Source organism: Panthera tigris, chromosome D1 (assembly GCF_018350195.1).
Source record: "Panthera tigris isolate Pti1 chromosome D1, P.tigris_Pti1_mat1.1, whole genome shotgun sequence".
Classification (NCBI taxonomy): domain Eukaryota; kingdom Metazoa; phylum Chordata; class Mammalia; order Carnivora; family Felidae; genus Panthera; species Panthera tigris.
In genome coordinates, this window is record NC_056669.1 from 81,778,256 (window position 1) to 81,850,344 (window position 72,089).

Consider the following 72,089-nt stretch of genomic DNA (forward strand, 5'->3'; position numbering starts at 1 on the left):
GTAAAAACAATCTACCTTTGAAAGTCAGCTCAAATGGTACCAGAGTGACCCTATTTAGCCATACTCCAAAAAAGAAAGTTGACTTCTCAACCAGAATAGCTCATTTAAGCTTAATAGCCAGGGGAATGTCAAGTGTGTAAATTATGGACGTCTTGAGCAATGGGGAACGCTGACATGGAAATACTATTAGAAGTGTCGTGTTCCTTTTTCCTTTGGGATATAATGTAAAGAAGAGAACTTTAACTTACAAAGTCACTTCATATTTACTGTTTAACAGCCCTCCTCCCTCATGCCTTATTTGTGCATGAATAAGCTCCCATGGCCAAAAGCTAGCTGTGCATCGTCTTTATCAAATGATATGGTACATTGATTTCTTTTTTTAAATACAGCTGAAAATTATGGCTTCATTCAGAAAAGAGGGAGTTGACGGGGAAAAGAGATGTCTTCCCATTTTACTCAGAGCCTAAGAAGAAACTATAATTGGTTCCTTCTCTATAGGATTCCAGCTAAGGATTATTTCCCTTGATCAGAGTCCTTTGAGCAAGGCTCTCCATCCAGGACATAGGGCCTGGGACAACCCTGGGCAGTTGGGGGCCCTGAGATAGTGCTTCCTCCATACTGTGCACCACAGGATATAAGCAGGCATTAAGTGGGAAAAGTTTCAGAGTCAAATATGTTTGAAAAATACTAGGTTAAACAAGTTTATTTATTATAGGATTTCTCAGAGCCTTTATCTTGATGGTTCTTGTAGATCTCTTAGAGCAGGGATAATTCTATAGAAGTCTTACAAATTTAATATTTTTTCAGTAGGGATTACAGCCATATGGTTCAAGGGTATACACTTCAAGAACCTTTTCTTCTTCGTATCCACTTTATCTCACTACAAGCTATATTATTTTTTGGTGTATCTTCCTAGGAATATATTATTCATGTATAGCAAATATATATCTCTTCCATCTGTTTCTGAACAAATGGTATCATACTTTAAACACTAGTCTACACCTAATTTTTTTCTCACTAAATATTTTTTTCCACGTTAGTACTTTAAAAATCACCTAAATGTTTTAACACATTGTAGTATTGTTTCATGGATGTACTAGTAGTCTCTTTTGTGAATATGTACTTTTTTCTAATTTCAAGTTATTAGAAACATTACTGCAATAAATAATTTCATACATAGGTTTTATACATGTGTGAGACATATTTCCAGAAGTGGAATTGCCATGTTAATATATCTACAATATAAAGAGGCTGAGTGCACTATATCAAATTTTTGGAGATTTGCCAAAATGATACGTGAAGAATATTTTTTTCAGTGTAGCAATAATGTGCTTTTTTCTTATGAAGGATGTTGAACATTCTTTCATATGTTTATTTTGTATTTATTTTTCTGTGAATTCTTTATTATCTTTGCCAATGGGTTTTTTGTCTTGTTTTTATTGATTTGTAAGAGCTCTTTAGGTATCATAAAATTGGCCTGTTTTTGTTGTGTTTTGTTTTGTTTTTTAAGTAATCTGTACACCCCATGTAGGACTTGAACTCAAGACCCAGAGATCGAGAGTCACATGCTACACCAACTGAGCTGACCAGGCACCCCTAGCCCCTTGTTTAATGAGTTGAAATATTTTTTTCTAATTTGTTTTTTGCCTTTTATCTTTAAACATGGTGACTTTTGCCATCCAGACTTTTTTTTTTCCTCCTGTAAACAAAATTATTCATCCTTTTAAAAGACTTTGGGATATTTTATTTTTTACTTATTAATATTATTATTATTGTTTTAATATTTATTTTTTGAGAGAGAGAGAGAGGGAGACACAGAATCTGAAGCAAGCTCCAGGCTCTGAGCTATCAGCACAGAGTCTGACGTGGGGCCTGAACCCACAATGGTGAGATCATGACCTAAGCCAAAGTTGGAGGCTTAACTGACTGAGCCACCCAGGTGCCCCAAGACTTTGGAATATTTAATTTTTTTTTTAACTTTATTTATTTGATTTTGAGCAAGAGACAGAGAGAGTGAGCAGGGGAGGAGCAGAGAGAGAGTGAGAGAAAGAATGTCAAGCAGGCTCCATGCTGTCAGCACAAAGCCCAACACGAGGCTCAAACTCACAAACCATGAGACAATGACCTGAGCTGGAACCAAGATTTGGACGCTGAACTGACTGAGCCACACAGGTGCCCCAACTTTGGGATAGTTTAAAAATCACAGTTAGAAAGCTTTTCCTGCTCTGAACTTGTAAAAGAATTTTTCCACAATTTCTTTTAGTACTTTTATATTTTCGTTTTTACATTTAAATAATTGATTCTTTTAACATTTATAGTGGGGTAAGGTGTAATTTATACATCTGTTTTTTTCCAGATGGTTAACTGGTTGTACTGACAACAATTATTAAATAATTCATCTTGTCTTCAGTGTTTTGAAATACTACTTTCTTATGTTTCTGTGAGTATTTAGGTCTATTTCCAAACTTTTTAAAAAGAGTTTATTTATTTTGAAAGAGAGCGAGCAAGTGGGGGAGGGGGGGAGAGAGAGAGAGAGAGAGAGAGGAGACAGAGAATCCCAAGCAGGCCCATGATGTCAGCACAGAGCCCTATGAAGGGTTCCATCTCACGCACTGTGAAATCATGACCCAGGCCTAAATCAATAGTCGGATACTCAACCGACGGAGCCCCCCAGGCTCCCTTCTATGTCCAAACTTTTAATTGTTATTTGAATCATTTTCTATTCATGCATCAGTAGCACACTTTTAATTATTAAGGGTTTATAGTGTGTTTTAATATCTGGTACCTCTTGTTCCCATGTCACTCTTCTTTTTCAGAATTTTCCTGATCGTACATTTTTGTTTATTTATCCAAATGAACTTTAGAGCTAGCTTGTCTGATTTAAAAAAAAAAACAAAACAACATTCCAGTTGGTATATTTATGGAATTGTTTTAATCTGACAGATTACCTACTGAGAATTGACACCTTTTTGAGGTTGTAACTTCCTTTTCAATTATATAGAATGCTTTTTTTCATTTGGTTAAGCCTTTTGAATCCCTCAAAAGAATCTACAATTTTTCATTATATAGATGTCACATATTTCTTATTAAATTTATTTCTAGGTATTTCATCTTTCGTTGCTATTATGAATGGGATCTTTTCTGCTGTGCTATGAAGCTTTTTTGGAAGGGACTCTTAGGAGACTAGTGGGCTGTGGGATCATCTTGGGAAATACTGCTTGACTCTGTGCATCCTCTTTGCTCTAAATAATGTGTGGCCTAGATGGAAAATGACGTTTCCATAGAGCATCCAGAGACCGTGTGAGAAAGGGGACGAGGAAGACCATTCTTTTGCCTTTGGAAGCGGTTTGGTCCCATCCTGTGACATAGAATATCTGAATTGGAAGATTATAAGAGATCAAGCAATTAAATCCTCTCATATGGAGTTGAGAAAACAAATGATCCAAGAGAAAAAATAAGCTGCTGAGGTTGGGCAGAGCCTGGGTTCTGGGCCATGTCTGTGATGTCTGGGGCTTCTTGTAACTAAGCTTCCAGGTCACCGTAGTAAGCTACATCCTCTTATTCCTTCCTGAATTTCTTCACGATTTCCTAAAGGTTTGAGGGAGCATGTCCAACATCTATTTCGCCCTAGTCATGTACCAGATGCTGTGTCATCCACCGCATATACACTTGTCTTATTGACTCTACTCATTCCCATCTTTTAACCCTGCACAATCTTGACTAACCTGTTTTTCTATTCCAGTAGAACCTTTATCTCTTTTCTATACCCAGAGAAATGGTTAGTTTACTTTGTCATTGCATGTGCGGTCAAAATTACCTGGTGTGTGTGTGTGAACCATGGCTAAGCTGCAATGGGGACCTGAAATGAGGGTGTCTGGAAGATTCAAAATGACTTCGATTATTGAACAGAAGCAGGGACTAAACGCCTACCTTCCTCCTTCATCCCCCAACCCTTCCCATTCCACAGGAGTTTAACTGTGGAATTTTCTTGAAGCCTGATTTAGAGTTGCTGATGATTCATCAATCTTTCTTTGATTTCCACAGTCTCCTTCCCATGTCCCTTCCTGGTTAATCAGCAGCTGACTGCAGTTTGCCATAAAGATTTTAGTGATGATAATCATGCCAAACAGCATTTTTCCATGCAACCTGGTAAAAGGGATACTGACTTGGGGAGGCAAAAGGCCTGGACTGACATTTGGCTCTGATGGTTACTAGTTGCATGACCTACAGATGGCCACATAAGCTTCAGGCCTGTTTTCTCCTCCCATCAATGGGAAAGTGAATAAAAGCACCACAGTTAGAATATATGAATTATAGCCATATACAAAAATCTGGATACACCTTAGCAATCCGCTTTTTGTGTTTATTTTGTTTGTTCATTTTGAAGCTAACTCAAACTTATAAAAATGCTACAAGTACAGTCCAAATACCTTTCTTTTTTTTTCAGATACATTTGAGAATAAGTTGCCAATCTGATACTTAATCATCCTTGAATACTTTAGGGTATATAGTCTACAGACCAGGGCATTCTTTTACACAACTACAATACAACCATCATAATCAGGAAATTGTATTAATGTTTGACCACCATGCAATCCTCAAACCCTATTTGAGTTTTTTCAGGTATCCCAAAGTGTTTTTTAATTTTTTTTTTTTAATGTTTACTTATTTTTGACAGAGAGAGAGAGAGACAGAGCATGAGCATGGGAGGGGCAGAGAGAGAGGGAGTCACAGAATCTGAAGCAGGCTCCAGGCTCGGAGCTGTCAGCACAGAGCCCAATGAGGGGCTTGAACTCACAGACTGCTAGATCATGACCTGGGCTGAAGTCGGACTCCCAACCGACTGAGCCACCTAGGCGCCCCCCAAAGTGTTTTTAAGAGCAAAAGAGCCCTGGGGCGTCTGGATGGGTCAGTCAGTTAAGCGTCCGACTTCGGCTCAGGTCATGATCTCACTGGTGAGCTCAAGGCCCGCGTTGGTTTCTGTGCTGACAGCTAGCTCAGAGCCTGGAGCCTGTCTTCGGATTCTGTGTCTCCCTCTCTCTGTCCCTCCCCTGCTTGCTCTGCCTCTCTCTGTCTATCTCAAAAAAATAAATAAAACAAAAAAAAAATTTTTTTAAAAAAGAGCAAAAGAGTCTAGTTCAGAATCACATAGTGCATTTAGTTGTCATGTTTTCAGTCTCCATCATCTGGAACAGTTCTTCAATTTTTCTTTGACTTTCATGACCTTTACACTTTTGAAGATTATAGCAGAGTTATTTCATTGAATGTCTCTCAATGTGACAAATTGACATTTGTCTGATATTTTCTCATGATTAGATTCAGGTTATGTATCTTTGGCAAGAATATCCCAGAAGCAATGCTGCGTTTTTTTCATTGCATCCTATCAAGCACATGATTTTGATTTGTCCCATTGCTGATGAAGTTCACTTTGATCCCCTGATTAAGATGATGTGTGCCAAGCCACCTCTCTGTGGAGTTACCCTTTTTCCCTTTAGCAATATAATTTTAGGTAAAAATAGTAAGTCCGGAAATTATAAGCAGTATAATGCCTTTTTATAAAGTTAAAAATAACTAAACTTTAAACAATGCTTACTAGGAATATATATAGATGAGAGAAAACCACATAAAAGGAAAAGTAAATGAATGATGAACACAGGAGTGAGGTTGGCAACTATGTTGGACAGAGGCAGGCGGGAGGGGAAGGAATGCACAGGTATGTGTAAGCAATTGCCAAGGTTCCGACGTTGGTGTTGGTTGGATGGAGACTTACTATATTGTTGAAGCAAACACAGTGTCATTCTTGGACTTATGGTAACTGTGAATCGAGAACCATTGATTATGATTAATTCAGTTCTATGTTCTTAAATCCAATTTTTAGAGTGTAAAGATTGTTTGATAGGTACATAGTAGAGGGATATCGGGAGTAGAGAACAGCATTTCTAAGGTCACTCCAGTAACCCCTGCCTCCAGCCCCAACCACAGTGATTATAGCTATGTGACAGAAACCAAATACTCCAAATCCTTCTACTACCTTGGTCATGGCAGATTGCTTTGAGCCCAGAGAACAGACTCTACAGACCTTGGAAAGCCATTAAAGCTTAGAGCATTTTGATAATAAAATCTAGGAAAATTCATCTCCTTCCTGGAACAATTTTGCATCCCCAGAACATTTGCATTTTTCCAGCTTCATTTCCCATTTGCAAGAATACATATGAACTTCCCTATTTTCTACTTCGCCCGGGCCCTGGCTTTTGCATGTTTGGGTTTGGCACAGTTGACACAGACAAGTCTTTATTGTAGAGTCCTGGGTTCTAATCCCAGTAGCATTTTTTTTTTTTTTTAAGTAAGCTCTATGCCCAATGCGGTGCTCGAACTCAGTACCCTGAAGTCAAGAGTCACATGCTCTACCAATTCCAGTTGCATTTTTATTATTTTATTTTATTTTAAATAAAAAAAAATTAAGTTTATTTACTTTGAAAAAGAGAGAGAACACGTGGGGGACAGGCAGAGAAAGAGGGAGAGAGAGAGAATCACAAACAGTCTCCACACTGTCATCACAGAGCCCGATGGGGGCTCAAACTCACAAACCATGAGATCATGACTTCAGCCCTAATGAAGGGTTGGATTCTTAACAAACTGAGCCTCCCAGGCACTGCTCTCCGCCCCTCCCCCCACCCCTCGTTGCAGTTTTAATTGTTGAGTAACCTGAGGCAAATTATTTCCCTTCAGTCAGCCTCGGCCTCAATTTATCCAAGAGGGATTATCCACCCTTTTCTTTCCCCCAGAGATTCTGAGTTGGTATGCCTGGGTAGAGCATATTTTGAAAAGGCTACTCAGATAAGAGTGCACTTGGGGCGCCTGAGTGGCTCAGTTGGTTTAACGTCCGACTTTGGCTTAGGTCAGGATCTCACAGTTTGTGGGTTTGAGCCCTGTATCCGGCTCTGTGCTGACAGCTCAGAGCCTGGAGCCTGCTTCAGATTCTGTGTCTCCCTCTCTCTTTGCCCCTCTCCTGTTCACGCTCTGTCTTTCTCTCTCTCAGAAATAAATGAATATTAAAAAAAATTAAAAACAGAACTAGGTTAAAAAAAATCAGTGTACTTTTTGACCATCTCACCCACACGTCCACGTCCTTACTTTAATGCTTTGGCTGTCCCGGGTGTTTTACCCGGCAGTGGATGTGCATTGGGTTGTGGCTCTTCTCTGGGAAATGACCACACTCCACAGAGGTGGGCAGCCAACTCTGCCCTATCATCCCGACTCTTCCATGTAACCAGTTTGTCTGGGGGTTGTCATCTGACTCAAAATAGGTGAGTCTCCCCACCCCCCCCACCCCCCCCCACCCCCCCGCCCCAAGAATTTGGAATTGGGACAAAGAAATTCCAGTCTCAGTCTTGGATATTCTCCTGAGTCTCAAAGGAAATTTCTGCATTGTAAGATTGGGTAACAAAAAAAGTTTTAGAATCAAGCTGATGAATAGAAAGGAGGGGGAGCAGAGAGGGGCTGTGAGAAGTGAGCACAATTTTCAATTGTTTCCATTTCTTGGTTCTGGTCTCTCTGGATGCCTGTTTTTTTGTTTCTTGTTTCTTGTTTTTCCCCTCTACCCTTATGCGATGGTTAATTTTATGTGTCAGCCTGACTGGGCTAAGGATGCCCAGGTAGCTGGTAAAACTTCATTTCTGGGTGTGTTGGTGAGGGTGTCTCTGAAAAAGATTAGCATTTGAACCATTATCTTGAGTAAAGCTGTTCCCCCACCGGCCCCCTGATGTGTCTGAGCATCAGGCAATCCCCTGGGAGCCTGAACAGAACAAAAAGGCAGTGGAAACATGAATTTACCCTCTCTGCTTAAGTTGAGACATCTATTTTTCTTCTGCCCTTGGACATTAGTGCTCTTAGTTTGTGCACTTTGGGCTCAAACTGGGACTTAACACCATTCAGTCCTCAGGCCTTCAGACTTAGACTGAATTACAACATTGGACTTCTTGGTTCCCTAGCTTGCAGATGGCAGACTGTGGGACTTTCCAGCCTCCTTGACCACCTGAAACATTTCCTATGATGAATCTCCTCTTTCTATGTATACTTATCATATTCTATTGGACCTGTTTCACTGGAGAAACTCATTGATTACTACGTCTTGAGTAGATGGGATGATGAGATAATAAAGTCGCCTTCATTTTGTTTAAGTTTTCTATTTTTGAGATAATTTGCATCGTAATTTGTTCTCTCCTGGCCACCTCCAGCTCAGTCTCTTTCATCCTAGAAGGCAAGGACTTCACTGTGGGTGGACAGACTATATACTGAATAGCTACAGGTAGAAACAAGCTGCTGAACTTGGTGGTGGAGATAATGAAGTCAGATAAATGTGAAAGTACGCTTAAGTTCCTAGCTTATTAGAGGGAGAGATACTTATTAATTCTACACATTGGAAAAATATATTTGAGTATGCGTGCTAAAAGTTTCAGAGTAACCATTGGAAAGGTAAATATAAATACGGATATCTTTCAAATGAGTAAAGCAAAATAGATTGAATTGTATACTTTTTGATACAAAAGCTCTTCCCATTAGAAAACCAAAAACAGAAACAGGAAGTTTCCCTCAATAAAAAGAGTAATGATATCAAATCAGTAATGAAATGCCACTTTGGTCCTATCAAATTGACAAACAAAACATAACAAACAAACACACAAGCAAAAATTGTAATATCTAAGTCTAGGTATGGAGCAATGAACTCCATATGAACTTCTGGTGTGAATGTATATTGCCACAATCTTTCCAGAAGGAAATTTGGCAACATATACCAAAGCCCTGATTTATGTATCTTGACTTTTGACCCAGAAATTCCACTTCTCAGAATGTATCCTAAGGAAACAATTAAGAAGGTAAATAAAAGTATTTATTCTAGCATGGTTTATAATAGTGAAAATATTAAAATAACCTAAGTGCTTTAAATTACAGTATTGTTATAATAAATCATGTTATTTCCATACTTCAGAATACTATGCAATGATTATCAATTATAATGTAGCTTATTATTTATTAGCATGAAATGGAAAGATATTCACAATAGTTTTTCAAGTAAGAAATAGCGGGATGTACAGGAATATGGACTGTTTTCACAAAATTAATCTGTATCTCTAAATGCATAGAAAAATGTTGAAAGAACTCACACCATATTAACTGATGTGTTTTTCTTTAAGTAATAAGCTTGATTGCTCATTTTCTTCTTTTTCCATGGCTCACTTGGAATTATGAGAATGAAAAGTTCTGGGTGAACTCTTAGTCACTATTTTCAAAAGTATTATTATCCTAAAATATGCCACTGGAAAAGACAGTCCATATCCTTTTGTATCCTGCTGTTTCTTACCTGACTCTTCAACTTGGCTCTACTCCTGCCTTGCTGTGTGAACTGGGCAAGTTCCCTAACCTCTCTATGCTTCAATTTCCACATCTTTAAAATGGAAATAATCATAGTCTTACCTTATAAAGTTGTAATGAGCATCGAGTGAGTTAATACTTATAAGTATAAAGACTAATACATGTCATGCTCCCCAAAGGTTAACTGTTGTTTTTCATACAATCAATCACCCCTAACCCAGAAGCAGCAGTAGCCCAGGACAGTATGTGGGCATATGCATTTACCTTCCAGGTACCTACCTCATTCTGTATTGAAAATGGTTTAGGGGCGCCTGGGTGGCTCAATCAGTTAAGCCCCCAACCCTTGATTTCAGTTCACCTTGTGATCTCACGGTTTGCAGCACTGAGCCTAACATCAGGCTCTGTGCTAAAAGCATGGAACCTGCTTGGGATTCTCTCTCTCCCTCTCTCTCTCTGCCCCTTCCCTGCTCTCTCTCTCTTTCTCTAAAAAATAGATAAGTGAACATTAAAAAAAAAGAAGAGGGGTGCCTGGGTGGCTCAATCAGTTAGGAGTCCAACTTCGGCTCAGGTCATGATCTCACAGTTCGTGGATTCAAGCCCTGCATTGGGCTCTGTGCAGACAGTTCGGAGCCTGGAGCCTGCTTCACATTCTGTGTCTCCCTCTCTGTCCATCCCATGCTCACACTCTGCCTCTCTCTCTCTATCTCAAAAATAAACAAACATTTAAAAACTTAAAAAAAGAAAGAAAATGGTGTGATAAAGGGTTCCCATACAAATCACTTCTGATCCTGTTCAGTGCTCAGATGTATTTCATATCAGCCCTCCATTGCCCCCTCCTTTCCTGCCAGGAACTTTCTTTGTACTTAAGTCCATTCCCTTTTGCAAAGATACCATTCCATCTCTCTCCTGCACCACCTTCAGTGAATGTGTTTGTATTATCAGCAAGGACCTTCTAAAGACAGAATATCTCAACTGAGAGACACTATGAGGTTTGAAAATTGTGCTTTCAGACCATACCTCTCATACTCTAGAATCCTTCACACTTGATAACTAGGAAGGAAGCTGGTCCTTGCTTATTTTCCTGGGACTTGGTCTTCAAGGGGCTGAGAGACAGAGAGCAACCAGAATTGGGGCAAACTTGAATTGGACACGTGCTTGGCAATTGTAGCCACCGGGGAGAGATAGATCTGAAGGTAGGAAAAGGAAGGTGATTTTTGAACTGATTTCTGAGAACATCAACCCACAACTAGTTTTTGATGTTTTGGAAATGCCCTAACCTCAGTTGTCAATGCTATTACGAGTGGAAAATAAATAAGCAAAAACTAAATAGCCCTGTGGATTTTACTATAGAAGGTAGATTGCCTTTGTGGGTACATTGGGGGCATTTCCAGAGAATTTCCCGTGAGCATTAATGAGATAAATCCTAACAGCTGGGAAATACTAATTGCTGGGAATCCTAAAATCTGGCTAATGCAGGTAGAATACAGGATGAGATCTTTTTGATTTTACATGATGTTGAAAAAATTCCACTGAGCATTATTACGAAGAGGCATTTGTCTGCATTGCCTTAGTCCTCACTATGAGTGTTGGACAGCAATACCTGTCCTGAAGGTGCCTGAATTTCCAAAAGGGCTTTCATTCAACCATTAGTTCATTCACCAAACATTTGATGCGGCATCGAAACTAGGGAGAGGGGGATCAAGGAGATGCTCTCCTTTCCCCCTGAGGAACTCACAGTCTAATGTGGGAGACAGGTGAGTAAATGGATCCTTGTTATTAAAATTATATACCAAAGGTCTGGGAGCATACAGGAAGGGATGCTGGTCGTAGACCTCAGGGGGATGGGTGGAGGTTTGAAGGAAAGTTTTTTCAGAGAGGAGAATGTTAACAGCACGTGACCGCAGACTGAGTAATTGAATAAAGACTGAGAGTTTGGTTGCTAAGAGCAACACGGACATGGAAAAGCACAGTTTCCACTGATCTGGAAAAAGCTTTTGCAATGCAAGGTGTGATTCAGTGCATGGAGGGAGCTGCATCTTGTCCCTTTTGTGTCCAGCTCAGCGTTCTATTTTGTATTGGATGAACTAAAGTGAAAAGGTGGTGATGAAGAACTATGAAGAAGGGGATTAGCATGCAGATCCTCTGATCAACAGCTCACTTAAGTTTATAACTACAATTAGACCAATGTTTAAAGCAGTCTCTCAACCTCTGTACAACTGACATTTTAGACTGGATAATTCCGAGTTGTTGGGGAGCTGTCTCTACATTGCACTATGTTTAGCAAAATCTCTGATCTCTACCTATTGATGCCAAGAGTATTTAAGAACCAAGAATATCTCCAGATATTGCCAAGTGTCCCTTGGAGGACAAAATCACCCCTAGTTGAGAACTATAGATTTAGAAGAAAGTAGCCAACATCTTTCCATTTTGCTAAATGAAATTTCCATTGTACCAGAAGGGATTTGGGGTACAGATCAGTGGAGCTTTTCTGAAAATAGGAAACAACCTCCACAGCCAATAGAAAGTTGGTTAAATTAATCCTGGTATACCTATATAATGAAATATTATATAGCCATTAAAAATAATAGCATAAAAGTATATTAACATGGAAATATGGCTTCAGATGAATTTTGTTCCAGCATGTGTGTGTATATATATATATTTGGCCTAGGCAAAAAAGCATGGGAGGACATACACTAAAATGTTAACAATGAAAATCTTAGGGGAGAATTACAGGATTTTCTTTTCTTCGGTATTTTCTTTATTTTGGTATTTTCTACAAGAAATTTTCTACCTTTTTTTCCTAAAGGTAGATATGGGAGGAGAGGGATATGCCACTTCTAGGCCTAAACAGTAGGGATTTGTTTGATATGTTTGCTTCTTTTTCCTCTTGACATTATATGCCAAAAGGTTGCAGCTTCCTTGGGGACCTAGTGTGTGGTTTTTCTGGTAAAATTGAATAAAGCTTACCTCAAGGCTGAAGGATGCATAAACTGAGTTGTTCCTGCAATCCTCTCCTTCCAACATGGAAATGTTCAGATAAGAGAGCTGCTCAGAAGAGTCTTGAAGAAAGTGTACCCAATACAGTGAGTGGCCTAAAAGACCCTCTTCCTGCTGATGACCCAATAAAGGGAAAGGCAACCCAGGCTTCTCTTTGAGAACATTCACTCTTTGGCGTCAGTTGACTGCAAGCCTTTTCTGTGTAACAGCCACTGATTGGACTGCATGCGTATCTTTAATTGCCCACAGGCTGAGCAAGTAGCTCTTTTCCTTCCCCACAGGCCATAACCCTGAGGAGGCAAAGCCTTTGGGCTTTAGTGAGTCAGCCCCAATAAGGCCAGGGAAGAACAGCATGAAGGTGGGACAGCTGTTCTGGCGTTATCCTGGGTGTCTGAAGCCAGTCAAGCTGGGGGCAGTGAGGAGGTGTGTACTTCTTCTGCAGGCCTTTTGTTTGGGGGGCTCAGAGTGAGAACTAGGAGGGGAGGTAGAGGAAATGAAGAACCCTCTCAGAAACAACAGAAGTGATTTCTTCTCGTGTATTTATAAAGGCAAGTTTTTAAAAGTGAGATTTGTTTGACCGTGAGTCATCCCCAACATTTGATGGATATGATTCAGATGACCTTCCCTGGCAGCATATTCTGAAAATACAGGCTAAAGTTTCCTGATTGTTCAGAAGCCCTCAAAGAGTTCTAAAAGGTAGCATCCTCAGCTTGGTGTTTAATCATCTATATTTCTGGTGGTGGTGTTGATAGGTTGAAAGAAAATAATAACAACCCTTGGCTCTGCTGGAAGAATGGATGCTTATGGAGGATTGCCAATAATTAAGTTGCCATCGGATGCAGAGCATGGAAATAAGGTGGAATTCAAGAGAACTGAGTGACCAGCAGGGTGCCTTGACCTTGACCAAAGCACGTTGCCAACCTCAGATGTGCCTCTCCAGGTAGAGTTAGCCTGGAGAATGTTAAAGTCCCTGTCACTCTTCCTTGGTAGCCCGATACTCATCAAGGTTAAGTGTCCACTCTCTGTGCAGCCTCAGCACCTTGTGTTTCTTCCTGTAATAACACTTAACAATAGGATATTGTCATTCTTGACTGGTCTGTAAGTCCTCCTTAGACTATAGATAGAATCCCTGGCTCATTCACCACTGTATTCCCGGAACCTGGAACACTGTCTGTGTACAGCACATAGTCAATTGATATTGTTGAATGAAAGTATGATTGATGTTAGGGTTTCCCAGTTCCAGTCTCCAGTCTCATTTTTCTATCTTCTGTTATTTCTCCTGTCTTCTCTTTGGGTCTAGAATAGAAATGTTTACTCATACTTTGGGTGACTGTTGTCTTCATACTTTGGGGAACCAGTTACACTAGATACCTTTTGGGTATTTACTCTGTTCTTAATGATCATTGATTGTTGTGGCCATGGGAATGCAGCTCACAGATGTTTACCTATGAGAGTATGATCCACTAATGGCCTAAGCTGCTGAGCTCTGAAATCCACTGCCATGTTTGTTCTAAGGCCAGGGCTTCCAAAGGCTACTTCTAACCAATGACTGAATCCAGCAAGGGTGCTAATGCAGATTTCTTCCTAGTTGACTAGGGTCTCCCCTGATGAGCAACTTTGGCTTGAGGACTCCCAAGTGGCCTTGCTAAACTCTCCTTGGAGCTTAAAACTTGGATCTAAAACCAGGCTAAAACACTTCTACCCTCCCTCGCTTCCTCTCTCCCTCCCTCCTTTCCTCCTTCCTTCCTTCCTTCCTTCCTTCCTTCCTTCCTTCCTTTTCTCTCTCCTTCACTTGAGGTCATATTTATATCTAATGGCTCTACTTTGGCTCCCTTACCATTTTATAACACAAGCATTTCCCTTAAGACATTTTATCTAATTTAATCTTGTCTTGGCATTTGCTTCTTGGAGGACCAGGACTAACAAAACTACTTTCTCTGAGAGTTTCTTCTACAGCACTGGGTAGGCCCCCAAGTAGCTTCTTTGTCCTTCACCCACTTCCCACTTGTCCTTCACCCACCCACCCACTTGTCCTTCACTCTCCCAATTTAGACCAGGGATAGACTAATTACATTTTCTTTCCAAGGAATTTGAAATTGGTAACAAGGTAGTCTCTGTGCATGGCTATAACTGAGGGAAACAAATAGTAACCATGGGACAGCCATCTTCTGACTATCATTACCTGAAGAAGCAGAGAAAGCCAGTCTGGAAAGAAAGAAAATGACACAAATCTCAGAGACTTAAAGATAGCACTGCCTAGTACTATCTCTTGTTTCAGACCTGATAACATTTCTGTTCCTTGTTTCAGACCTAGCTGTCCCTAACTTCTGCAAGATAATTTAGTATCTATCCAGTACATTATACTTTTGGCTTAAGCTATTTAAATTGAATTCTGTTGCTTGCAATCAGAAGAACCTAATATTAGTCACTATTCATGCCTAATAAAGTTTCAATAATGAAATAGGCCCTTTGTAAACATATAACCACAGAAGCTGTCATTACCCTCTGTCCTATCATGAGGGTGATCATAAAATTTATTATCTAAACTGCAACACTCAAGAGTGAAAGTGGGAGTTATTCATAATTGCATTAAAACAACAAGCTTACTCTATGATTTTTTCTGGACAAACTGGGGCTATTATGGTCACACTACTCCTATAAAGAGAGTCAGTTGATAAAAGAATTAATGAGGTTGGACATAGTTGTAGTGAAACAAACCCCTTATAGGATCATCAAAATCCCAGATGTGTCTGAAAAAGGAATTTTCAAGGTTTTTTTTTTTTTTTATGTTATTACTTCTCAGGCAAAGAAATTGAGGTTCAGAAAGAAGTAATTAGCTCAAGGCCAGTCAGCTAATAAGTAGAAGAGTTAGACTCAAACCCAGGTCTCTGGTCCCCTAGTACAGTGTTCTTTCCTCAATATAAGAGACCTCAGAAGTGTTGATTCCCTTTTGGTGTGAGTTTAGGTTCCTCCCCCTGTCAGAAACACCAAGGTCACTCAGATCACATATTTTTTATTTTTATTATTTAAAAAAATTTTTTTAATGTTTTTATTCATTTTTGAGACAGAGAGAGACAGAGCATGAGCAGGGGAGAGGCAGAGAGAGAGGGAGACACAGAATCCAAAGCAGGCTCCAGGCTCTGAGCTGTCAGCTCAGAGCCCGATGCGGGGCTTGAACTCACGGACTGTGAGATTGTGACCTGAGCTGAAGTTGGACGCTCAACCGACTGAGCCACCCAGGAGCCCCTATTTTTATTTTTTTATTAACAAAAATTTTTTTAACATTTATTCATTTTTTGATTGAGAGAGACACATGAGTGGGGGAGGGACAGAGAGAGAGGGAGACACAGAATCCAAAACAAGCTCCAGACTTTGAACTGACAACACAGATCCCGACGCAGAGCTCGAACTCATGGACTGTGAGATCATGACCTGAGCCAAAGTCGGACGCGCAACTGACTGAACCACCCAGGTGCCCCAGATCACATATTTTTAATAAGAGTATACTCTTAAAACAATCTTGGGAGTGTCCTCCTTATGCCAATGTGACAGATTGTATTTTCCAGAGATGGTCTCAATAATATCTCTCAGCCCTATGCTGTTCTACAGTGAATTCTTGCCACTCCTTCATCAAGAGGTAGAGTCTATTTTCCCATTACTTTGAATATGGGTGAGTCCTATGACTGCATTGAGCAAGAGGATGTGGTGGAAGCAATGCTGATGTAGTGTGGCTTCTTTACAGTTTTTGCTTGGGCTACTTGGAATGCCTACTGTTAGGAAATTCCCTTTTGGAGCCCAGCCACCATGCTGTGAGAAGTGCAAGCCATCTGGAGAGGCTGTGGTCAATAGTGCAACTGAGATTCCAGCCAACAGTCATTATCAACTCCCAGCCATGTGAGTGAGCCATCTTAGACACCCAGCATTGTTGAGCCTTGAGATGCTGCAGCCCAGCCAATGTACAGCTACAGTCTCATGTACAACTACAACACCAAGTAAGAATCACTCAACTGAGCCAAGTTAACCCATGGAAACATGGAACATAGTAATAAATTTTTGTTTTAAGTCACTAAATTTTGGAGTGTTTTTTTAAGGGGCGGGGGGTGGTGGGCAACAACCAGAACATCCAAAATCCTCTCTCCATGTCCAAAGCAGTCCCAGCTGGGAATTGACCACTTTCTTGGGGTAAAGTGCTCTCCTCCTAATTATAGCCACTGTGAGTAATCTAGTATTTGTCAAGAGATCCTTTTATGGGGGAGATTGGGTTATAATTCATCTGAATTTTTATTACCTGGGATAGGAACTGTGAGCTCCATTGGGATCGTTTTCATGGAACAAACCGAAGTAAGATCCAAGAATACTTGGCACTCTACCCATGACTTGGCCCCCTACTTACATGCCTCATCCCCTAAACTCTCTGCTGAGATCTGGCAACACCTCATGGTTTTAGTGCTTCACTGACAGCAAGCTGTTTTACTGCACCATGCTGTGCTCATGCCATGGTCTCGCCCTGGAATTCCATTCATATCTCAATTCACCTATTCCCACTTACTCATCCTTGATGTAGTTTGAGACTGGACATTCTTCTCCCAGTGAGGGCTCCTTCAACGCTCTGCATTTGTTTATCTAAGCAGATAACATATTGTATTAGAATTGCCTGTTAATGTGTCTAATTTACCAAGGAGGATGTAAGCCTCTGGGTGATGGTATGGCCTTTGTCTGCTTGTCTATCTACCTATCTCTCATCATCATCATCTGTCTATCATCTATCTATTTATACATCCATCTATTCATTAGTTAGTTAGTTATTTCGGGGTCTTATTTCTTTTTTTAATCCTCAGTATAATGACACTGATCACGGAATGTTTGATGAGCGAAACCAAGGAGTCAATGAAAATAGATGGAAGATTTTCAAAGAATCCTTTCCCTTTTAATCAACAATTACTCCTCCTACCACTAACAATCACAACAGCAAAAGCAAACACTTATAAGGCAGTTACATGAGCTCGGAATTCTTCTAAGTGTCATACATGTATCATGCACACAATCCTCATAGCTTTATGAGGTGGATATTATTATCTTCATTTTACAGATGAGAAAAAGGAGTAATTCACCCAAGAACCCACAGTTTTTAAGTGACAGATCTGGGATTTGAATCTACAGACTCTGGTTGTAAAGCCTGAGTTCTTATCCTTCATCACTACCTCCCTGAAACTAGTTATCATGACTTGAAATCCCTGGAAAAGCTCAGGGTTAATGGCTCCAGCTCTGCTCTACTGTACTCTGGCTGGGGCAAGTTGCTAGTAACTGCTGCATTCCCATAGGAAGACAAGGGTAATGAAAGAGAAAGAAAGGTGGATAAATAATTTACCACCTGAGCACTGAGAAGAGATTTCTTGGATTAAGAGTCAGGAAACTCAAAAGACACAATTTAGACAATAAGGTAATAAATGACACAATTATTATCCAATTGGCTACAGGCTCATTCCGGCTCTAGAGTCTGCATTTCCCCTGACATGGCTCCTGCTTCTGCTCCTTGACAATAATCCCTCCACAAACAGAGGCAGATTTCCTCCCACCAACCTCTACCAAAATAAATTTGCTTGTAAAGCCTGAATTCTATATTTTTAAAGGAGTGAATCTCCCAATTTATTAGCATGTGTGTTGAGCTATGGGATTGGGAAAGAACTTGGGGAGAGATATAAAAAGAGGGAGAAGGAACAGAAAGACTTACAGAGGTTGGCAGAGAGATAGAAAGAAAGAATCAGAGATAGAAAGAGACATGAAGAGATGTCATGCTGCTGTTTCATACAACTTCATGCTGAGCAGGGCCCCCACCTGCATGGGATTCCTTGGAAATGTGGCTAAGTCAACAATAGATCCACAGAGGAAATAGTTTAACTGACCCACCCAAATTCCAAAACAAAACAAATTCCATTTTCTTTCTGTCTAGAATAAGAATTCTTCCCAGTTTCTCTTTGCATAGGCTGTGGGAAGGCAATATTCAGGAGTGAGTGAAAGTGTGGGCTCTGGGACCAGATTACCCTACTTGGGGTTCTGGCTGTCCCACTCACTAACTATGGAGCTAGAGTAGGTTTCTTTATTTCCTTCTGTTTCAGTTTCCTCATCTGTAATAACTACACCTAGTACAGGGTTGTTGTGATTAATTTTCATGTAAACACATAGAGCAGTGACTAAACTTTGGAAGTACTTGGTAAATATTAACTTAGAATATTTAGTCTTGGCAAAATATATGAGAGCTACAGCTTGTCCCTTCTTTGATAAGGGCTATGGAGCTAAGACTCTGCAGGTTACTTCTCTCTGCATACAGCTACAGGCTGGAGAGAAGAGACTTACCTAATGGGATGAGAAGTTAAGCAGAAAGACTGGGTGTCACCAGTTGGATCCCCAGTTAAGGCTGGGGAGTCATCACTGGGATCATTTTCCACCCATGTATCTAGTTGTTCATTTATGAAACACGAGTAGTTATTACATTCTTCTTAGTAGGTCCTGTGCTAGAAGCAAAGGTTAGAGAAATGTGTAAAAAGAGTCTGTGCTCTTGAAATCATCACATTACAAGGAATAAGATGGACATATAGAATTAACATGGATACAGCTTTTTGGGTCACCAAAAAGCTCTTGGTTCAAATCCAATGACTGATGAGCTAAGTGACTTTAGGTTCATGAGGTCTCTGAACCTAAAATTCCTTTTCTCTAAAATGAAAATAACAATACCAGTAATAATAATAATAATAATAATAATAAATATGTAATTCAAAGTTTTTATAAAGCATAATGGAAAAATTCACATAAAATGCTTAACACAAAGCTAAGCACTTAATGAATACTCAATAATTATAGCTTTTAAAGAGTGTGGTATAATAGATAAAAGAAGAGTAATAGAAAACACAACTGCTTTAAAAGAAACAGTGTATTAATAAAGATCTATGAGGTGCCAAAGGAGGAGTTAGGCATTAATCCATTGTGGATTGGGGGAAGTGGGCTGGGTTGGGGGAGGCAGAAATTGGAGCTAGTGGTTAAAATGGTTAGGAGTTTGCCAGGGGAGAAAGGAGGGGGCATTCCAGGCAGAGGATACAGCAGAAGCAAAGGCACAGAGAAAAGAAAGGGGACAGCAGTTTCAAAGAAGATAAATTCAGTGAATCAGAGAAGGGAAAGAGTGGTCAGAGATGCTGTGAGAAGGTAAATCAGGCCAGGTCATGCAGGAGACCTTTCTCGACCAAATATGGAGTTTAGACTTTATCCTGCAGGCCAACGGCTCCCAGGATCTCTTCTTTAAAATACTCACATTGGAAGATGTAAGCAACCTCTGCATGAACGTGGTCTGCCCTCAATAAATCCAGGAAGTGCTGGGTAGAACTACAGGGAGCTCTTTGCTGCCAGACTGTGCAATGCCTTTAACATACTAAGAGTCCTCCTGCCCCAAGATGAAGAAGCATATATAGCATTTCCCCCAAGTATTGTCCCATACCCTCCAACACTGGTTCTAAGAAATTCCATTAGGCAAATGCTGCCATAGGTTTCACAGCAGTAGAGACTGCATCTTCAGAATTGCCTTTAAACAGACTAGTGAACAGAGTAACAGTACAGAGCACGGACTCTGCAGCCAAACCACATGGGTAGGAATCCCCGCTTTGTCCCTTACTAGCAAATGACCTTGGACATACGATTCCATCTCTCTGTGCCTCAGTCTCCTCCTCTATAAAATGAGAGTAATAGTATGCTCATGGGGGGTATTATGAGGATTGAATGAGATAATATTTATAAAGCACTTAGAACAGTGCTTGGCACTTATTAACACTGCGAGAGCATTTTGTTAATTAAATGGAGAGGACAGGATAGAATTCTCAAAGGAGTTTTGTTGGAGCAAATCAGAAAAGAGAGTGTGCACTGTACAAAGCTCTCTTGTCCTGTGCTTGTTTCTTTTTCTTTTTTTCTCTCTGTTTCTTTGGTTTCCTTTTTCCCTCCCTTGTTTCGTTTGTAGACCAGAGCAGTTGTATTACCTGACAAAGAAGCAAACTGGGACTTTATTTATATGAGCACTCAATTTACATGAGTGCAAAATAAAACAAAATAAAATAATTTTTTAAATAATAAACACATATATTAAATTGGATATTAATATAAAATATGTAATAAAAATGACATTCGTATAAACATTTAAGTGGTAGGGGCCATTAATGTGCCCACTATAGAGGGTCTCTGTTCCCATGTCCTGCCCAGACAGGCAGCAACTTGCCAAGCTGAGGGTGATTCAACGGTTTAAGAGTAGCTATTTTTCTTATGACTTGTCTCTTAAATGCAAGCCAACTTGGTCTAATGCACAACTGAAGAAACAGACATCTGTTTCTGGAAAAAACACTGGCTGTGTTAGTTTAACTGCAGGCACCTTTATAAAGACTTTGAAAGGTAATTTTGAAGATGTGTTAGTTTTATCTAATATACTTCAGAACACACTCTCTTGAAATATAGAGCTGAGATGATGACCTGGGTCTTCCTGACTCCATAGTCGTTGCTTTTTCCACCACAAAGACCCTCTTGGTCAAGTGCTTGTGTGTCATCCACTTGTTAACTCAACACCTCTTTACTAGGCATCCACAACATGCCAAGAACCATGCCAGGTGCTTGGGGATAGAGTGTGGAACAAGTGAGACACAGTTCCTGTTCTCATGGGGCTCCCAGACTCTGGGGAAGGTACAGAGTGAGAAATGAACTGATACAAGGCAGTATGGGGAGAAAGTCACCCATTTACTCACACTTACAGCACTTCCCTAGCCCACTTGGTAAACCAGAACCTGAGTTAGGGTCCTGGGTGTTAATGATTAAATCAAATCAAAACCATGGCTAGCTTTTAAAATGGGAGGGGCAGTCTCAGAGAGTGTGGCTTAGTCCACGTATGCTCCACCCTTGCTGCCCATTAGAATCATCTAAGAATCATCAGACTTTATCTGAGATAAATGTAATAAAAATCTCTGTTTAAACTAAAGACTAAGAGGCTTAGAACTGACCCAAAGATTGAGAAGATATGCTGCCTCCACACATCTGCCCAAACATTGCAGAAAAAAATGCCCTAGATCTTAGAGATAGAGACGTATATGGAATACCAGCTCTGGAGATTCTAGCTCTGCTACTTGCTAACTATGTGGCCTTGGACATGTCATTTAACCTCAGGGTTTCAGATTTCAGTTAAAAGGATTAAGTAAGTTAGTAGACCCAAACCTCTTAAAGGATCAAATAAAATACAGAAAATAATAAATGCTAGCTCTTACTGTTATCAGAAGAAATATGAGAAATCCCATTATAATAAAATTGCATAGACCAATATGAAGCTTGGAGGAGTAGCCCTTCCACTCTTTCCCTGGGCTCTTGGTGTGTTCCTTCTTCTGTGATTCAGGTCTTCTGAGATTATATAGGACTTCCTATTGTCCTAGTTTCTAAATTACACATTCTGTACACTAATGCCCCTCTTTTTAATTGAGATATAATTTACATATAACATTATGTTAGTTTGGGTGTATGACATAAGGATTTGATATTTGAATGTGTTGTAAAATGGTCATCACAGTACATCTGATTAACATCTGTCACCACACACAGTTACAGGTTTTTTTTTTCTAGCGATGAGAACTTTTAAGATTTACTCTCAGCGACTTCCGAATAATACAGGATTATTAACTATGGTCACTATGCTCGGGGTGCCTGGGTGGCTCAGTAGGTTAAGCGTCCGACTTCAGCTCAGGTCATGATCTCACAGTTTGTGAGTTCGAGCCCCATGTTGGGCTCTGTGCTGACAGCTCAGAGCCTGGAGCCTGCCCCGGATTCCTCTCTCTCTCTGCCCCTCCCCCACTTGCACTCTGTGTCTCTCTCTCAAAAATAAATGATAAAAATTTTTTTTAAAAAACTATAGTCACTATGCTGTATATTAATTACATCTTCATGACTTATTTATTTTATGGCTGGACGTTTGTACTTTTTTTTTTAATGTTTATTTATTTTTGAGAAAGAGCATGATCAGGGGAGGGGCAGACAGAGAAGGAGACACAGTATCTGAAGCAAGTTCCAGGCTCTGACCTGTCAGCACAGAGCCCAACGCCGGGCTTGAACCCACAAACCGTGAGACCATGACCTGAGCCAAAGTCAGACGCTTAACTGAGCCACCGAGGCACCCTGGAAGTTTGTACTTTTAAATCTCAACTTCTGACAGTCTGTTCTCTACATTTGCAAATTCGGTTTTGTTGTTTGTTGTTTTCCTTAGATTCCATATATAAGGGAGATCATGAGTATTTCTTTCTCTGTGTGACTTATTTATTTCACTTAGCATAATGCCCTCAAATTCCATCCATGTTGTTGCAAATATTAAGATTTCTCTCTTTTCCTGATGTGTCTTTTAATTCATGCTTTACTTACTATTTGGCTTATAGTATTGTGACAACTTAAAAATGACATCAAATTCCGGGCACCTGGGTGGCTCAGTCTGTTAAGCATTCAACTTTGGCTCAGGTCATGATCTCTTGGTTTGTGAGTTCGAGCCCCGCATCAGTCTCTGTGCTGACAGCTCAGAGCCTGGAGCCTACTTCAGATTCTGTGTCTCCCCCTCTCTCTGCCCCTTCCATGCTCATACTCTGTCTCTCAATAATAAACAAAAAAAATTTTTTTTTAAAAATGACATCAAATTCATTGCTACTCATCCTATTGAGAAGTAGTCTAATTTTTGTTCTCTTGAATCTGGGCTGAGCATTGTCTTTCTTGATCAATAGAATGCAGCAGAAATGATGCTCTAAAATTCTGAAACAAACTGATAAGAAGCCTCAGAGCTTCTGCTTGGGCGTTTTGGAGCAATCACTCCAGGAAAGCTAATTGCCATGTAAGATGCCTAACCACTCTGGGGGTGCCATGCTAGAAAGAGCACATGAGAGTTCCTGAGACAGTGTGAGGATAGAAACGTGCCTGGACAGCACCCATCCGCTCTAGCCCCCAGCCATTATCTCATCTGGTGGCCCAGACATCGCATGGAGAAAGATGCGTTGTCCCTGCCAAGCCTGGTCCTAACTGCAGATTCATGAGCAAAAAAATTAGTAAGATTTAGAGTGGTTTTATTTGTGGTGATAGTTAAGTGGGAAATAAATTCATAAATGTCCGTGCAGGACCATCTTCTTTGGGAGACTGGGGCCAGGTATAAAACATGATATGGATATTATGACAAAGAAACAATACACATTCTGTTAAGCAGGGTGAAGCCTCAATAATTCTGCAGTCCACTTACATGTTGGTGATCTAGCCTGGAGTGGAACCTCATGATTCCTGTCATTGCTGTAAGGTTTGCTCTTGTATTCTCCATAACTAAAAACATAGTCCAGAAGAGGGATGCTGAGAATCACAGGCAGGCAGAACTGATTCACAAAGCTGAGACTAAAAGAGGAAATGAGTCAATGAGTCATATGTTAAGGATGTGAATTTCCATTCAACAAAACTTTATTGAACATCTAGAATATGCCAGCCTATGTATTAGGTACATACAGATAAAATAGTCATGAGGTCACAAGTGGGGCATGGGAACAATAACTCCCTTCTTTTTTGTTAAGAGTTATTCCAGAGGTTATATGCAGGGTTCAGTGGGGCACAAGAGAAGAAATATTTAATATTCAACTCCACCTGAAGAGATCAGGAAAGCCTTCATGGAGTGGACTACTGAAGAGTTAAAAGGAGTTCACCAGGAAGCCACGGGATAGGCGGCTATTGCACAGTGGCTAAATGCATACAACCTGGAAGCAACCTGTATGTATCTCATTCCTGAATCTATCACCATTAGTTGTCTAGACTAGGACAAGTTACTTAACCTCTCTGAGCTTTGGTTTCATTTTTTTTAATTAAATTTTCTAATGTTTGTTTATTTTTGAGAGAGAGGGAGAGACAGAGCACAAGCAGGGAAGGAGCAGAGAGAGAAAGAGAGAGAGACAGAATCTGAAGCAGGCTTCAGGCTCTGAGCTTTCAGCACAGAACCTGATGTGGGGCTTGAACTCACAAGCTATGAGGTCATCATGACCTGAGCTTAAGTCGGATGCTTAACTGACTGAGCCACCCAGGTGCCCCTACCTTGGTTTCGTTTTTTATAATAGGATCAACAATTGCGGGGCATTATAGGGTTTTTCTGTTGTTTAAAAGAGTTAAAGCACATAAATCACTGAAAATAGTGTCTAGTACATCACAATTATGTTGACTCAGAGAAAACAGTATGGACAAAGATACAGAGGCAAGAAACAGCATAGTAGAGTAAGTGAACTGCTAGCAGTTCACAATGACTAGCATAAGGAGTTGTTGGGGACACAAGCGATGGGGTGAGCTGGCAAATGGTGGCAGATGAAGCTAGAGATGGCAGCAGGGGCTGGATCATGAAAAACTTTGTACACAATGCATGGATTTCATCTCCTAAGGAAGTTATTCTTCATTGAAATATGTCTTTGGAAGGAAATATCAGAGTCACTGGTTGGGCAGTATATTTTTTCCACAGCATTTTCACCATTAGGAATACCCAATGCTTTGATAATGCACACTACCAAAAATAAATGCAAGCAAACTTCTCAACACACAAGATACTCTGTCTTCAGGACACTGGTGACCTGCCAATTCAGAAAATAAAAGAGGATATGGGGCATATCCAAAGCTTGGCAAGAATGAGGAGTGAGATTTTTTTTTTTTAATGTTTATTTTTGAGAGAGAAAGAAACAGAGTGTGAGTGGGGGAGGGGCAGAGGAAGAGGGAGACACAGAATCTGAAACAAGCTCCAGGCTTTGAGCTGTCAGCACAGAGCCCGAGATGGGGCTCAAACCCACAGACTGTGAGATTATGGGCTGAGCTGAAGTAGACACCTAACCGCCTGAGCTACCCAGGCGCCCTGAGGAATGAGCTTTTTTAAAGCTGGGGTGTGAAGAGCTGAGAACACTATAGTCGGGGATGAGGAGCCATCGAAGGGTTGTAATCAGATGAGAATCATGATTAACAATGCAGTTTAGAAACATGACTTTTATTGCAGTTAAGGAAGTATTGGGATGATAGAAGAAGAGGTCAATGCTGGAAGCCGATAGATGAATAGGAGAATATTGCAATAGTCCAGGCTAGAAATTATTAGGACTTTAATTAAGGGAGCGGAAGATGGAGAGGAGGGGGCCCAGCCTTTATGGCAGAATAGATGGATGAGGTATGTCATAAAAGCTTCCAGATAGCTGAGGACCCTTAGATGCCTATGCCCATGACAGGGTCCTTTGGCCTTCGCTGTGAGCATCTCTCTGTCTTGTCTTTCACGCCAGACTAAACAGATTCATTCTTTGAACTCAAATATGTGAGCTCCTACACTGTGGCAGGCCCTACACAAGACAATAAAAGTAAAGGTTATGGTTGTTCTCTCCCGGGATTATCTTACTCTATATAGGCGAAAGACCAAAAATAATCTTGACCCACTAACTTGTGGGTTTTTTCAGCGGAGAGCCAGAACCACAGGAAGGTCACATCTTAAAACCCATAATCAGGTGGATTTCCCCTAGGCTGGTTTTGCAACCAGGTGCAGAACTCATTTCTGAATCCTGCCTGACTCAAGGCGACTGTCTTCATTGTAAAGTAGAGACGTGAAGAGAGAGGAGGGCAGCCAAAACCATTTTGTCTTCACACCCAAATCCCTGGGGATTAGACTCATCATCGTATTGTGACTCTGAGGCTTCTGACAGGAAAAGCCAAGACATAAATCCCCTCCATTGTAAAACCATGCGGGAAGTAAGCCAGCCCATGTTTGAGAGTCTCATTCTTAAAATCACTCTGATCTCCAGGAGCTTCACTTAGCGTCTTGATGCCTGTGGTTCCCCACCTATAAAGCCATGGGGACAGCCTGCTGGCTTCTGCTCTCTTCTTCCCAGGGGAGGAGGAAGATGCCTGTATGCATGCTTCTACTGTCTCTATCTCTGAGCTCATTAGCACAGAGTACTTCTTGGAAATATGATGTCTTCTGATGCAGTAAGCAATGCTTTTTTTCAACTTCTCTTCTTACAATGATTAAGACAACCACATAACTAACCATTGTATCCTTCGTCTACACAAGCCAAAAGTAAAAAGAAGGTTCAGCAAGAGAGTGCAAGGGGGACAACATGGTAATGATGCTGAATCTCCCTTCATGAAAAGAGGACCCTGGCAGGGTCTAAGAATCTGAGCTAGGCAAGAGGCTTGGGATGAGATGGGTGGTTCTGGGGCACGTGGGGGATACCGTTTGCCTGTTGCCTCCTTCCAATTCATGGAACTGAGTGGCTAACTAAGAAGACACGTCTTGGGGACAAACCAAAATCAATACTACCAGACTATCCTAAACCAGAGGTCATTTGTATAGGAGTAGATGAGAGAGACTCTAGATGCTGAGCCCTGGGAAGGAGGCTTAGGAGACTGGATAGGAACAAGTGACTTTGAAGGAGAGTATAGGAAGACAACCTTTCTGACCTAAAGAATGTGGTGACAAGGGCTTTGAGTATATCCAGGAAAGCAGTCATAAAAGTAACCAACCTGACTTGCAAATACCAGAATCTGATTCCAGGTGCCCCATACACCTGGGCAATCAAGGAACTGGAGGGTAGGATTTACCTCCTATTTTACAGTTAAGGAAACTGAGCCTCAGGAAGGTGAAATAAATCATTCATGTTTGTATATCTAATGAATAACAGAGCCAGTATTAAGTCCAGGACATGTGACTTCAAATATCATGTCCTTTCCATTATACCAAATGTTTTATAAACATCTGAAGAAAGATGAGAATTCAGAGTTTCCATAGTAAAAGACTGATGTGAATCAACTGATCTAATCAGACTAGTATTAGGGGCCAATAACTGGAAATGGGCTGGAGCCAAGGAGGTGCTAAAGACATGAGGGGCAGTGGTTACAGAAAGGCAGGTATCTCCAAGGCATGAGGATGAGGTTGTGTGAGTGTTCTAGAAAGGAGACTGGAGTGAGAGGTGGGTTTTTTCCACCTCAGAGAGACATCACAGGAGTATCAAGATGGACATGTACTGCCTGGCAGCCAGGGGGATACAGGTTGTTCTCCAAAAGACATTTGCCACCTCAGCTTCTTAAGGAGAACATGCAGTGATGACTATATAGCCATTCCCAGTGCAAAATGAAAATGTGGTACCCTTAATCATAAAGCAGGAAGAGTCTCAAGCTATAAATAACACCTGCTAATCTAAGGGTGACTCCCAAGCCTCCAAAGCTGTTTGATTTCCTCCTGCCAATGTTCAGATGGCTTCCATGGTCTTCTTGGAAGTCATGAAAATGTCTTTCTGTTGTCACTGATGCTGTCCTCCACTCTGCAGCTTCCAGTAGTGCTAATGGAGCTGCTAGTTGCTGCTGCTATGGGTGCTCCCTCACCAAGGCAGGTAAGGGTCTCTTCTTGTGAATGTTTATGTGTCACTTATTAGAAAGTGTGGCCTGGCTCTTTCCATTTCTCTCATGCCCTGTGTTGAAGAATTTGGAGAATGTCTCTTAGAGCTAATGTGAGTATATAACTGATCATCCATATTTGACATGAAAGGAGGTTAAATTTAATAATCACACTAGGCCAGCAGGAATAACCGGGACTGTTTCAGGCAAATTAGGACATTAGGGTCATCCCACTTGGGACTGAATAGGAAGAGATTTGATTGGTCTTGTACAGTGGCACACACTTAAGAATACTAACACTGCCACCTCAAACCAGTTCCTTAACGTGAAACCCAGGCATCTCAATTTTCTCCCTCCTTAGGGCAGCTTCCCAGAACTTCCAAGGGAAAGACCAGCCTTTCCCTGCTCCACCACTATTCCCAATCAATATTCCTAATCTCAGTGTCTGTGAACCTAAATTAGAGTTGCGTAGCTCCCTGTACTCTTTCTCTGCTTGGAGGCCTAGAGGGTCTTTATTCAAATTCAACTCCTAGTGAGCTGTGTATGGATTCCCAGATTTGGAGTGGGAGTGGGATAGCAACGAAGGTATCTCTTGTATCTTTTCTGGGTCTGTAAATGGATTGATTTTTCTCTACTTTCCAGTTGCTGTTGGGAAGCATCAAACACCCACCCTCACACCTCCATGTTTCCTGATGTTCTTCAAAGGTGCCAGAGAATTGATATCACTGGCTGAGAAATCTTAATTGGCCTTAAACAGCATATTTCAGAGTTCAGAAGGGATTTTATTAATGATTTCATTTGAAAGGTAAAGCTCACTCTTGCTTAACCTTTGCTGTAAAGGTAATTGCTCAGCCCAAATGATTCTTCTAAGAGGGTGAAATCATTCTTACCCTTTCTGAAGAGACTATCAATAAAGAGAGATTTCCTTTATACTGCTATGCCCTATTTTTTTTCTCAGATGCTATCCCTCTTCCCACCATGGGAATGTGGTCACAGAAAAATCAACTCATTGGGTTTCCCATTTGACATCTGAAATGATTTTTATCCTCATACTATTTCTCTTGAACAAGAACTATGTTTTTGAAGAGTTCTATTTATGCCATGAAATACAAGTATAACCTTTTTGGTTCCTTCTGAAACAAAAAACTTCAAGGGAGTATAACTTCAGTAGTGTCAGCCCTGAGCACTTGGGGAATTTATGGTTCACAAAAGTGGGGGATCCTCCAAATCTTCCCTTACAATAGGATAATAATGGAAAGCCTAATCTTAAACTCTTAAATTTTCTTTCTTCGCTTAGTAATTTTGTTTGAAAGTTTATCATTCAAGCCATTATGTTCTTACCTTTCTCTTCTCCTATCCCAGAATCCCTACTTTATCTTTTACCCCCCTCTTTTTAATTGGGCTAGGATCCATAAAGTGAAGGCAAAATTTTTTGATCAATTATTTTTTGAGAGTTCTGTGGAATTCTTATCTAGCCTCACCAATACTATAGTCACCATAAATTTATTAAATAAAAATATATGTTTGTGCAACTGTTAGGGGCTGAATTGTGTCCCCTCAAAATTAATATGTTGAAATCTTAACCTCAAGGGCCTCAGAATGTGACTGTATTTAGGGATAGGGCTTTAAAACAGTAATTAAGTTAAAATGCAATCTTTAGGGTAGGTCTTAATCCAAAATGAATTAGTGTCATTATATAAAGAGGAGATTATGGAAGATCACATGAAGAGGAGGAGATGACCATCTACAAGCCAAGGAAAGAGCCTCAGACGACACTGAACTTGCCAACACCTTGATCTTTGACTTTTAGCCCTCAGAATCATGTGAAAATAATCATGTTGTTTAAGCCATCACTCTGTGATAGTTTTTCAAGTAGCCCTAACAAATTAATAAAATAAATTTATCTTATATCAATTTACCACTTTTAATTCTTTCTAAATTTTAAAAAATCAACTTTATTGAAGAATAATGTATATATTATAAAATATGTCTTATTTTAAGTGTGTGGTTCAATGGATGTTGACAAATGTATATATCCATGGAAACATACCACAATCAAAATGTAAAATATTTCCTGCAACCAAAAAGTTTTTTTATGCTGCTTTGTAATCAACCCCTACTCCCCAGATACAGGCAAAAATTGATATGCTTTCTGTTACAATAAATTAATTTTGCCTGTTCTAGAATTGTATATGAATATTATCTGACAATATGAATTCCTTTGTGTCTAGTTTCTTTCACTTAGCATAATGTTTTTGAGAGTCATCCATGTTATTGCATATATCCATAGTTTGTTACTTTTTTTTTTTTCTCATGTGTAAATAAAGTTGATTTGAGCCCATGGAAACAAAAATTCACTACTCTCATTTGTTGTTAGAATAATCATCCAGTAGCCTGTGTGGATCTTCTCTTATGAACACATGGGGAAAATATGAGTTTGCTTATGATATTACTCACCAGAGAGGGAATACTACTCTGGGTAAAGTTGAGCATGTTTTTGAGCTTCTTCTAAATAGTACATTGGGGCCCTTTGGTGGCTCAGTCTGTTAAGCATCTGACTATCGGTTTCGGCTCAGGTCATGATCTCACAGTTTGCTAGTTTGAGCCCTGTATCAGGCTCTGCACTGACAGTGTGGAGCCTGCTTGGGATTCTCTCTATCTCTCCCTCTCTCTCTGCCTCTCTTCAGCTTGTGCTCTTCTCTTTCTCAGAATAAATAAATGAATGAATGAATGAATGAATAAATAAATAAATAAATAAATAAATCAGATAATATTAATTTCTGGTGGTTATCAGTTAGCTATTGCTGCATAACAAATCATACCAAAACCAATACCTTAAATAACAAGTATCTTATGTCTCAGGAGTTGGACAGGACGGCTGGATGGTTGGTTGATCTCAGCTGCTCTTGCTCATGCATCTCTGGTCACCTGGTCAGTTGGGTGGGACTTGCTGGTCTAGCATAGCCTCAGCAGAAATGACTCTGCTCTGCCCCATGTAGTTTTTTATTTTCCAGCACTTGTTCTCATGGTGGCTGTAAGAGTTTAAGATAAAAGTGGAAGTATGCAAGGTCTCCTGAGATTTAGAACTGACACATCATCACTTTTGTCACTGTCTTTTGGCCAAAGAAAGCCCAAGGCCAGCCCAGATTTCAGGGTAGAGAAGTGAGTGTCATTTCTTGATGGGAAGAACTGCAGAGTCATTGTTACCAATCTACCACACTGCTCAGTGGCACAGGGTAAGCAGGTTAACTACTATTTGTGAAACACTTAAGACCCATTATTATCTAGGTATTATTATTCTTTCTTTTTTGATGAGGAAACTGAGACTCAGAGAAGCTAAGAAACTTGACCAAGACCACAGAGCTGGAGATTTGGAAACCTGAGATTTCATTTATTTATTTGTTTATTTATTTATTTGTTTATTTATTTATTTAAATTAACATTACTTAACATACCATGTAGTTTTGGTTTCAGGAATAAGACCCAGTGATTCATCACTTACATATGACACCCAGTGCTCATCCCAACAAGTGCCCACCCTACTGCCCATTCCTCCACCCACCTCCCCTCCAGCAACCCTCAGTTTGTTCTCTATATATAAGAGGTTTGTCTCTCTCTCTGTTTTTATCTTATTTTTCCTTCCCTTTCCCTATGTTCATCTGTTTGGTTCTTAAATTCCAGATATGAGTGAAATCATATATTTGTCTTCTCTGACTGACTTACAACCAAGTCACAACCCTGAGATCAAGAGTTGCATGCTCTACTGGCTGAGCCAGCCAGGACCCCAAGTGGTATGTTCCTTTTTATTGCTGACTTGTATTTCACTGTGTGTATAACCACAATTTGTTTATTCATTCATCTGTTGATGGACATTTGGGCTATTTCCAGTTTTGTTTTTATGAATAAAGCATTTATGAACATTTGTATACAAGTCTTTGTGTAGATATCATTTTTTATTAGTTTTTTAAAAAAACGTTTAGTTTTTTATTATTTATTTTGAGAGCGAGAGAGAATAGGGGAAGGACAGAGATAGAATTTCAAGCAGACTCCACACTGTCAGTGCAGAGCCTACCTGAGGCTCAATCTCATGAACCATGAGATCATGACATGAGTTGAAATCAAGAGTCTGATGTTTAACCAACTGAGCCACCTGGGTATCCCTGTTTTTATTACTCTTGAGTAAGTCTACCTAGGAGTAGAATTGCTATTTTTTATGTTAAGTGTATGCTTCATTTGTAGAAAGAAAGAAAGAAAGAAAGAAAGAAAGAAAGAAAGAAAGAAAGAAAAGGGAGAAGGGGAGGGAAGAAGGAAGAAAGGGAAGAAGGAAGACAAGACGGAAGGAAGGAAGGAAGGAAGGAAGGAAGGAAGGGGTGGAAGGACCTGCTAAACTTTTTTTTCAAATTGTCCACTTTTCCACTGATTTCACTTTCTTAAATCACAAATTTACCATTTTACTTTCTTACCAACAATAAATGAGAGTTCCATTTGTTCGATGTCCTTGTCAGCCTTTGGTATTGTCAGTTTTTAAAAATTTTAGCCATTCTAATAGGTGTGTAGTGTTCTCTTATTGTGGTTGTAATTTCAATCTTCCCAGATAACTAATGATGTTTGAGCATGTTTTCATATGCTTACTGAATACTTGTATATCTTCTTTGGAGAAATGTTTGGTCAAATGGTTTGCCCATTTTAAATGGGTTATTATTGAATTGTAAGCATTCTTTATATATCCTGGATATAAATTTCTTGTCTGATATATGTATTGAGATTTTTTTCCCTCCATCTGCAGTTTATCTTTCCATTTTCTTGGTGGTGCCTTTTGGTGAGCACTTTGGTGATCATTTAACCTTAATGATGTCCATATTTATCAACTTTTCCTTTCAATAACGATCGATTTTTGTATTCAAGGAAATCCTAAAGTTGCAAAAATATTCTCCTATATTTTCCTCTGAAAGTTTTGTAGTTTTAGTTTTTACATTTAGTTTTATCATTAACTTTAAGGTGTGTGTGTGTGTGTGTGTGTGTGTGTGGTATAAGGTGAGGCTCAGGGTTCTTTTTGTGTGTTCATGTGGCTGTTCAGTTGTTCTAGCACTGTTAGACATAAAGATAGTTCTTCTCCTATTGAATTACTTTGGCATCTTTGTCAACGATTTATTGACCACATTTATGGTAGTCCATTTCTGCACACTCTATTGTTCCATTACTCTATATGTCTATCCTTATGTCAATACCACCTCATCTTGATTACTATAGCTCTATAGTAAGACTTCAGGTCCAACTATCTTCTACTTTAAATTTGTTTTGGTTAAACTAGGTCCTTTATATTTCCATGTAAATTTTAGAGTCAGCTTATCAACTTCCCAAAAATCTGATAGAATTTTGGTTGGGATTGTGTTAAATGTATGAGTCAATTTGGGGAGCATGAGCATTTTAATAATAATGAGCGTTCTTGGGGCGCCTGGGTGGCTTGGTCGGTTGGGCGTCCGACTTCGGCTCAGGTCATGATCTCGCGGCCCGTGAGTTCAAGCCCTGCGTCGGGCTCTGTGCTGACTGCTCAGAACCTGGAGCCTGTTTCGGATTCTGTGTCCCCCTCTCTCTCTGCCCCTCCCCTGTTCATGCTACATCTCTCTCTGTCTCAAAAATAAATAAACGTTAAAAAATAAAAAAAATAAAAAAAATAAAAATAATGAGCGTTCTCATGCATGAACATATGTTTTCTGTCCAATTATTGAGGTCTCTGATCTCTTAGTGATATATCTGAGTTTTCACCATACAAGTTTTGGACATAATTTATCTCTAAGTGTTGATATTCTTATAAATGCTATTGTAAAATTTTTATTTCCTAATTGTTTATTGATATTGCATAGAATTACAATTGAGTTTTATATATCAACATTGTTTCCTGAGTAGTTGTTTAAACCCTTATTAGTTCTAGTAGCTTTATTATGGATTTTTAGAATTTTCTATGCAGACAATTATGTTGTCTGTGAATATAGTTTTACTACTTCCTTTCCAATATTTATGACCTTATTTCTTTTTATTGCCTTATTGCACATGCTAGGTTTCCAGTCTAATGTTGAACAGAAATAGTAAGAGCAGACACCCTTACTTTGTTTCTATTCTGAGTGTAAAAGAATTCACTGTTTTGACATTAACTTTGATGTTAGCCTAAGGTTTTCCACAGATGACTTTTATCAGGTTGAAGAAATTCCCATCTATTCCTAGTTTGTTCATAGCTTCTATCTCAAGTAAGTGTTGCATTTTGTCAAATGCTTTTCTTAAAAATCGTCTATTAGGATCTTTCCATTGTTTCTTTTGAGTTAGCTATTGTGGTGTATAAAATTGATTTTCAAATGTTAAACCAAACTTAGTTCTTTTTAGGTAAACCCAGCTCTTATTGGCAGTTTGAGACCAGCCTTGTGCTGCCCCATCAGAGGACCAAGCAACAGCTGAGTGGAGCCTCTTCCTCAAAAATCTGAGCACCAGCTCTGTGGGAGTATTTCCTCTGAGACCCTGAAGTATGCAGGCCTTTCTCAGAGGTCCAACTACTCAGGTTCAATTCTCTGGGGAATGAATTTCCGGTAATCCCATCTTCTTCTTTTCACCTCCCAGCCTTACGGCTCATGGTGCTTTCATAAAAGCATGGTTTCTCAGAGTTGGAAATACCTTAGAAATCATTTAGTATAAACATCCAGAAATTTCTCTGTTAAATCTTCACCCATCCTCGGCTTGAAGTCATTTGGGACGAGGAACCCAGTATCTCTTGCTTCCTCAAACATAAATAAAGAAAATCAAGCAGATTAAGAAGAGATGGCCTTATAATTGGGGCTTTAGCTTTCCTGAGCATTGCTAAAAGGCCATAATCCACCGTTTAATCTGTTTCAATGTTTGTGTTTTTGTTTTTTCTCTCAGCTCGGTTCTGAGAACTCCCGTGGACATACTCTCAGGTTCCATGAGTTACATATGGAAAATTTTTTTAAATTTATTTCTATAACACTCTAAAGAAAGTAATATAGGTATATTCTGGATGATTTCCATGACCACAGAGTACTCATAACAGAGTACTGTCGCACATTTTCAATGCCCATGTTTACTTTGTGTTTATATTTACAGTCACTTGAGAGGCTATCCTTGAGTAAGAACAAGAGCACTGGATCTAGGATGCCTCAGTTGGATTTCCAGCTCAGCGACTGATTATATGTGTGACTTTGGGCAAATTATGTTATCTTTCTGAGCCTCAGTTTCCTCATGTATAAAATGGAGATAAAATACCACACTCCTAGAATTATTGAGAGGATTAAATATATTAATATGTTAGAACAGTGCCTGGCACAGAGCAAGTGCTGTATAAATGGTAGTATCACTAGATAGTACTAGCTTAATTATTGCCGGCTATTAACAGAAGCAGGCAGAATTAATGTGTGCCTTTATCACTGTGTAAGAAGTGGAGACTAAATAGCATCACAGCACAGTGCACAGAGGATTCATAGTACTTGTAATAGGTAAAGTCATAAGAGAATTAAGTAATCATATGGCACATAGTACCATAAACATACTCCACAGCACAGAGAGAGGCAATTTAGTTTCTGCAAAATAATATCATTTGTCATATTAAAGTTCATTTAAATTTTGCTACTTTTATCGTTTGCTTATAGCTAATTGTAAATTAGTTTTCTATTTCTATGTGATAAGGACTAGAAGCATATGGAGTTCATATTTAGTTTCATGTTATATATACTTAAACAACATGCTACTGAAAATAATTTGTCAGTACTGGAAATCCATGAGATAATTTTTACCCTTTAAAGTAGGTGCATTCGTTACTCAAACTTGAGAAGTACTGATACAGCCAGTCCAGTTCTTTCTCTGATGAAGCACTGTCCCTAGCAGTAGATGTAAGTGGGCAAGACATAAGACAGGCCACATCTGTCCAAGGCCAGTCAGGAGGAGGGCAGTGTTGGTCTCTTTGAAGCTTCTGAATCAGGGGGGCTCGGTCACCAGATTTAGGATCCAAGGTATGAAATTGGGAAAAGGTATATTTAGAAGAGATTAAGTACCTGTGATGGAAGAAGAATGAAATCTAGGAGTAGATAGGTATAGATATGGAACGAACACATGTTTGAGTTTCTTTAAGTGCCAGGCACAACTCTCACAATTTTGTGATTGATGGCCTTATTCTCTACTTTTCAGATGAGGAGAATGAGGTTTAGGGAAGTTAATAACTTGCCTGCAGTCACAGAGCTAGAAAGTAGCAGAGCCAGGGCTCCCATCTGGCTGACTGGCTTCAAAGCTGATCATTTTGCACCATAGTTTTATCCCTGAAAGCCACCAGCAAGCACTGAGATGGACACCCAGGACCAGGACTCCTGTCCAGGAATTCCAGAATGCAAGCTTGTTTTGGAACGGCAAAACTAGAAGAGTCTCTTTGAGTATTCCTTGGCTTCTGATCCATGGTGGGAAGGTTGGGTTACTGTGACGGTTAATTTTATGTGTCAGCTTGACTGGGCTACATGATGCCCAGATGGTTGATAAACTTGATTTCTGAGTGTGTCTGTGCGGGTGTTTCCAGAAGAGATTAGCATTTGAATTGGGTAAAGCAGATCCAATCCACTGAGAATGTAAATAGAACAAAAAGGCAGAGGTAGGTTTAATTAGCTCTTGTCTAAGAAGATGGGACATCCATCTTCTCTTGCCTCCAATGACCCTGGTTCTCAGGCCTTTAGATCCAGACAGGAATCTTCACCATCCTTTCTGGCTTTCAGGCCTTCTAACTACACCACTGGCTTTTCTACATCTTTAGCTTACAAACAACAGATCATGGGGCTTCTTAGCCTTCATAATTGTGTGAGCCAATACCTCATTATAAGAAATATCTTCCTAGATATATATAAGTAAATATTTTATGGTTTTGTTTCTCTGGAGAACCCTTATACAATTACCCTCTGGCAGAGGCAACTAAAGAGGGCTAACTCTCAGCATCCTGATGTTCTAGCTACAGGTTAAGCTGGAGGAACATTCCTACGAGAAGCTTATTTCTTTCCTTAACCCAACTATGTTAAGGAAGAACCACAGGACATTTATTTTCACAAGTAGGTTCATGACCTCAAATAATTATAGATCCAAACATGTCTAGGAAATATAGGCTTTCCCTTCCTCAATTTACAAGTCATTTTCTGCTAAGGAAGTGGAGGTGTCCATGTCTTACAGCTGGGAGAATCCTCTCCTTCCAGAAAAGCATGGATGCTGAAAAGAAGACACAGAGACGAAAGACCTGCTCTCCTTCTACCTATGGTTTTACCTTTTTCTTGTTCTTCACCACTAGAAGGCTACATGCTATGCTTCATCCTCAAACATTCACATAGTAAGTTAGAGTTGAAACTCCTCCCAGGCCCTCCATTTTCAGAAAGCTCAGACCCCAAATACAGAGAAGACTTCTGTGAAAATGTTGTGGTTCCTCTCCTCCCTTGCTGCTGCAGTGTTCCCCCAGGGGCTCCCAGACACTGGAGAGCCTTGTTCCCCCAAGTCTAGGCTCTTCTGGCTTCCTCTGCTATGCCCAGCAAGGGGCACTTGACATTTCTCCACTGGCTTCCCCCTATTGTTAAGGTCAGATGTGGTTTTTGTGGAGTGCAGTTAATATAAATATTTTTAAATTATTGATAGTTTAGAAAAGCTTCTTTCAGTTTTACAACTCATTTTAGGTAACATGTAAATTAGAATTGTCAAATTTACAAAAACTTTATCAAACTATAAGATTTGGAAGGAGTTTCCACACAATACCAGCTGTTGGCTCCGTATATTCAAACCTTATTCCTCTTCCACTCTCCACATACAGCTGGTGCTGAGTGCCACAGAAAACATTCCTATCATCATTTGACCTCTGGCCTTGCACCTTCAAGTCATGACACCAAGTAAGTTAGCACAGAACACAATAGGATTATTCCTGGAAGCTACATCAACACCAGCATAACTAATCATAAGTGTATAGGGAAGTGACTTTAAATCACATGAGTATGTAGTAGCAAGCCCAAGGTCATTGCCTTCCCAATTCAACTTCCCCTTAGGATGTGCAAGATGTCTATTGTCATACCAATACTACTGGGCATGCAGACAAATTCAAGAGAGGGAACATTGAGGGGAAAGGGCAGTCTTAACCAAGTGCAGGAGAGTGTGACATATATTGTAAATATTACAAAACATATGCCCACATTAGTACATTACTAGAGTTCTCCCAGAAACTTGGAAGGGCCTGATGCAAATGAGCTCTGAAACTTAAGCTTTATTAGCTGCTCAATCTGTCTCTGCCTTGCATTTTGGGAGTGTGAACTTCTTACTCTTCACAGTCCGTTTCTCTTTAGTGCTCATACTGTCTTTAAAGGTATTTATTCCTTTACTAGATGGCCTTCCTAGATTGCTGAGGTAGATTATTAGCCATTTAATTATTATTTAAATAATTAATCCCTACCCCTCTTTATCCTAATGCTATTACAGAGAGTTGCCTTTGGGAGAAACAGTGATTTGAAGGGTCTTACACTTGTGACTTTCAACTTGGGACTTAAATTTGGAACTAAGGTTTGTTTTCTTTGACTACAACTGGCATCTTAATGTTTATGGTCCATCTTTTCTGTTTGGTCAATAACTTAGACCTCACGTGCTTTGCTTTCAGCTACTCCGGAGAGTAACTGCCCATCTCTTTGAAGTACCCCCTAATGACTCCGCAAAGTGAGCTTCAGGTACAACATATTGCCTGTTTAGGACCCATAATCCCAGTCTCCAAACTTGGTGGAAATCTGGTCATGTGATCTATTTACAAATAGACTGACACATATGTTTATTTGTATAGTTTCATGTTCTACATCATTCCCTAAAGGATTCAAGGTACTTTATGATTTTACACTTTTTTATGTTTTTCCAACAAACAAACAAACAAACAAAACTAGAACAGAACATAAAACTGAGAGGAGAAAGAAACCTGGTCCAAGAATGCTTGGAGGTGAAAGTTCATACATAGAAAAGCACAAATGCAAACATGATGGCTGCATTTGTGTTGGTAAATCAACTCTGAGTTTCTTTGTGACAAAAACATAAAGGGATGCCTGATTAGTTATGAGATGCACACTGTTCAACAGATCAGACCATCACTATTTTTCAGAAGCTTGTCCTGGCTCAGAAAGGGGGCTCAGGATATATCTCATTCATTGTTTAAACTCCAGAGTGGTACCTGGTACTTAGTAAAAACTCATTAAATATTTTTTAGAAAAAAATGAATAAATGGATCAACGAAATCAATGTTTGCTTTCTCTAATAAATAAGTTGAAAATTATTTAAAGGCCTATTTTGTCCCTCATTTATCTTTATATCCCCCCCCCAATAATTATTCACTCAACAAAAATTTATTGAGGGACTGTTACATGCTAGATATTGTTCCAAGCTTTAGGAACATGGCAGTGAACAAAACATTCTAGTGAAGAAACAACAAATGAAGTGATATATATATATACATATATATATATATATATATATATGAAAATATTTATACAGTATATTAAATAGTGAGTGATCCTTCACTGTAGTAAGCACATGTTTCAATTTTGTATAAATTCCAGAAGGAGCCCTATCCCCCAGAAAACCCTGGAGGGTCTTCTAACCACAAGGCCTCACAATTGTAATATAACACCTGGGTCTGTGGAATGGCTTTGCTGGAGGCCTTAGAATGGTCCCTGGATTGTGTGCCTCCCAATAATGCCTGGGATGTCCTTTGAAAATTCTAAATCAAAAGACTCTGGGGTGGGAGACTTTGGAGCCCAAAAGCTCTCTTGGGAAACCCTATCCTTCTCAAATTAAGTAGTGAGAGCCTGAACTGAGGCCATCTTTAGAAACAGGATCTCCTTGTGGCCAATTTATAACTCTGAGTCATTCTGTTTCCTACTAAGGGAACTCCCAGGATGCCCCCCCCCCCCCAAACCAGCCAAATACCCACGGTCAAACACGGTCATTGGCCCCTGAAGAATGTTCCTCTCCTTTCCTTTGGCTCTCCTTCAGCATACAGGGACTGTTCCAGCATTGCCCTTATCTGTGGCGCCAAGAAGACTAACAGTCCCATGACAGCAGGGGCTGGTAGGGCACGCACTGGAGGCTGCCTGACGGCCAGGGCCCATTAACCTCCTCTTCCAGCTCATTGTTTTACAAGTGGTCATCGCCACCTCGCCGCCCAGTCAGAAGCCAGTAGCAGCTTTATAGCCTACTTACAGAAAATGGCTCAGCACTTAGGCATCTTCTGGTGCCCCAGGGTTCAAAGTGAAATTAATTTCCATTACCTCCCATAATAAATCACCTCACCCAACACATGTATGAAATTCCATTCAAGAGACTCAAGTCATTGTGGGGCTCCACAGAAATGCATACACACTTCAGCTTGCACTTAGTTAATTTCTCTGCTTGGGATGGAGCCGATGGGGCCTTGCAAAACAATTAGGTTCCAAGAGAGCCAATGGACCTCGAAGCAGCCCTGTAACATACAGACAGGGAGCCAGCCGATGATCCTGGGTTTATGTAGAAGAGAAGGGGAGGGGGGCTATTTTTCCCTTGGGACACTTTTTGGTGGTTTCTTTCTTCCTCTCCAAGGCCTTTCTTATCACAGGCACAGATACACAGAACCTGGTAAAGTAATACGGACATCCGTCCCTATTTGACATCAATCTGGGTCTGGTTGGAAACATTTTGAGGCCTTTTGGGGTTATATGTGTGGCTAGTCATTCTGATTCTCAATCTTTTTATAAAAGAGACCACTGAATTATCCTAAGTGTGGCACATAGCTGGATAATGAAGAAACTAAATGGCAAGGTGTAGTGTCACTAAGACAGATCCATGGAGGTTGCAAGAATGGTGAGCATGATTCACACTCAACAAATCAAATGGAAAGAAACAGAAGATTATAATAGTAACTACTACCATTTATAATAGTAACCCCCATTGTGCCTACAAGGCACTAGTTTCTAACATTTACATCAATTAAGCTTCGTAGAAGACCTATGAGGTAGGTTTCTTTTCTTTTCTTTTTTTTTTGAGAACAGATTTATATTTATAGAAGATTGAAAAGAGGTCACAGAGAGTTCCTATATATCCTACACCCAGTTTCCCTTATTAACATTTTATTAAAAAAATGTTTATTTACTTATTTTGAGAGAGCATCAGTGGAGAAGGGGCAGAAAGAGAGGGAGAGAGAGAATCCCAAGAAGACTCCACACTGTCAGAGCAGAGCTCGGAATACAGCTTGATCCCATGATCTGTGAGATCGTGACCTGAGCCAAATTCAACATCAGATGCTCAACCAATCGAGCCACCCAGGCATCTCAACATTTTACACTAGTATAGTACTTTTGTTATAATAAATGGACCAATATTGATACACTGCTATTAACTAAAGTCCATATTCAGATTTCAATTTTTAGTAGTTTGATCAGGTATATTTTAGGATGCCCCATCTGTTGAAATTTGTCTAATCTTTTTTCTCATGATTATAGATGGAGGTTACAGTTTTTTGGGAGATGAGATAGGTATTTTTATTCTTATTTGCAAATGAGAAAACAAAGACTCAGTGGAATAAGGGGAATGACCCTAAAACATGTCACCAAGAAGTAATGGGGTCAGGTTTGGAACCCAGGTCTTTTTATTTTAATGACCAATCCTTAACCATCACACTACTTCCCTATAACCCAATGAGTAGGAAGCCCAGCTGAGACTTCAATCTGAAGTCCAAACTGATGTTCTTTCACAGAGATGGATGGATGGATAGAGTGATAGGGAGATAGATGATAGATAGATAGATAGATAGATAGATAGATGACTGTTTATAATTGCTTTCTGATGATGTAAGTAACAAACTTTCACTAAATACTCAAGTATTAAAGACAAGTAGAAAGTAAGAGTGCTCTGTAAACCCTCTGAAATCATTGTTACTGTTAGGTATAGAACCCTCCATTTTTTTCTATGCTTATGCCATAAATTATGTCAACATATTTTTTTTGAACATGCAAGTATCTTCCACTCAATTTTATACAAATATAAAACTGCTCTTAAAAAGTAAAATCTATTAAAAATTGGAAGTATCTTATACATATCGTTCTGTAACTTCTTAATATATCACACAACTTTATGGAATATATATATATATATATGTATATATATATATTAGTTTAACATCAAACTTTATACACACTCTCAATTAATTGATTCTTTAACATCAAGTCTCTCAAATTATTATTCGTGCTTTTCCCACTAACATGGTGGGTCTAAAACTTTAGCAGGCATGAGCATCATTTGGGGAGCTTATTAAAAGTGTATATTCTTAGGCACCAAGGCTAGAGATTTTTATTCAAAAGGTCCTAAGTAGAACCCAGGAATTTAGGGTTTTGTTTTTTTAATAGATACAACTTCTTCCTCCAGGAGATTATATGTGATAAAATTATTATAAGTGATTTTGAGATGCTATTTTGCAAAAACGTTTAACTTCTTTTTTGTATCTTGGCAGTATAGTTCTCTTCAGTTTGGAATGAAGTAATCCATTTGGGCATCCAAACTTCAGAAACTCCAATTAATTGGGTAGAGTGAAATAAATCTGAATATGTGATTTTGAAAAATAATTGGTATTTGAGCTCTGAATGGACTTGCTTTAATGGAATAATAGATTTTACAGTATAGGTTGTGAGTACTTCACATATATTGTTTTAGTATGTGTTTTCACATTACCTACTTAACATTGTCTCCAGCAATCCAAGGGGTAAACAGATTACATGTCTGTGGCATCTTATGTATGAAATGCTTGAGAGCCAGAGGAGCTTGTGAAGGTCACATGGGTGGTGGTCTAGGTTCAAGGGCATCGACCTAGGCTGACTTTGTATCAGTTAGCAACATTTTGGTTAAATGACCTGACTGGCTCAAATAACAAGCTCACAGGAGAAATGACCCAATCCAGGACTGCCAAGACTCTTACTTTTTGCAGAAGACATTTTCACACGGTGGGAAACTTCTCCATTAGTAGCTCCAAACTTACATTCAGCAGTATTATGGCTTAGGTTGAGGGAAGGTCTTCCACCCAATTTCAGTATAAGAAAGAATCCCAGAGGATTCCCTGAATTCTTATGGGCCCACCGTGGATACATACCAACATCTAGACCTACCTCTATAGCCAAGGGGATGGGGAGCTACAACTAGCTAAAACTGGGCCATGTGCCTAACCATGAAGCTCCATTAGAATCACGGGCAGAAGGGGAGGAGATGTAGACCCTTAAAGCAAGGAGCTGAGAGGCAGACACTGCTACTAGAATAAAGGGAAAGGGTACTAACGAGACAAAAACAGCCTATGTCTACCATAGGTTCTCTCCACATAACACTTTCCATTTGTGGAGCTATATCATTTTCAAGACACTTTTACATTCAGTCTCTTCATGGTAAAAGTCCATTGGTAATTAGCAGAAGCCATTAACATCAAAATAAAAGTGTCCTTTAGAAAGTTTGTTTCTTAAAGAAGATTCTATAATTACATATGTTCTATGGTTGAATGAACACAACATACTAATTTTCTTCTTGGTGATACACTCTGCACAATAGCATATAGAAGGTTCGAAAAAGTCCTGCAGTAAGGAAACCTGTTTAGCTTATTCATCTAACCATTTCCCAAAGTAATTTTACTATGGATTTTCCCCCCTTATATATAGCTATCAATTCACTTAGAACTAGAGTTCCATGAAACTCATTGAAGGAAATGCTATACCATACAATTCACCATTCAATTCCTTTGTTAGTAATTGTCAGTAAACTTCAGCCAAGACAAATAATTACAATTTTTAATAGGAATAGCCTGAAATAATAGTGCTTTACTGTAGAATATAAGATTCTGCAAGTAGCCTTACTACATTAGAGTACTCCAACTCTGTCAAACAGAAATACTTTTTTCTACAAACATTTTGTAATACTCCCTTTATCATCCTAAAATGAAATTCATAGATGATGAAACTTACCTATATTTTGTATATGCATTTTTTAAAAGATCAATGGTAACTGTAATATAAAAGAAATAAAAGAAAAACGTCTTAAACATGTGTGGCAACATGTAAATGTTTAGCTACAACTACTCTAGAACATCTACTGAAGAACACACTTGCACTTATGCGTAGAGTCTCCAGGAATGTGACAGCTACAGATGCAGATTGATAAGGAAGTGTTGTATTGCTAACTCATATACCCTGGGTTAGTGTTGCCATCAATGATGTGATTTTTCTTAAAGGGTCAACTACTCCTGGTAGAGTTCTACACAGGATAAAGGACAGTCTTCTCTATTTACACAATAGGTGCTTTGCTGGAAAATTCAGTCCATACTTTGTGTTTATATATAACATTCAGTTCAATTTTAAGCTCAAATAATTATAAAAAGATTGTTTGATTTACCTACAGGAAAACCTACTTGGACATTCAAAAGTCATGCAGGACACAGGGAACAATTCTTCATATGCAGTTTAGCCCACATAAAATGCAAGACATTTAGAATCCCTGGTCCCCACCCACTGAAAGCCATCCCCCAGTTATTTGACAAACAAAATATCCCCACAAATTTCCGCAATGCTCCTCATGATACAAAACTACCACCACTGAGAACCACTGAGATACAGGTTATCTTTTGGGTAGCAGTTAAATTTTGTATTATAATCAAAGTACTCAGTTCTCAAAAAGAAAACTGGAAATAGAAAATTAATTGTCCCAACAATGTTTCCAAAAATTTCACAAGGAGAAATGGATGGGGAATATTTAGGCCATTATTTTCTCTATTTGGAAAATAAGTTGATGCAGAATAAATCTAGTGCCCAGTGGAAAATGTTACCTCTTCATTTTTCTCCACAAAATCCAGGTGTCAACAATGAGAAAGAAACACACAAAGAACAGGGCAGGAATCACTAGTTATTGCTGAATTGCCATCCACCAAGCCCAGTGCAAAGTATACCACATTTCCTATTTCTTTAAAAGAAGCTTGGGAGAAAGATATAATTTTCCCTTTTTTGGCAAGGTGATGGGGGCTGCTAGATCTGATACGTCTGACTGATGCCAAACTGTACTGTTTACCTTTGTCTTGAAGCACAGCAGGGGGACAGCAGTACAACACCAAGGATATGCCCGGGGTCTAAGTCCTGATTCTATTACCGCTATAGGAAATTGGGCAAGTCATTTAGTCTCTCTGTGCCTCAGTTTACTCACCTGTAAAGTGAGAGTGATCATAGTATCTATCTTCAGAGGATCATTATGAATATTAAATGGGTTACAACACTTAAAACTGTGCTTGGTATATAGGAAAGTCACATGATTATTAACTATAATAATAATTATCATTTCTTTTTCAGCTGCCTTAGGTAGTTTTGTAATTTCTTCCCCTGGATCTAAGTTTCTCTATCTGTGGAGGTCCACATTTCCTCCTTTTCTTCAGATAATGACTGTCACCACATGCCTGAGGCATTTCACAGTTCTGATGCAGCCACTGTCTCCCATCCCTACATCCCACTCCAGTCCCTCCTTTAAAAAAAAAAAAAAAAAAAAAAAAAAAGGTGCTGCTTCATAGACACATGAAAAGATGCTCAACATCACTGATCACCAGGGAAATGCAAATCAAAACCACGATGAGCTATCACCTCACACCCGTTAGAATGGCTAAAATCAACAACACAGGAAACAACAGGTATTGGTGAGGATATGGACAAAGGGGACCCCTCTTTCACTGTTGGTAGGAATGCAAATTGGTGCATCCACTCTGGAAAACAATATGGAAGTTCCTCAATAAGTTAAAAATAGAACTAGCCTGTAACCCTGCAATTGCATTACTAGGTATTTGCCTAAAGGATACAAAAATACTGATTCAAAGGGGTACATGCACCCTAGTGTTTACAGCAGCAATACCAACAATAGCCAGACTATGAAAAGAGCCCAAATTTGCAACGACTGATGATAAAGATGTGGTGTGTGTGTGTATGTACATGTACATGTGAATGAAATCTTGCTATTTACACTGATGTGGATGGAGCTAGAGAGTATTATGCTAAGCAAAATAAGTCAGTCAGAGAAAGACATGACATATGATTTCACTCATGTGGAGTTTTAAAAATGTGTATTTATTTTGAGAGAAAGAAAGCATGCACAGAAGTGGGAGAGGGGCAAAGAGAGAGAGAATCCCAAGCAGGCTCCTCACTGTCAGCACAGAGCCCAGTGTGGGGCTTGATCTCACAAACCATGAGATCGTGACCTGAGCTGATATCAAGAGCCAGACACTTAACCAACTGAGCAACCCAGGCATTCCACTGTGTGATATTTAAGACACAAAAGAAACAAGCAAAGGGGAAAAAAAGAGAGAGATAGAAGGAAACCAAGAAGCAGATTTTTAACTATAGGGAACAAACAGAAGGTTACCATAGGGGAGGCGGGTGGGGGATAGGTGAAATAGATGATGGGGATTAAGGAGTGCATTTGTGATGAGCACCGAGTGTTGTATGGAAGTGTTGAATCACTATATTATACACTTGAAACTAGTATTACACTGTATGCTTACTAACTGGAATTTAAATAAAAATTTTTTTAAGTGAAAACAAATTTTAAATATTAAAAACAAGTTTTGGGATGCCTGGATGGCTTAGTCGATTAAGCATCAGACTTCCCTTCAGGTCATGATCTCACGGTTTGTGGGTTCAAACCCCTCATCAGGCTCTGTGCTGACAGCTCAGGGCCTGGAGCCTTCTTTGGATTCTGTGTCTCCTTCTCTGCCCTTCCTCTGCTTGCTCTTTGTTTCTCTCTCTCAAAAATAAATTAAAAAAACATTAAGAAATACAAAAAATTTTAAAAACAAATTTTTTTAAGTTTTAAAAAAAGGTACTGGCTCTAGGAGGGTACATGGTAGAGAGAATCTGTTCCCAGCACTTCCTCTAACTTGCTGGGCAAACTTGGGCAGGTCACCCCAATCCTCCAGGCCTCCACTTGTGCATTTGTGAAGCCCAGTGACCGTTAAGATCCCTTTAAGCATCTTTCACCTCTCCCCATCCCTATCTGTACCTGGATGAGGGAGAATTCTGGAATTAGAGTAACAGAGACTTCCCTTGTTAGAAGCCTTTGTGGGTTTCATTCATTCAGCATCAGGCTTTTTTAAATGGCCTCAGCTACTCCCAGAAGTCAGGGTTTGTCAGCCTATTAATTTGAACTCCAGCCAGGAAGATGCTACAAATGCAGAGATGCACCTGCTCAAAGTGGGAACCAGGCTTTCAAACAGTCTGTTGGAACATTTGAAGCATTCAATAATTATTATCCTTGTTATTTGCACAGTACACTGACTTTTACATGCACACACACACACATACATACATACATACACACACTCACACATCTGTTAATCATCATAGCCATTCTACAAGGAAAATGTTAGCAATCACCATCCCAATTTTGCAGTTGAGAAAACTGAGGCACAGGAAGATTATGTGGCATGCACTTGATTCACAAGTAAGGCTCTAGTGGGACCCAGGTCAGCTGACCCGTGGTCAGATGTTCTTTGCATCACTGATAACAAGCACATAGAGGGCACTATATTCAAATGTTTCAGACATATGATTCAATCTTCACAATGGCCTTAAGAAATAGGTATTATCACCTATCTGTAAACAAACTCAGTGCCCACTAGACTTAAACCTCCCCCATGTGTGGGACCTATCACATTTTCAGTGAACTCCACCAAAGTTACCTAGATTGAAAGTGTCAGATTTGGGAACATGGCCAGATCATCTGTCTATTCCACACACACTTCCAGAGCCCCTGTGCTGAGACCACAAGGCTCTACCTGTGTGTGCAAAACAAACAGCTTCCCCTGTGTGCTCTGGGAAGTAGAGGGTCTGCAGGCGAGGAAGGCCCGTGTTTACTGATCACCTCCTTCTTGCATGCAGGGCCTTTACATCCATTACTGCCCCAGAATGGACCTCCCTGGAGCTCCTGAAGTAATGGATTCATCCAGTTTTCACATTTTAGTTTACATGTTGAGAGGACTCATACTCTTCCCTCTTGTCAAATCTGGGGTTAGGGGCACCTGGTGGCTTAGTTGGTTAAGTGTCCAACTCTTGATTTTGGCTCAGGTCATGGTATCACAGTTCATGAGCCCAAGTCCCAGGTTAGACTCTGTGCTGACAGTGAGGAGCCTGCTTGGGATTCTCTCCTCTATCTGCCCCTCCCCCCACTCATGGGTGTACACATGTGTTCTCTCTCTCTCTCTCTCTCAAAATACATAAATAAACATTAAATAAAAGATCTGGGCTTAGGACAACATATCAAGGATAACTTTTTGGGAAAATCAACATTAATGTATCATCTGAATTCCAAGATCCAGGCTGGATTGGAAGAAGTTCTTGAGACTGGCAGGAGATGGGCCTCAGTTCAGATTGAATGCCATTAAATTCACCAAACCTCCACACAGTGCTATTCCTGTGGCAGGTGCTTCAGTAAGCACTGCCAGCATAAAAATGAGGAAGGCCATCCCTGCCCTCTAATAGGGAAGACGGATGGAGAGAAATGTGAAGAAATGGAGGCAGCATACGATGTGGCCTCTGGAATCAGGGAAGCTAGGCAGAATCCCTGCTCCAGCCTTTACTATGTGACCTTGTGCATGTTTCTGAACCTCTCTGTGCCTTAGTTTCATCTATAAAGGGGAGATATGATATTAGTCCTACATATGTATTATTTTTGCAAGGATTAAATGACTTAATATGTGTGAAGTGTTTAGACTTAATATGTGTGAAGTGTTTAGAACAATCCCCAGAACAAGGTAAGTGCAACCATGAAACCATTATAATACAGGGTGAGAAGTACAGCAACAGAGATAAATCCAAGGCATGAAGAGGGAACAGTGAATTCTTTCCAGGGCAGTGGGGGTCAGGGATGGCTTTATGGGTTTGGAAGGATGACTAGGATTTTTTTCCAGGAGACGTCAGAGTCAGGACAGATGCTACTGGTGCTAAGATAATTACTAACTAATGAGCACCTACTGTTTGCAAGCCCTGTGCTAATGGTTGGCATGTGTTATTTCATTTAAGTCTCTCAGTAGTGATTCCATGAAATTGGTACCATTATTATTACCATTGGAGACATGAGAAAATAGAGACCCAGAAAGGTTAAATAACTAACCCAAGGCCACAAAGCTGGTATGTGACAGACAGAAGTGAGACTTGAATAATGTTTGATGTCAGAACAAACTTTTTAAACCATAAAGTTATATTTTAGTGGCTCTGCCCCACTCACAATTATTGAAAGCAACTTTGTTCATTTCAGAGTTTGACCCTTTAGAATTTAAGATCCAGCCATTTGAAGAGCTTGCCTGTCAGTATGTCTGTACTCAGCCAGCTGAGTACATTGTCTCATTGGCTGATAACTACTATGTGGAAAGTGCTGGGCCAAGAGGGGACATCTATGGACAGGGGAGACTTCCAGCTTTCCTCCCAGCCACTGCCGCAGGCACCACCCATCTTCTACCCTTTCTCTGAGCAACCCTGTGACACCTGATGAAATAAAACCTACTCCAACAGGAGCAAACTATGGGCATCTGCTTCTCTGGCACTTTTAGCCTAATTGCTGCCCAATGAATATAATAGCTTCCCCACTATCTTTTCAGCAACACAAGCTCCTGAAGCCATTCAGAAAGGGCTCAACACCAATAACACTCACCCTACTGTCTGAAGGCTGAAATCCAATACCAGCCAGACGGTCCTAGTTTACAACTTGGTTTTCATCTCAACAAGGTCCCTCGGTCTCAAGTTTACTGCCCAGTTGCTAGACATCTGGAGCAGTCTGTGACAGCCCCTTAATCTCTCTCCTGCTTCTCACATCCCAGGGCTGCTAAACTCAGGATAGGATCACAGCAATACTTTTTAGGCTAAGAGCAGGCACAGCAAACTCCAGCTGAAACCCATTTTGTTGAACTGCTACCTATTGACCCCGAAGAGGCAACTGGCTCAAATAATTCCAGGTTTGAGTTTAGAGACCAGATGGAGAGATTCAGCGAATTAGACCTGCTAATGCAATTGACAAATGTGGATCCAAAATTGGAAAGTGTTTGCATGTAGCACCTTGCCCTAACTCTAGATCCTGCAAGGAGCCAAGAGAAAATCCAGCTCCTGATAACTAAATTTCAGGCACCTCAGTGTTTTGGTTATCTATTGCAAGGAAACAAAACAGACCACTCCAAAACTTAGTGGCTTAACACAACAGATATTTATTTATTTCTCATATTTTTGTGGGTCTACTGGCTCAACCAAGTAGTTCATATGCTGTCTCGCTTGGGATCTCTCATGAGGCTGCAATCAAACGGTGGCTGGACTGAAGTCATCTGGAATATCCAGGATGACTCCTCCCATGTCTGTACCATGGAAGGAAAAGCTGGAAGGAAGATAGGGCTCAGACGGGACCCCAAGGCAGGTAGGCTTATCTCTCCATATAGTCTCAGGGCTCCTTCCTTTCTACATGGAGTCTCCATGAAATTTCTTCAACTGAGTAGCTGGACTTATTATGTAATGGCCCAGGGGTTCCAAAAGTAGAAGCTATCAGTCCTTAAAGCTTGGGCTCAGAACTGGCAGTGTCACTTCTGCTGCATTCTACTGGTTAAAGTCATAGGGCCAGCCGGTATTTGGGGAGGGACCTTACAAGAGTGAAAATACTGCATGATCAACTCAGTGGAAGCCATCTTTGGAGCTGTTGAATTCTCCAAAGTGTATGCATCTACTGCTATAAACAAGTACAGAACCACATTCCCTTATGTAAGTAAGGAATCCTTACTTTCATCCTTTTACACAGCTGCCATTTGTTTCATATTTACCACAGGTAAGGCACTACACTAAATGGGTTAGATCACTGTTTTAGGCTTACAAAAACTGAGAGCTGGTCATTAGTACCTCTCTGTTACAAATGAACAAACTAAGACCATAGAGGGTAAATAAACTTCTCTAAATTATCCAGCTGGTAGGTGGTAGAGCTAGGGTTAAATCTAAGATCTGTATGCCTACAAAAAATATGTTTTTTCTATACTCAGACATAAGTCATAGTGTTGTCCTTTCTTATAATTCTGGTATGGTAAAAAGCCACAGTTGGCCAAGCTGAGGCTGTTGGTGTTTTGCCTGAGAACCCGAGGATGTGGAGGGTGAATATGGCTGCATGCTCAAAAGATTTTGCTACAGGCTTGTCAAGCTTTCTGCCCTGGGTTCCAGCCAGCCTACACTTGCATGGTTTTGATGAATTCAGGTCTTGGGCAGAAGACCTTTGGTTCTGGTTAGAGCATTCTTGCTTCTCTCCTGCACCCACAAATTAATGCAGCATGCTGGCTAGATCCTAACAACTTATTTCACAGCCTTCCCAGTCTTTGATCCCTCTAATCTTTGCCTGGACTCTTAACTCCTACTATTGGCCCTTCCAGAGTGTAGGACTTTCCTGCCCAGACCTGAGCTACCTGTCTGCTTTACATGACCTTGATTAACCTGGTCCATGCCCATCTAACCAGATAGTCCTCTGTTTCTGGTCTACTTGGATCTGTTTTTGGTTAATTTGTTCCTTCCTTTCTTCATTTGCTGGTCAGTCAGTAGATCTTTATTGAGGGCATTTCATTTCTGAGGCCTTATTCCAGGCAATGGAGATGTGACAGGGAGCAAAATTGACATGTATCCTATTCTCATGAACTTTCAACTGAAGTCTGGGAGATAATTAATAAATAAGCAAAATTATGATTGCTTATTATAAGAAAAAACGGGAAGCAGAAGAAGTGTAAGAAGATATTTTAGTGTGCACAGGAAGAGGCTGTTCTCAACAGGGCTGTTGGAAAATGCTTCATTTGGGGAGGGGGTACTGGAACAGAGCCAGGGTCCTTCTGGATAAGAAGAAAGTAGCCTGTGCGAGACCAAAAAAGTGATCATTTTAAGCAGAGGGAACACTAAGTACAAAGGAAAAGAGGTTGACATGTTAGGAGCCAGGCCAGTGGGCTTGTGGAGGAGTGAGGAAGGAGAGAGTTATCACACTTGGCTGGTTCCCACATGCTGATGTTGCATCCCAAATTTCATTAGGATGAAAGTTGTCTACAACAGAGAACACTCGGGGAAAGCTAGCTCCTCTGGGATGGGTTGAAGACCCTTCCTACACGAGTTCACTTTCTGTCATTCCCACTTAGTTTTATAAAATTGTTTTGATTTTTCCTATTTGTCTCCTTTATTAAACTGTGAATTATTTTCTTTCTCCCTACCAAGTGTTCACCACAATGTCTGTCCGGTAAATATTTGTTGACATAAGGAAAAAAGGAATGTAGGCAAGAAGGACACGTGTTTGGTGATTAACCTGTTCCAAACCTGCCATTTGCCATCTCTGGTTTTATAAATCAAGTTTCATAAAATTAACCATCTCATTTCCAAGCATTCTCAAGGTTGTTAGCAAAACTTTCTCTCAGATGATCTGGCAGAAAGTTTCTCTACTTTGTTTTTACTTTTTCTACTTCTTAGATGCCGAGATTTTGAGCTATACAGACTTCCTAAACTCTCAAAATGGGGAGAATTTTCATGCAAAGTCCATGCTCTGCCCATCACTTCTGGATCCCATCTGTGGTCCCTTTACTACTTGCAGAACAGTAGTAGATTTCAATCTTTCCCTCTGGGCTTTTGCATCTATGTTGGGACTTCCTACCCCTTCCTTAAGGCAGAAGTTTCATGGAGAGAAAAGAAGGAGAATTTGACTAAGGCCAATTTGATTTTGGTTAACTGCCGGCTGAAGATCTAATTCAAATCAAGGATCAAAGTGAGGCTTTGTATCATCTATAAATTTCACAGCATTACTACTTCTTCATAAAAATATTAAAGTCAACTCAACAAATACTGAGCACATTTTGTCCCAAGTACTGAGAATATAATGATAAACATGATAGCCATAACTCATACCCGAGTTAGAAGAGAGGTAGTAAGTATAAAGAAGGGAAAAATTCCACAATTCTGTTGGGGGACATAGGATGAGCACATAGCCCTGTGACTGAATCAGTCAGGGTAGGTCAGGTTACGCTTCGGCAAAAACAAACAAACAAACAAACAAACAAAGAAACAAACAAAAATTTCAATGGCTTAGACAACAAAGATTTGTTTCTCACTCATGCTATGAGTCCAAAGCAGGCTGCCAGGGGATCCAAGCTAATGGAGCAACCAGCAATAACAGAGGGAATTTAGCTCAAGAGGGTCTGGAAATACCAATGAAATGCTACAGCCTGGGAGTGATACATGTCACCTCTCTTCACAACACATTAGCTAAATCCAGTCATAGTTCTACCCAAACAGGAGAGGATCAGGACCCCTCCTACATGAACAGGAAGTGATGTCTAAACTGAAGAATGAGTAGGAGTAAGATAGAGAGGAGAGCATGAGGATGCAGACAGGGTGAAGAGCAGGAAAAAAAGTTGGGGGAAAAGGAGAGAATATTATTTTGGAGAATGAAGTGTGGGGTAGGGAAGAAAAGAAGCATCCTTTGTTATCACTGTAGGGTTTAAAACATCATAGATGTTTCTCATATGAAAGAAGCAGACTTCAGTAAATCAGTTGACCATTCATTCAGTCACTCAAATCAATTATGTACTCTTTCCAATCACACTTTATCTCCAAGACTTTTAGCTGTTTTTTCTAATATTCCTTCAATGATTTTATCATAGTCACTGTGTGGGCAGATACCTATGAAAATACTTAGTTAGCAATTTCTTTAATGCTAATTCCATGACTTTATTATAATACTTTACTCAACCAAGAACTTGAGAAAAAAGTTTTAACCTCCATTAGTCTCAAGGAAAATCTCAGAATTCAAGAAAGTAAGGAGGGTGGGGCACCTGGATGGCACAGTTGATTAAGCTTCTGACTCTTGATTTGGGTTCAGGTCGTGATCTCATACTTCGTGAGATCGAGCCCTATGTAGGGCTCTGTGCTGACAGATTTTCTGCTTGGGATTTTCTCTCTCCATCTCTTTCTGCCCCTCCCTCATTCATACATGCACATGTGCATGCTCTCTCTCTTGTTCTTTAAAAAAAGAAGAAAGTGGGGCTCCTGGGTGGCTCAGTTGGTTGGGCATCCGGCTTCCACTCGGGTCATGATCTCATGGCTCATAAGTTCGAGCCCTGTGTCGGGCTCTGTGCTGACAGCTCGATGCCTGGAGTCTGCTTCGGATTCTGTGTCCCTCTCGCGTTGTGCACCTCCCTCGCTCATGCTCTCTCTGTCTTTCAAGAATAAATAAAACATTAAAAAAACTTTTAAAAAATGAAGAAGAAAGTCAGAGAGGAAAGTGACCTCTCTGAGTGAGTGACCACTTTAAATATCTGCAAATGAAGCCCTATGCAGATATAAGTAATGGAATTCATCTTCTGAATAGGGATTTAATTGATCTACGATTTTCTTTTTATCAGTGTATGGGGCCAACCAGGCAATGTCCATAGGCTTGCATAAGAACAAGAAGTTCCAGAAAATAATATTTTACTGAAGAATTTCAATGTATTTATTCAGTGTGTCTTTCATCAAATATTTACTGAGAATATGCTGTATACCAGACATAGGAACTGAAGGTATAGTAATGAACAAAACAAAGTCCCTGTCCACATGGAACTGACAATCTGGTGAAGGAGACAGACAATGAACAAGGAAATATATGATGCATCAGATGGTGATAAATGCCAGGGTTAAAAATAAAGTAGGATAAGGAACATAGACACCCAAGAATGGTTAGGGAAGGCCTGTAACATAACAGATCTTAAGGAAGTAAAGAAGGCTATCTGGGAGAACAGCTAAAGGAAGGCAAAGGAAAGGACAAGAGCAAAAAGCCTTAGGACAGAATCATTCTTGGAATGTTCACAGAAACACAGAAAGGGGCCAATATGACTAGAGAAGTGTAAACCCTGAGGAAAGAAGTAAGAGATATTGTCTAAGAGATAAGAGAGAGAGACAGAAGTCTCTCTTCACTGTAAGGATTTTTGCTTTAAATCAGAGTGAAGTAGAAAGCTGGTGAAGGATTTTGAGCCAAGAGTGGCATGATGTAATTTAGGTTTCAGAAGGAAGACTTTGGCTGCTGTATTGAGAATAGAATTGGGGACTTTCAAGGATGAAAACAAAGATCAATAAAACTAAAAGGCAACCTACAGAATGGGAGAAGATATTTGCGAATGACATATGAGATAAAGGGTTAGTATCCAAAATATATAAAGAACTTCTACAACTCAATTCCCAAAAAACAAATAACACAATTAAAATAATGGGCAGAAGACATGAATAGACATTTTTCCAAAGAAGACATCCAGATGGCCAACAGACATATAAAAAGATGCTCAATATCAATCATCATCAGGGAAATGCAAATCAAAACTACAATGATATATCACCTCACATCTGTCAGAATGGTGAAAATTAACAACACAAGAAACAACAGGTGTTGGCAAGGACATGGAGAAAGGGGAACCCTTGTGCACTATTGGTGGGAATGAACCACCACCGTGGTGTGGCCACTGTGGAAAACAGTATGGAACTTCCTCAAAAAATTAAAAATAGAAGTACCTTATGATCTAGAAATTGCACTTCTGGGTATTTACCTCCAAAATACAAAAACAATAATCCAAAGGGATACATGCACCCCAATGTTTATAGCCACATTATTTCCAATAGCCAAATTATGGAAGCAGCCCAAGTATCCATCAATAGATGAATGGAGAAAGAAGATATGGTGTTGGGGCACCTGGGTGGCTCACTCGGTTAAGCATCCAACTTCAGCTCAGGTCATGATCTCATGGTTTGTGGGTTTGAGCCCCATGTTGGGCTCTGTGCTGACAGCTCAGAGCCTGGAGCCTACTTTGGATTCTGTCTCTCCCTCTCTCTCTGCCCTCCCCTGCTCTCTCTCTCTCTCTCAAAAATAAATAAACATTAAAAAAAAAAGATGTGTTGTAAAAGAAGACATCCAGATGGCCAACAGACACATGAAACAATGCTCAACATCACTCATGATCAAGGAAATACAAATCAAAGCCACACTGAGATATTGCCTCACACAGGTAAGAGTGGCTAGAATTAACAAATCAGGAAACTATAGATGCTGGCAAGGATGTGGAGAAACAGGAACCCTCTTGCACTGTGGGTAGGAATGCAAACTGGTGAAGCTGCTCTGGAAAACAGTGTGGAGGTTCCTCAAAAAGTTAAAATAGAACTACCCTATGACCCAAAAATAGCACTGCTAGGAATTTACCCAAGGGATACAGGAGTGCTGATGCACATGGGCACGTGTACCCTAATGTTTATAGCAGCACTTTCAACAATAGCCAAATTATGGAAAAGAGCCTAGATGTCCAACAACTGATGAATGGATAAAGAAGATGTGGTTTAAAAGGCCCCGAATAGCCAAAGTAATTTTGAAGAAGAAGACCAAAGCAGGAGGCATCACAATCCCAGACTTTAGCCTCTACTGCAAAGCTGTAATCAAGACAGCATGGTATTGGCACAAAAACAGACACATAGACCAATGGAATAGAATAGAAACCCCAGAACTAGACCCACAAACGTATGGCCAACTAATCTTTGACAAAGCAGGAAAGAACATCCAATGGAAAAAAGACAGTCTCTTTAACAAATGGTGCTGGGAGAACTGGACAGCAACATGCAGAAGGTTGAAACTAGACCACTTTCTCACACCATTCACAAAAATAAACTCAAAATGGATAAAGGACCTGAATGTGAGACAGGAAACCATCAAAACCCTAGAGGAGAAAGCGGGAAAAGACCTCTCTGATCTCAGCCGTAGCAATCTCTTACTCGACACATCCCCAAAGGCAAGGGAATTAAAAGCAAAAATGAATTACTGGGACCTTATGAAGATAAAAAGCTTCTGCACAGCAAAGGAAACAACCAACAAAACTAAAAGGCAACCAACGGAATGGGAAAAGATATTTGCAAATGACATATCGGACAAAGGGCTAGTATCCAAAATCTATAAAGAGCTCACCAAACTCCACACCCAAAAAACAAATAACCCAGTGAAGAAATGGGCAGAAAACATGAATAGACACTTCTGTAAAGAAGACATCCAGATGGCCAACAGGCACATGAAAAGATGCTCAACGTCGCTCCTCATCAGGGAAATGCAAATCAAAACCACACTCAGATATCACCTCATGCCAGTCAGAGTGGCCAAAATGAACAAATCAGGAGACTATAGATGCTGGCGAGGATGTGGAGAAACGGGAACCCTCTTGCACTGTTGGTGGGAATGCAAATTGGTGCAGCCACTCTGGAAAGCAGTGTGGAGGTTCCTCAGAAAATTAAAAATAGACCTACCCTATGACCCAGCAATAGCACTGCTAGGAATTTACCCAAGGGATACAGGAGTACTGATGCATAGGGACACTTGTACCCCAATGTTTATAGCAGCACTCTCAACAATAGCCAAATTATGGAAAGAGCCTAAATGTTCATCAACTGATGAATGGATAAAGAAATTGTGGTTTATATACACAATGGAGTACTACATGGCAATGAGAAAGAACGAAATATGGCCCTTTGTAGCAACGTGGATGGAACTGGAGAGTGTGATGCTAAGTGAAATAAGCCATACAGAGAAAGACAGATACCATATGTTTTCACTCTTATGTGGATCCTGAGAAACTTAATAGAAACCCATGCGGGAGGGGAAGGAAAAAAAAAAAAAAAAGAGGTTAGAGTGGAAGAGAGCCAAAGCATAAGAGACTGTTAAAAACTGAGAACAAACTGAGGGTTGATGGGGGGTGGGAGGGAGGGGAGGGTGGGTGATGGGTATTGAGGAGGGCACCTTTTGGGATGAGCACTGGGTGTTGTATGGAAACCAGTTTGACAATAAATTTCATATATTGAAAAAAAAAAAAAGAAGTGGTTTATATATACAATGGAAGACTATTTGGCAATGAGAAAAAATGAAATCTTTCAGCAGCAATGTGGATGGAACTGGAGGGTGTTATGCTAAGTGAAATAAATCAGTCAGAGAAAGATAATATATGTTTTCACTCATATGTGGATCTTGAGAAACTTAACAGTAGACAACGGGGGAAGGGAAGGGGGAAGAAAAGTTACAAACAGAGAGAGAGGGATGCAAACCATAAGAGACTCTTAAATACAGAGAACAAACTAAGGGTAGATGTGGGGTGGGGGTGAGGGGAAAGTGGGTGATGGGCAGGGAAGAGGGCATTTGTTGGGATGAGCACTGGCTGTTGTATGGAAGCCAATCTGACAATAAATTATATTAAAAAAAGATGTAGTGTATGTATACAATGGAACATTATTTAACTAAAAAAAGAATGAAATTTTGCCATTCAAAACATGGATAGAGCTAGAGAGTATAATGCTAAGTGAAATAAGTCAGTCAGAGAAAGACAAATACCATATGATCTCACTCATATGTGGAATTTAAGAAATAAAACAAATGGGCAAAGGAAAGAAAAAGAGACAAACCAAGAAACAGACTCTTAACTATGGAGACCAAATAGATGGTTACTAGAGGGGAGGTAGGTGGGAGGGATGAGTTAAATAGGTGATGGGGTTAAAGAGTTTACTTATCATGATAAAAAAATAAAATAATAATAATAATAATAATAATAATAATAATAATAATAAAGAATGGAAACAAAGAGATTCCTTGGGTCTATTCTAGGTGAAAAATAATTGCAATTGGCCTAGGGTAGTAGCAGTTACTATAATGATAAATGGTCAGATTCTGGTTCTATTCTGAAGGAAAAGCAGAGAGTATATGATATGTATGGGATTGGATATGGTGTGTGAGGGAAAGAGTAACATATGACCCCAAGGTTTTCATGCTGAGCAACTGGATGGATGGAATTGTCATTTACTGAAGTGGGAAAACCTAAAAGCCCAATTTTTGACATGTGAAATTTAAAATGTCCATTAGACGATCAAGTCAAAATACTAGGTAGGTAGCTGGATATATAAGTCTAGATGTCCGGGAAATGAACAGGCTGGAAATGTGTATGTAGCTAAGAGAAAAGTATTGTGTAACTCATAAGGTGAAATAGTTACATTTTAGATGTTTATACTAGTCTTCACCAAACTACAGTTTATGAGAAAGAAGTAGAGTGTCATAGGGAAATGAAGATCTCCAGTAGAGTTAAAAGTAGTTCTTATACCATAACAGTGGGAACTTGATATCGATTCCTTAAGGTAAATGAGTGAAGAGTGGTGTTTGAATGAGCTCAAAATTAACCCAAATGTATTTTTCTAAACTTAGTCAAGGTCAGCATTGTCCAGATGTCTCCATTTTATTTCATTCCACAACATGTCAGGTACTATCAATATCTCTATAAAGATGAAGATTATGTATTTTTACTTCAAGAAACTCAGGATTAAGTGGCCATGCCTGGTGAAATATCCCACCTAGAGGGCACTTCTTGGTCAGATCAGTTCTTAAGAAGTTCAAAGGAGTCTTTAAATGGGATCTGTGGCCACAGATGAGTCCAGCAATAAGAAAAGTTGCAATCCTCTCATTGTATAACTGTAGCATTCAAAATATCCAGCTATAATGACAACATTTTAAAAAGAAAGTAGCATTTTTTCATTCCAGAACTATCCCCAATGTAGTACAAATGAAGTATTTCAATGCGTGGGGAAAGTGATTCTCATTGCTATTTTTTTTATTTTTGTTTTTTTTAAGTTTATTTATCTTGAGAGAGAGAGAGAGAGAGAGAGAGCACAATCAGTGGAGGGGCAGACAGAGAGGGAGAGAGAGAGAATCCCAAGCAGGCTCTGCGCTCCCAGCACAGAGCCTGATGCGGGACTTGAATTCATGACTCATGAGATCATGACCTGAGCCCAAATCAAGAGTCAGATGCTTAACCGACTGAACCACCCAGGCGCCCCTCTCATTGCTATTTAAAGAAATAAAAAGTAAAGTAACACAAAGATACTATCATACTCAGGGTTATGAGTTCAAGCCCCACATTGGGGGTAGAGATTACATTAAAAAAAATAAATTAAATAAAAATTAAAAAAAAAAAAAAAAGAAGTTACTTGTCCAACACAGGGGAATAGTAAATTAAGCAAGTAATTTACCTTAAGTAAATTAAGGTACATATAAGATCATAAAAGATATTTATAGCATAATATTAGAGAGAAAATAGAAATAAAATTTATAACAGTATGATTTTTAATTATGAAAATACTCATCTAAGTGAACAAATTTTAGACAGAAATATGATGTAAGAAAAAACTTACTGTGGGGATTATCAGTGAGTTATTTTTCCTTTAAAGACCTTTCAACCACATTTTATGTTATTGTTAAAATAAAAATAAATGACTCTCATTAAATATTTTTCTGATGCTGCTTATCTGGGAAGCAACTAGCTAGGAAATACATTTGCTATGGAATGCTAGCCCCCTGGAGAAATGAGATAGTGCCTATTTAAACATCTTGAGGGTATCAGATGCTAAGGTGTAGTAACTTGCAATCAATACCTGTAATTTGATGAATTGGTAACAAAATCCAACCATCTGAATCCAATCTTTTTTTTTTTTTTTTTTTATCATAGACTAGACTAAAAACAAATAGCAAGGTTTTAAACTATCAATTCAGGTAAAACACATAATTTTATCTTTAATGAACTTTAAAATATGATCTGCACAAAAGGAAGATAGTGTGAGGACCCAGAAAGAGGGGTGATCCAACTGTTGAGCCAGGACACTTCCTGGCTGGAGCCAACAGACACACTGGCATTCTTACGTGGGGAACAATGCTCAGCTCTCCTCCCCTGGGAGCCATGGCCGCAGAGCCAAGCCCTAAGTCTGCCTCCCAGATGGCACAAACACAAGCACATCTCTGATATGGGTCAGGGCCAAAGTTTTGGAGACAATTTCAGAAAAACCCAATATCTCTGGATGTTATCTGGACATAGCTCCTTAAATTCTGAAAAGGAGTACGAAAATGTCAACATACATTTTTGGGAACTGTAAACAGGGAAATTTCAACTGTTATGGTTCCAAGAGGTGTCTTGATTTCTTAACACATTATTTTTCAAAATAAGTTTTTCATTCATGTTCTACAAAGAAATCCATATCGAGTATCTATTTTGAGCTAGAAGCTAGAGATACGGTAGGAAACAAGAAAGACAAAGGTCCCTGCCCTTGGTGAAGATTATATTCTACTGGGGAAAATCTAGATTAGCTCTGTGCTTCCTTCAACTTTTGGCTAGGAAAAGATTAAGAGGCAAACATTCAAAGTAAAGATTGATGTTGCCTCTAAAGAATAATGATAAAACAAGATATTAACTAACCCAAATGAATTCCTAGAAGACTTTTATTGCTTAGTCTCAGATACCCTGAGTATCAGTTGATTGATACCAACACACTGTCCATGCAAGAGGCCATTCAAATACTAAAATTGAAGAACTGACATTGTTTTGAATGAAAGAAGTTTTGGATCTATTTCCTCTTCCTAATATTTGCGCCAAGGACCGTTACTAGAAGCAAAGTGCTTCCCCATCTCTTGTTGGTTTTCCTTAATCCTATCAAACCTTTGTAATAATCCCCTCATTAAACCCTCCTAAATTACTCCATTTGAGTGGCCATCTGTTTTGTATTGGACTCTGATTGCTACAGCTTGGGAACTGGAACCTAAGAACTAGGTGGGCAAAGTGTTTCCCTCTAAAACAAAATTAACTTAAGTGGCACAGACCAACCCTAAATGGAACCCTTCATATACGCAGTGTGGAAAAATCTCTTTAATGCTTCTTTTTTAATCTCTCCCTGAAGATGGAGTTTATTTCTCATTCTTCTCCAGAATTTTCAAGGAGACAAAGTTATTTTATTCTTTCAGGGTCCTTTCACTTCAAGTTTGATATTTCTTCATCTAAAAGTTTGGAAAGTTCAATAAGGTCTGAGACCAGAACAGATGTTAGCATTTTAATATCAAACTTTAATATAATCCCTTTTGGTATTACTAATGATGCCTGATTGCTATAAGTTTCATAGTAAAATAAAATCATTTTGATTTTATTTTAGAATGATGGAACATATTGTAGTTACATGCTATTATTTCAAAAGAGGCTACCAGAAGGAGAGACAGAGACAGAAGTTAGTAACATGGGATCTATTACGAGTCTCCCCTGTCAACCATCTTAATAATAAAAATTGGTCTACTCAGGAAGCCAGTTAAAGCCTCCTTACATTCTCCTTCATTGGCCAGAATAATGATGGCCTTAAAGAAGTCCAGTTGGGAAAAGGAAATGTTTCCCCCAGAAATAATGCACCAAAATTTCTGTCTTACAGAGGTATAAGTCAAATGCAGCATTAGTCTTTGAAATATTTATCCAGTTTTCCCTGACTCCACTCCTTCCCACACCATGGACCTAGTTCAACAGCTTCCTAATGGTCTCTCTGCCTCTACTACAGCTCCTCTCCCTCTGTCCTCCATGCTCCAACCAGAAAGTTCTTCCTATAAAGTGAGTCTGATCATGTTTTTTCCCCCATGTGTCAAACCTTTGGATGCCATCCCATGGTCTACAGAATAAAGCAAACTCCTGAGTAATGCAAACTAGCCTTGGCTCCCTTTCTGGTTGTCTCTACTGCCTTCAATTACCCCAGGATCTATATTGCAGGTCCCTACCCTTCTATTTTCCGGATGTAGCTTGCTCTATCTCTCTTCCAGGGTCTTGCCCATGCTATCCCTCTGCTTAGAATATTCACTGACATCACTCCACTGTTAAGCCTCCTCAATGTCATCTCATGCCCAAGAGACCAAGTTAAATGTCACCTCCTGGCTAAAGCTTTCCCTAACTGCCTCCCCACAATAGCCTTCTATTACCTTTCATTTCCTTCTCTCTCTCTTTTTTTAAATCTACTAAATCCCCCTTTTTTACTTTGTTCAACGTTACATCCTTTCAGAATAGGGAAAGTTACTACCAATTCTCTCTTATAATGCTGTGCTTTTATGAATCAATGAATTCTAATTATATATTTAGAAAGGAAATAATGTTTATCTACCACCCACTGATGTACTGTGTGCATGATTTACATACATAGTTTCATTTAATCCTCACAGAAGCATTAAATAGAGACACACTATTATCCCATTTTGTTGATGAGAAAACTGAGCTTCAAAACAGAGAAACATTTCTCAAGACAGTATAGCTGGTGGTGGGAAATCCAGAATTTGAACCCATATTCTATCTGAGTCCAAATCTGCGCTTTTTCCATTGTGTCACCATTTTCTCATATAAAAAGTTGATTCTCAGACTTTTCAGACTCCCTTTTGCTTGTATAATGTTACAGATTACCACGTACTTCCACAGCATTATCTGATTTGATCACAATAAATCTGGGAGGCAATTAAGGTAGGATGAAGGGCCTCTCTTTATGGATTGGAGGGTCAGAGGGGGGAATGATTTTTCCAAGGTTGTTAAACCCAAAACCGGAGGCACTAGGACCAGATGCGTGTCTCCTAAGCCAGGGCTGTTTCTGTATAACAGCACTATCTCCAGCATAGATGTTATATTTTCTTCCTGGAAGGAAAGAAGACTTGGAGCTTCAAAACAGTGTGTCTGTCTACAGGGGCTCCAAGTGAACTTCCCACACATCTTGCTCTTTTGTCCTATTGTCACCTTCCAGGACTCAACATCTGCCCTTGATTGGTCAGCTCAGCTGAGCTCTAAAACAGAGATTTCAACATGGTAAGCCAGCAGTCAACTCTGACCTCAGATATGGGATTTAATTTTGGTTTTTGCCCTACACTGCATTTTTAAAAATGTAATTAGTTCCTAATTTTTAAAGATCAGGTGCCTAGCTTCTCTTGGAAAAAAGAAAAAGAAAAAGAAAAGCTGACCTTGCTAAAATCACTGGATCTGACAATGAGATGAGACAAACACCCTCCATTTCCTTCTTTTTTGTACCTTTTGGCCCCATGGGCTCCTGCGTTTCCAGCTCGGGTCTCACCATTCAGGATTCCCAGTAGATCATTTTATGATGCAGAGGGCTTGCAGGAACACCTGCTACAAATTTGCCTCCTTCTCTAATTTTCTTCTCCAAGTTTAGCGCCAGATTCTGCCTTCCTGGAATGATTACTTTCTTTTAAGCATTGAAGAACATCCTCTATGAGGACAAACTCTTTGCCCCTTCATGCAGGAATAAAGATACCGGGCATCGTCTACTCCTGAAACTTCATTCCATCTGTGCTGGTGATTACTCTTCCCTAAATGCTCCAGAGGAAAAGGGCATTGGTGAGTAGGAAGGAATTGTTTCACTGCAGGAGATGAAGAATAGCTTCTGTCTGCTAGGCTTCTGTTCTTTGTTTCACCTTCCCTAGTTTCTGAATGACACTATGTAAATTCTATGGTCATTTCTGAATGACCATAATGTAAGTGACAAAAAATATTCCTCACTAATCCTCCTGGGTCTCAGTTTCCTCATCTGTAACATGAGGGTGGCAGATCTTTTGTTCTTTAAAGGCCCTTCCAGGACAGATTCCATATGTTTCCACTTCTATGTGGATCCTGAGAAACTTAACAGAAGACCATGGGGGAGGGGAAGAAAAAAAAATGGTTAGAGGGGGAGGGAGCCAAAACATAAGAGACTCCTAAAAAATGAGTACAAACTAAGGGTTTATGGGGGATGGGTGATGGGTATTGAGGAGGGCACCTGTTGGGATGAGCACTAGGTGTTGTATGGAAACCAATTTGACAATAAATTTCATAATAAAAAAAAAAAAAATGAAGGCCCTGCCAGATCTAAAATTCTCTAATGCTATGAGGGAACCATCTTTAATATAAATCCAACTTTTTTCTTAAAAGTGTTTTACTCCCCCAGTTGTAATTAAAAATGTATCCTGATTTACAGGTAGAAAAACAGCCTAGTGAATTCTCATAGTGTTTTTGCTGCCCTCAAAGTCAGGTTATTTCCTGGATATATATGAAGCCCCATGATTAATAGAAAGCTGATAGCTGATAGTTTCTAGGCTGATAGCCAGGAAACATGGTTGTGTCACTTACCTCCTATATGATTCTGGGAAAGCCCCTTTCCTTCTCTGGGCCTTGGTTTCCCCATTGTAAAATGAAAGCATTGGATTAAATTCAACAAATCTATGATGGTGGATGAAAGAAATACACATCTGGGGGCTTGACTAGCAGCGGTAATGGAAAAACAAACACTGGACAGAAGGTCAGGAGACCCGGGTCCTATTAATAGTTCTGCTACTCACTAGGTGTGTGACTTTAGGAAGTCACACCTATATTCTCTGGGACTTCATCCCTATTAGCATTTGTCACTTTACGCTATTTGTTTGTCTTTAATCTATCCAGCATCATTCATTTTCATAACCACTTGGACCTTGCGGTCATCTGAGTTGCCCTCCATCCAGGAGTTTAGTTTATTTGACTAATACCTATTGAGCATCCCTTGGAATCCCAGGACTTTTCTGAGAGTTGGTGATAGAGTCAGGAGTGGGCTGCCCCAGTGAAGCAGACTCTCTGGGGAAGTTTATGGTTCTGTCTTATACACACAACACCAAGTCTGGTTGCTGGTACAACTGATTTTGTTCATCCTGCATTACCTTCCCTTGAAAGCTTCATCCTTATGCTTTCCTCCAGCTCCCACCCAGGGCTCACCAACACCTGCATGTTCTCTCAGGGTGCGCCCTGCCCCCACTCACACCATTCTTTAGTTCGCATCCACCCAGCTAAGCAGCCAATGAAAGTAAGCATATGTGTAAATATTAAAAATAAATGTGTGTGGGTGGATAACTATCCCAAAGCATGGTGTGAGCAAGGGCTCTGGGCTTAGGAGAATGTGGATTCAAATTCCTGTGAAGCTACTCACTGGCTGTGGGACTTTGGTCAACTTCCTTAACCTTTTGGAACCTCAGCTTCCCCATCTGTAAAATGGGGATAACAATAGTACCTATCTTTCAAGGATAGTCTTAAGGTTCAGTAAGATAATGCATGTTGATGTTCAGCACAGTGCTTGGTCTGGAAGATTTATTATTATTATTTTTTTAATGTTGTTTTTTATTTTTTTTAAATTTACATCCAAATTAGTTAACATATAGGGCAACAATGATTTCAGGAGTAGATTCCTTAATGCCCCTTACCCATTTAGCCCATCCCCCTTCCCAAAACCCCTCCAGTAACCCTCAGTTTGTTCTCCATATTTATGAGTCTCTTCCATTTTGTCCCCCTCCCTGTTTTTATGTTATTTTTGTTTCCCTTCCCATCATCTGTTTTGTCTCTTAAAGTTCTCATATGAGTGAAGTCATATGATTTTTCTCTTTCTCTGACTGACTAATTTCACTTAGCATAATACCCTCCAGTTCCATCCACGGAGTTGCAAATGGCAAGATTTCATTCTTTTTGATTGATGAGTAATACTTCATTGTGTGTGTGTGTGTGTGTGTGTGTGTGTGTGTGTGTGTGGGTGTGTGTATATATATATATACACATATATATACCACATTTTCTTTATCCATTCATCCATCGATGGACATTTGGGCTCTTTCCATACTTTGGCTATTGTTGATAGTGCTGCTATAAACATGGGTGTGAGTGTGTCCCTTTGAAACAGCACACCTATATCCCTTGGATAAATGCCTAGTAGTACAATTGCTGGGTGGTAGGGTAGTTCTATTTTTAGTTTTTTGAGGAACCTCCATACTGTTTTCCAGAGTGGCTGCACCAGCTTGCACTCCCAGGCCTGGAAGATTTTAAACACTCAACACACATTTGCTGTTATGACCAGCACAAGGTCCAGACAACGGCATTTGTGGGCAAAATGATACCAGAGATGTTCCAGGAGAGGAGAGACCTTCCCATCACCCCCAAACTCATGCCAATTAGCCTGTATTAAGGATGGCATTCACAAAGCCTTAGTTCAAAATCACCCTCAATGACACAGCCCTCGGTGAGGGAATCGGCCCCAAGATTGCAATTTGGCCCTTTTATTCCTCAGTGTAGGAAAGAAAACCTTTGCCAGTTCCAGAGACAACGTATCATTCCCCCAACACATGGTTGTGACTTCCAGTGCAGAGACTCTGCAAACGTGTTTGTCAGGGGCCTTGTTGTGCAGATATTGTATTTACAAAGGGACTTGTTCTTCCTTTCTGGCACCTTGAAAGGAAAAAAAAGTCCCTGAATGAGAAGAAGGATCAAGTGGCTGCTTTGCATGTACAGTGCTTCTTGCCTACAGATTGTGCCACAGTGTTGGAGGCTAGGTTTCATAATTACACAGTGCTGGCACACAATTACCCACAATTAGGCTAATTATATAAATAGACTATGATTATCTGAAAGATAATGTTAAATAACACACAAAGAGGACTGGATGGTCCTGAGGTAAACCTGAGGGGGTTGGGGGAGGGGAATGAAAGAGCAATCAAGTCAGTTCCCTGGGATCCAAGCACCAGGTGCTAGAGGCAGGCATCAGCTTCAGGCTTCCCTGGCCAGCCTCCCCTCCTCCCAGCTCAGAAACAGGTCCTTTCCACAGTCTCCTTGGGTGGTCGCCCTTCAGGTAACCCCACAATGTTACCTTTACCATCTCTGTCTGGTAACACAACAAATTATAAAGGACAATTGGGTTGGAAACCATATCTAAATTTCGGGCCAACACCAAAGCCACACTGCTGACATTTAAAAGCAAGCTGTGGGTTCATTCCATATTTCCACACTTTACTGATGGGCTTGTCATTCTTAGATGGTCAGGCCAGAGCAATTAAGCAAAGGTTTATACCATCATAGAACTTATGCTGACTGACAGAGGGCCTTCTGCAGAACCTCTGGCCTGCTCTAAATACTGGCTGCCAGCTTCACATTTTGATAAATGCTTGTTGAAATCTGAAGAAAAAGAGATCACTTCACAAATACGTACAAATAACATTTGGGGTTAATATACCTCGTTTCTGTTTCTGTTTCCTGGACTCTCTTGGACCAGAATTCTCCATATTCATTCACCAAATAGTTAACACCATTTTTTTTTTCCTGCAGTCTCCAAATTCAGTGGAAGTAGAACAAGGAACAAAACAGTCATGGTCCTTGCCCACCAGGAGTTTCTACTGGAGCTGTAGGAACCAGGGGTCTAGGTTCTGCGTGCCAGTGGATTTGCCTTTGCTAGGACTCTAGAGGCCTGTGTTGTTGCTCCCAACTATCCACTCTTCCCTCTGGCCCTGTTGTTTGCCATGTGATGTGGTAGTTCTTTTCTCTAGAAATGGAATTACTTCCCTCCCCCACTTTTGGTGGGCTTGGCCGGGTGACTTGCTTTGGCCAGTGCAATTTGTGCCAGGGTAAAAGTGAGCTCACTGCAAACTTTGTCCTCAGGAGACATAACCAGTGTCCACTCATCTTTCAGAGAACTTCCACCCTCTGCCGTGAGAAGAACATGCCCTGTGTGTCCTGATGGTCTCAGCAGAAGGAGAAAGACATGCAATAGACCTAAACTGAAATTACAGCCAATCCCTACCTGTACAGCAGACATGAAACAGGAACTTTCTGCCTGGAGCCATGCCCAGCAGTTGACATCAGCAGGACCACACAGCTGACCCTCAGATGTAGGTGTAAGAAATAGATACTAATGGTCACGTGCCACTGAGATTTTATGGTTGTTCTGTTACACGGCATTTTTACGGCAAAAGAGGACTGAATCAAAGACTCTTTGAAGTTCCAAAAATGACTTGAGTATAGGATGTGCTTCACCTAAGAAGATGCTGAAGACAAAAAAGTCTGGAAGGATACAAAGCAAACCAAACTGTTAACGGTGTTTTCCTTTAGAAAGAGATTTGGGGAAAGGAGCTCAGGGTGTGGGAAAGGGACTATGTGGTTTTTATTCTATATTCTTTGACTCTCTTTAGATTTTAGTACCAAACATTATTACTTTTACAATTTTAAAAGGAATGTGTTGAAAAAAAAACAGGTCATTAAAAAAAATCCAAAACATGGAAATGAGAAGAGAAGACAAACATTCATCAAGCTCTTCTTGTGTTCTAGGGAGTATGTTATCACTTTATATACATTACCTCGCTTAATTTTTACAATAACCTTTCAAGGTGGGTAATACTCTGTCTGTCTTAAAGATGAGGAAACTGGGCTAGGCAATTTCTGATAGCTTGCCCAAAGCCAAACAATTAGTATGCTGGGAAGAGAACGTTTGAATTCAAGGCTGCCAACCTCAACATGTCATCCTTTCCTTGGTGTATTGTTGCATGCTGGAACAGATGAACAAACACTCAGGGCCTCAGTTTCCCCTTCTGTAAGAAAGAGAGGTCAGGACTGCATCATCTGTTACGTCCCTGATAGTCTAAGATTCCATGAGTGGAGATTCACATCATGAAATAAAGATTCTTTACTTTCAGAGGAATACAACCAAGTTTCTTTTAAGTATAGTGCTCCCCTAGCTCACATAAGTGCTCATTATTTCCAGATCATTAACTGTTTGACATAGAGATTTGGCTGAGAAACACGAAACTCAAGTGTTAGAGGACTCTGGCAACTGAAGATCAGTCAAATGTGGATAATGGCTTCTGTTACTATAATGCAAGTCTACAGGAAAAGATGATTTAATTTATAAAAATTCTATCAAATACAGCTTTTCAGGAATTCATCTGTTGAGTACAACAAGATACATCTGTACTGTATTATCCAAATAAGTTCCACCTGGCAGGCAGATGACGGTAATGCTTAAGAGGGTGGGGGTGGGGGAACAGAAAAAAAGGAGTTTTTAGAAAGTACTTCCTCAGCTCACTCCATTTTAACTTGTTCTATTCTATCACACCCTTATTTATAGGTAGCACAGAGATATTAAATTTGGCCAAGCTATGGATGATGCACTTTCATTAACATAAAAATGGATTAATCATGAGAAATTCCTTTCAAACGTCATTCCACAGTATGGAAAATTGGGAATGGGATGGGGGGGGAACATGGGAAAAAAAAAAAAAGCAAGAGCCCATTCTTTGTCCAACTGGCCTTGCTTATGATGAAATTCATAAAATGGTCATGGAAGCTGTGTAATGTGAACCCCCAGAGGATTGTTCTAGCTTCTGCCAAAATCGAGGGCCCTAAGAATGTCAAAGGAAAGAAAACAAGCTATTAAGAAAACTCACCATCATTTGGGGGTATTAAGAAGATCAAGACAGGTTATTTGGATGTCTGGGAAAGTTGGGCTTGAAGAATGCTTTCCAGGTCAATATGATTTAACACACAGGATTCTTATTATAGACCCTATTCTGCCACAGGTGACATTTTAACTTTCAGCAGGAGATCTCCTTACCCTCTCTCCACCCCCTGCTCATTTTTCCTCCTAGTCTCTGTGGCTTCACCCAGGACAATGTCATCCATTCTTATTTGGGCCTTTGTAAACCAAAATACCTCCAGTCTAAGAAGTTAACTTCAAGGGGCCAGACATCTATTTCATTATGAATATCTGTCTAGACTTAAAAGGGATCACTCAACACTGCCTCCCATGGTCCTGTGAGCACCATGACAATAACAGGCCAACACAAGACAGACACACATGCACCCCACCCACTCCACCCCTCGGGGCTCTGACTAACCTTAATAGATTCTACTTGCAATAGAAGCAAATGGGAAGTAGGGAGGCTTCTCGGTTGGTAGAACTAATTGTGCTGTATGCAAAGACTAATTTTAGTTTCTGAGTTTATGGTTTTCTCTTCTAAAGGCAGAGGTGGTTTCCTGGTTTTGGGGGGAAGTCTAACGTGGTCAGCCTTATTAGCCCTTGGGTTCATTATTAAACTAAAAAGATCAAGAGGAAAATGTTAGCTGATTATTTTGTCTACAGCTGGAAATCTTGTGCAGAATTGCTGAACTATAATCAACAGGTGAACTGTAAGAGGCAACTTTCTTAGGAATCATGTTAACTCATAATTGCTCCCTTTTGTCATCCCTTCTGAAAAATGGTGATATTGAATTGTCTCACGTAGTGTTGATAAACTCATGATGGGGTTGGGGTAGGGGATCAAGTCCTTTGCCTCAAGACAGAGGTTTTACCAAGAGAATTCTCCATCTGGATTTTTATTTGAAATCTCCAGAGCAAGTTTTTAAATGTATGCATTCTCAGAAACAGCCTTCTTAAAGTATATTCTTCTCATTTCATCTCTGAGGAGACTAAGGCACCGATATGGACACTCAGACTAGATTGTACATGTGATATTAACAAAATAAGACTGGAAAAAATATATAATAACCAAATTAACATTACTATCCTTAGAAGTATGTCAATAGGAGGCCACATGCTTATTCTTTTGAGGTTTCCTTTGCTCCTAACTTTCTCCTATCTCCTTGGGAAAAAACATTCAGACTCACTTCAGTCACATGGAAAAATTAATCTAAATACTTCAAAATTCTTTTTTTTTAGCAAAAAAAAAATGACATTTGCCATGTTCTACCATTTACATGAGATTTGGTACCTAAAGATTGTTAATATTTCCAAATGTCAAGTCCACCATTGAAGGATTATTTGCAGCTATTAAATGTATTCCAAAGAATGTAACACAGACCTTTAAGGTAATTCTAAAGTTGTTAACAAGGCAATGTTTTTGGATTAAGGCTTTCTATGGAGGTGGCTATGTAGAGGAAGCCTCTGCTCACTTGCATGCATATATTCAGGTCTCCATGTTGCACAAACTATGGAGGGTCTCATTGTATTCTATGTAAATAATACCCCTTGGGATTTTGTAACAGAGGACTCTGTATATCCTACTTTGGATAGGATATTTTGTCTGGGAAAAAATAATAGTTGAATTGCTCTCCCAGTCTTCATGGCAGCCATCCTTTATTGCATCCTTTTACCAGTCTAAGTCAGAATATCAGGCCCTTGTGGGTTATAACAGTTTTCCCCTTAAGTATATTTTTCATCCTGTGGAGTCACTGAGTGATAGTCCTATTTTATTGCTAATTATTCTCTGTCATATATGGGACTTTCAAACAAATGGGCACTACCTTCTGGAGATGTTTAGGTTTTTTATGTTTTCACATTATTTTGTAATTTTTATAGGACAAAAGTGGCAAGGTTAGAAACATTTCTGTCTTAAAGTTGGTGAGACGGTCTGGGTTAATGCTAGTCAAAAGGCTTGGAGTTTAAACCTCAGATGTGGTTGAGAACTTTACTGCTGATGTTGTAATTTTCCTTTAATCTTTTCAAAAACAACAACAACAAAAAAGCACAGTTAAGAGGGAGATTGGAAAAAAATGACAGAAACTCCTAAAAAATCCAAGAATAGGAATTGGTCATTGGCCC